The sequence below is a fragment of the Gossypium raimondii genome, chromosome 3 (genome assembly GCF_025698545.1).
Source record: "Gossypium raimondii isolate GPD5lz chromosome 3, ASM2569854v1, whole genome shotgun sequence".
In the NCBI taxonomy this organism is placed as follows: domain Eukaryota; kingdom Viridiplantae; phylum Streptophyta; class Magnoliopsida; order Malvales; family Malvaceae; genus Gossypium; species Gossypium raimondii.
This window is the reverse complement of record NC_068567.1, coordinates 57829224-57886819: the sequence shown is the minus strand read 5'-3', so window position 1 is coordinate 57886819 and position 57596 is coordinate 57829224. Positions and strand designations below refer to the sequence as shown.

The window sequence follows — 57596 nt, the reverse complement described above, 5'->3', positions numbered from 1 at the left end:
AGTGATAGAGATTGATCAATGGGAGCTACAGGTTTTGGCTGGCTTGAATTGTTTGAACTTCATAACATGAAAATTGGTGATTATAAACTCCATTGCTGGATATAGACACTAGAAAAATTAACAGAAGTTTTAATAGAAAAATTAACATAAGTTTTAATCTTCTTTATCCCGAGTCTTGTTCCTTTGAGAACTTTGTGATCATCAATCATTAAGATTCTCATAATATGATAAGATAGGATGGCCCTTTAGCACAATAAAGATGAAAGCACAAACAAAGCATGGGCAGGGCTCATCATGATTTGAACATACTCAGAAACTTTGAGTTATTCCCATGGGCCCACCAACCAGACATCATCTGATGAAATCATGCAGCAGATGGGACAATTAACTTTTCCCCTTTGCTGACGAGGCCCCTCACTCCCATAGGCCATACCCCCCTTCTGTGATGTAAAGCAATTTTTGTATCTAATTGTTACTGGGGACCCTATAGACACTGAGTGCTTAGTTTCAGATTGTTGCTTCCTCTCAGGATCATGATTTGGAGTTGGACCACACTTGGGAAAATTGAATGGTTCTATAATATTTAGCTTGTTATTGGAAGACAAATAACACATCAGCCGGGCTTAGCTTTTACCGAGGCATCAACCTATTATTTTTGATGCAGAATGATCAAATTTTAGTACATACTTTTTTTCTGACTTTTCTGATGAATGACTAACAGGTGCAGGTAACATTAGGCCTACTTTCTCTCTCCATGAACCACCAACAATCATACAAAATTTGCAGTAAATCTTCTTGTTAAGGGCTATAGCGCTATGGACCCTCAACAATCATACAAATATGTAAAGTATCATATGCGCATGAACAGTTCTCAGAGTGGGAGTGCCTCACCCACCATGAAAACTGAAGAGCTTACGTATAGTGAGATTTGAAGACCTTTGCAAACAGATTTCAGGAGATAAAAGATCACTAAAAAGAACCATGCCAAAAAACTGGATTTCCAACACTGAAAAAGAGTGATTGTGTTATATGTTGATGATCAGTTCTGTTCCAGAACCTGGAGCTTGAACAAAAATAGCAAGGAACCTCAAAAAGAATCTAGCAAGGCACATCCATTAGTTATTTCCTATGATTTATATTCCAAATTACAGAAAGAAAAAAAAAAGAAAAAGGAAAGAAAGCTAAATATGATACATTGCAGAAGAAGAAGAAAAAATGCAATAATGATAAAAAGGCAATCTGGTTACAGAATACTGAGGATTACATCAAGATAATGATTTTATATTTCAATTCTCTCTTTTGTTTCTTCTCATTCCAGAGAATTACTTTCAAAGTTGTTTCTCGTCTCTCCGATTTTGCCTATATGAAGCCTACATGTATTTATATATGTGTAACCTCAGACTAACCAGATAAGATCCCTCCATAACCAAAAGTTGCATAAGAGAACAAAAAAAGAAGAAGAAGAAGAAGAAGAAAATTTTGAGAGTCAGAGAAAAAGAAAAGGTGTTTTAAGCGTTGTTGAAAGGTTGGTTTCCATGTCAGAATTACAGTGGCTTGTTTCAGAAGAGGTCACCATTGTTGGTAGCATCACTTCATGTGAAGCTCCGATGAGATATCTCTGGGTTAAGCTTTGACATGTACTGCAAAGGAAACACCTGATATGCCTGAGAGCTAAGAAATTAGCTTGGTGAACCCATTTGTCACACTTCCTACACAGATATGCATCATCGGCTTGGCAATATAAGGAAGCCCTGGAATTACAGAGCTCACAATTCACCAACCCTGATGAAAAACCCTGTTTCAGACAAGAACTGCTTCTGTTCCCTCCTTGTTCTAAACCTTTGCACATCCTTTTTGAACGATGGGGAGACTCAAAAAAAGAAAGATGGAATGGCTAAGAAACTCGAGAGAAAAATACCCAATATATAATAAAAGCTGGTGGCATGAGAAAATTATGACCCAGTGTTGTCTTGATATTTAAAAACAAGATTGGAACTTGTGGTTGTGGAAATAAAATCTTAAATAATTGTGCCAGTAATTTTAAGGCTGTAATAATTATGGGTAAAAATGATTAAACCCCAAAACTTTATGAGATGTTATGAAGGGATATTATGAACCATAATTTCTTGTTGTTCAGTGGTTACAAAGTCAATTATTAGTTTGCCAAAGAAACAAGTTTGGTTTTATGGCCATGAATTAAAAAGGCTCTCTCTTTATGTGGGAACCCACCAGCAAACAAAGGGTTCTCAATTCATCTTCACCTGCAGTTTTTCATTGGGAAAGGACGGGTACATGCAGAGACAAAAGAGTTAAATAGGCAACGAGAAAAGAAACTACTTTTAGCAACGTCTTCAAGGCATTTGTTAGCAAAAAAAAAAAAAATTGTTGGTGACATGAAATGAATGATGTGGAGAGACAAGTGTGGAAGCAAAGGGATAGTCCTAATCCACACGTTGATTTAGCGTTGATGAATGAGTCCACTTGTATGGCTCAAAGTTGAATGGTTTCATTTCTCTTTATATGGCTGCCGTCCATTATTATTATTTTTTAAGGCTGCCCTACATTTGGTAATTTTCTCATATTGGTCCCTAGATTTTTTTTGATTAGATTGGCCCTTAAAGTTGCCAACTATTACAAATGAGCCCCTAAAACGAACGGTGTTTGAATTTTAAACCAGCTGATGGAATTGACTAATAACATCTTGACACGTGTACTTTTTTTAGTTTTTAATGTATAGATCTAATTTATATTTGTAATTAAAAGAAAGAAAAGAAAAGAAAAAGTACAAAGACTTCTTCAACTTAAAAATCGAGTATCCCAGCTTCAGGTTGAAAATCTCTTTAATTCTTCAATCGATTTAAGACTTCAATTTATTAAATGATATTTTCTAAATTTTAGTTTGAAACACTGTATTTTGAGTTTAGAATTTCTTCTCAATGGGTTCGAAACTATTTTAAATTTTTGTTAAAGTTATAGATTATTGAGTTTTGTTTGAAATTATGTATGTAACAATCCGCTTTCAATGGTACTAAAAATGGTAGTTTTGGAATTTCAGTATTTTGATGATTGAGTTAGTTAATATTATTATTTAATATTTATGAGTCTATCTTAGTGTTATATTAAATTTTGATCTGAAAATTTAATTGAAATGATAGTTAATTAAGGTATAAAGATTAAATTGTAAAAATTGTAAAAGTTCAATTTATTAAGACTTTTAAGTTGTTTGAGGTCCAAAATACCATTTTGGATGTATGATGGACGGTTTAGCATGTTTACTTAAGTTAATTTGGATTAATATTATAAAAAGAAAAGAAAATTAAGTAAATGACATAAAAGAAACAAAAGGTGGATGGAAAGAGAAAGTTATATTCATTCTCATCCATCTCCACCGTTGTTGGCTATTGCATGGTATGTATATTGACTCCATTTTTCGTAAATTTCATGTTATTGAGATGGTTGTAGTTTAACCTAACTATCTCAGGTATCAAATTATAAAACTGTTAAAGTTTAGAAAAGTTATCATTGAAAGATTCTTAAAGTTTTTGGTGTTAATGGCTAGCATGTGAAGCTTAATTGTTAGTAGGACTAAATTGTAAGTGAAATTTTGATAGCTTTGTCATTAAGGACTAAAATGTAAAATTTGAAAATAGTGGGGTGAAAATTATATGTTATATGTTGTTGGTATGTTAATTAAGGATGTGTTTGAGATCATTTTTGAAATCGAAGCTAAAATTTAAAAGTTATGGTATTTTTAGTTTCAAGGGCTAAATTGAAATAAATGCAAACTTTGATGAATATGTTGTATAGACGAAATTGAACTCTTATTTAACTTCAATATGCTATTAGTTGATATTTGGAATAGATAACTAAATTAAATTATGGTTTAGATCAAGAATTACAACAATCGGAGGATTTACGCGGAAAAGGGAAAATTGTCGAATAGTCTCTGTTATCTAAAATGTCATCGTTTTGTCAAGTAAGTTCATACAATATAACTAAGTCTAAACTGTTGTGTTATGTTTAAATGTATAATTATGTTTTATTGATAGTTTGAATTGTTACATAATTTGATGATTGAATTTAATTAAAATGATTTGATACAAAATGGAAATGTTGAGGTTAAATCCCGATGAGCTTAATAAAAGCCTCATATGTGAGGTTACGGGTTGGTGCTCGATAGTACCAAGCTCCAGCATTTGTTGTGGACTCGAAGATACATGTGACACAAGTTTAGCTTGGACTAGTAACATTACATGTATATTAAGCCCTAGCCAAGCTATTTGTTGTTTAGGTTTAACCTAGACGGGTAACCAAGCACTTTTGTTTATGAATAGCTCAGACGCTCATTGAAATTTGTTGTGTAGGTTTAATCCGAACGGGTAACCAGACTATTTTCTTTTATTAGCTCGGATGAACAATTGATATTATTTTTACCTGTGTATAGAGTTCTTTTATGATGTTTCATTGGGTAGAAATAAAAGATGGAAATGTGAGTACATGAAATTGGTGTTGGCAAATGAATGAACTTGATATAGAAGTGAGATACAAATTGAATTGTGGTGGAAATATGAACATTTGAGGTTATATGTATGGATTTAAATTCAAAACCTTACTTGATGATGTTGTATTATGCTTTGATAGGGTTAACTATTTTACTTAGTGAATGGTATATGATAAGCAATTAAGGTAAGTAGACATTTATATTGTATGAGCTTACTAAGTATTTATAATACTTACCTGTGTTACTACTTTTTTTGTAGATTTTAGACGTCCAAAACGTGTCGACCGAATCAGCGAGAAGCACATACCTTTCATTTCCCGATTCGGTAGACTTTTGATGTTTCAAGCTTGGTTATTTGTGGCATGTACATAAGGTGATTAAGCTTTTGCAAGTTAATGAGTATTTTTTTTATATTTATTCTTGTATATAAGCATATATGGTAACTTGCTAAATGATGGATCATTTGTGGCAAAGTTTGGATGATGTTATGCATATGAACTAGTATGTGCTTGTGTTTTGGTATTGTTGAGTTTGGATATATATATATATATATATATATATATATATATATATATATATATAAACATGTGCATATGGTAACTTAAGTAAATGTTGAATGGTATTTGCAAATGTGAATGGCAACCTTAATTAAGGACATGTATGTGACCTAGCTTGAGGTATAAAATGGTTAAGTGTTTTGGTATGGATTGCAGATTTATATCGGTGGTCATGTTGGTGCCAAATGTGGCATATTAATTGTATGTTCAAGTTATTATGGAAATTGAAGTTTTGGTATAGATTTACACATGTTTTGGGCAGGTCTAATTGGTTATGAAATACATTATAGGTCAATTTTGAAAGGTTGGTTTATGCTATGCCTTAGGTGGTCTATTATGACGTACACAATCTAACACACGACTGTGTGCTCTGTATGATCAGGGTGATTTTGGATAAACACGGTTACAATCTCTCACACGATCTAGCTACACGACCATGTGAATGTTTTTAAGATTTTATATTTAGGTCCACACGATCTGATAACACGGCCGTGTGACCCTGTTATACACGGCTTCAGTTTGTGACACATTTTGGATACACGACCATGTTATCTAGCTCCACACGGCCTCAGCCTGTCACACAGCCCTGTGACCCTTATTTTAAAATTTTACCATTCTTTTTGTAAAAGTTTCAAAATAGTCCTGAATTGATTTTGAGTCGATTTAAGAGCTTTCGTAAGCTCGATTGAGACTTGGATTTGTTTGAAATTCATGTTAAACATAATACTTGACTTGTATTTATTGATTTATTGAATACTATTGATGAAAATGTATGAGATTGTTTCTATTTACTGTTGTAGCATCCTGTAGTTCGGGTCTGGTGATCGGACCGGGTAAGAGGTGTTACAAGATAATTAGAGTTAGGTTTTCGAATTTAGGTATTTAGAAATTGGGTTCTTGAATGAAATTGGATTTTCAAATCTGAGTATTTTGATTTGGGTTTGGGGATTTGGGTATTCTAAAATTGGTTTTTGAAATTGAATGTTTAAATTAGGGATTTGATTTTTAAAATTTTATTTTAAATTCTAATAAATCGAATTTTTGTATAGTGCACTGCACCTTCAAGGAATCTACTTTTTTTGGAGATGAGATTGACAAAACCAAAATAGGTCAAATAACCAATTTTATCTTCTCAAAATTTAATAGTTGTTTATGTGTGTATATATATTTTTCCATGTTGTTTGTTTAAGAGAAGATGCCAAAATGGTACTATTATAGATATTATAATGCTATTGCTATATATATATATATATATATATATATATATATATATATATATATATATATATATTGTAACACCACTAATCTAGAATGAACTGATATATTACAAGTAAAGGATATCACATTTGGACACTAAGACTACTTAACTTGAACATCAACTTCAAAACTTTGTTTTAACATAAATAGACTCATTTGAATTTATCCAAGTCATTTCTAGGCTTCCTTTAAATTTTGGTAACAAACAAGGACCATTTAGGGCTTATTTGGGTCAAAACAGGGTACTAATGCATTTCCTCCACCAAGTTCTCCATCAGTATCAGCTAGTGCAACACCTCCTCCATCAACATTAGCTTCAGCCGACCTCTGTCACCCACTATAGCAGCTTTTGTACCTCCTCATATAGCTCTTCCAACATCAAACCTTACCTGTAACATTAAAACAACACAAATTAAGGTAAGAAAGTTCCATTGTTTGCTACCTTTTTCTAACTACCAAATTGTACTTGACAGTGTTTTCTTCTTTATTGTTGCTAGGTTTATGGGATTTCAATATCAGTTTACCAATCTCATGCAAAAGATTCAATTGACCCTATTTCTGTACCAAAAGTTAGTCCAACTTGTATTGAATTCATATTGTTTTTGGATAGAATGAAATCAATTTGAACTGATTTGACACTTATCATGTGTTTTGGTTTTGTATTGAAAGTTGTGTTGATTTCATATTGTGAGGAGATGTGCCTTTACCAGCAACAGTTGTTGGTGCATCAAAACCATCAAAATTTAGACTAGGTGGAAGGAGAGTAAGACATATTCTTATTGGAATGGGGTTGTAATACCCAATTTTGCCCCAGGCTTAATTAATAAATAAAACCAATAAAAAAATCCAATTCAAAGTCCCTTTACAGCCCAAATTCCAGCAAGCCCGTATGGCCCGAAACAGTCCAATTACAATTCAGACCCAACTACCCAAACTATTTTCAACAAAAAAAGAGAAACCCTAACAGCAAGCCGCCACCGCCACCCCAGCCATGCGTCTCCTCCACGTCACCACTGTACGGCCTCCGTACTTGCAAGGACAAACAGCAAAAAAATAGCAAAAGAACGGCATCACAAAAAAGAAAGAAAGAGTGGGCTGTAATTTTTAGGCTATAAAACCCTTTTTTTTTTAGAAAATATTAATACAAAAAAAAGAACTTTCTGGCAAAAAAAGGTAGCCCCCAATTCTTTATTTTGATTTTGATTTTGTTTTGATTTCCCTTTTTAAAACAAAAAGAGAAGAGAAATATAAAAACTCACTCTTTTATTCACCTTTTTTCTTCGCCGGAGGATGAGGTTCGCCGATTCCGATGAAAATCGACCTTTTTTAGGGTCGAGGAGTTGAAAAGACCAAAAATGGGCTTCTTTCGATTTTTCGTCCACCGTGGACAGCGACCGGCAGTCGCCACGGTGGTCTGGTGACCGACAGTCGCCACGATGGACCGACGACCGGGGTTCGGTCAGAGGAGGGGAAGGCTGAGAGAGTTTTGGTGTTTTTTTTAGAGGAGAAAAATCAATTTTTTTGAAAAAAATTTGATTTAAATAAATAAGTAAAACGGCGCCGTTTTGGGTTAGTGACCCAGGCGCCAAAACGACGTCGTTTAGGGCCTATCCAGGGAGAATCCGCGTGTTTTCACCTTTTAGGTTATTTACCCTATTGGCCTTTCCGCTTTTTTGGGTTGTTTTAATTTAGTCATATTTGCACTTTTTATATTTATTAAATTTTTCCCTGGAAATTTTTTTACTTTCTTCAATTTAGTCCCGCGTCCTCTGAAGAGACACGTGTCCCTAGAATTGAGATATTTTCACATTTAGACCCTACGCGCTTTCGCACCTTATATTTTAGTCCTTATTTACTTATTTTGTCACGATTTTTACTTTTAATTTCATTTTTATTTCGATTTAATCCTGGGCAATTCAATTTCAACCCTTTTGCATTCTTTTATTATTTTATTTATTTACTTTTTATTTATTATTTGTTAATTTTTATTTCTTCATCCTTTACACTAAAAATATGTTTTAAATAGATTATTCTTTTTTTGTGTATTTTATTTTTATTTTGTTTTTTATTTTTATTTTTTGTTTTATTATTTCTATTGATTATTATATCTTCATGCTATATTTACTTTTTCTTATTATTACGCATTTTCTAAGTTCATTTTATTGTATTTTATGTCGCTTAATTTATTTTGTAGTTGCAATTTGATTATCAATATTGTCATTATTATAGCATTCTATTATTATTATTATTATTATTTATCATTTTAATCATTTACTTATATTATTATCTTACATTATTTCATTACCATTTTTTAATTTGTATCACGATTCTCATCCGATACATAAAAAGGGATTTTTTAAAAAATAAGTAACACTTCGTATTTTGAGATTCGAAAAGGTCGTACACTAACTTATAGGGTTTCGATTTTCTTGATAAATCTAAGTAATTGAGTATCCTTCTTTAATCAAAACACATAAATAAAAAGCTCATTCCCGAGGATTCGATACGTTGTGTCCTAACTCATTGGATACGGCATCTCGTTTTCTCAAGATGAGGATTTTTTCTAAAAAATAATAAAGTCAGTATTCAATGTTTGGAATTTTGAGAAATTGTGCCCTAACTTATTGGGCTTCGATTTTTCATCTGAGTTAAACAATTGAATATCCTTTTTAAATTTCATTGCATGAGTTTTTCAAAAGACAATCTCATTTTTGAGGATGTGAAATATCATACCCTAATTCATTGGGTGTGACATTTTCTCTCTCCGAAATAAGAGGGTCTTAACATGTAATTTAATTCATACAAGTGTCTTTTTAAATAAAAGGATCGTATTTTAAAGTCTTTGCAAACTTTCAACATTAAAACATTAAGCAATCAACTAGGTACCAATTTTGGGCGTATCGAGGGTGCTAATCCTTCCTCGTACCTAACCTACTCCCGAACTCGTTTTCTGGATTTTGTAGACCAAAAATTATCGTTTTAGTATATCTAATTTTTTTTATTAAAATGATTAAATTATGAGGTGATTCGATCACACCTAAATAAAAAAGATTGGTGGCGACTTTCGTTTCTTTAGTTTTCAAAATCAAAGTCGACCCCACTTTTACCAAAAAATGGTTTCAGACAGAGGTTATATATTGATGATCAAATGGGATTACAAATTTTGAATGTAAGTATATCATTACTTTTCCCAAGTTGCAATAACTTAAAATAACATATACGGTTTTGGCTTTACGGTTTAAATTTTTTTTCACATGTAGTTTGGGTTAAATGGAGAGACTGTGATATCTTTGTCACGTGAAAACAAACTGAAAAAAGGAAGCTTAAGAACACTGTTGACACATTAAGCACTCAAGAAAGTAAAATAACTAAGATTACAAAGTCAAAGTCTAATCCAACCAAGATTTAGAAATATTAACTTGGTTGACTAATTTCTTATATGAATTAGAAATTAATGTTATTTTTTTGTTAATTGTTATAGTAGTATATGATATTATTTTTTTCCTATTTTGTTGTATCATGTTGCTGCCCCCTTTTGTATATACGGTCACTCATTTTGTTAACTTGGTTGACTGATTTGGTGTATGTAATATGATCTTGATGTAATTAGACATTTTATCACTCATGTAATTAAAGACCTTTATGGATATAGAATGATGAGTTTGTTGAAATAGTTCATCATTTTGTGCAATTTCAAACTATTCCCACAACAAAACAATGTATAATATCACAATGAAATTAAATGCAATAGGTAAGAGATATAAAATGACAATAAGCCTCTTTTCATTTCCATCACAATAAGGCATTACAAATAATTCTTCACTCCTTCCCATCATTATAAAACATTACAATATTGTTCTTCACTCATTCGCATACCATAGAACATTACAATATTGTTCAACAAACACTTTGATTGCATCAATTCACTGGCATAACAAATGAACTAAGAACATAATCAAGAAAACATTAAAACAATTTTACACATAACAACTTTATTTTTTTTTAGATCATTTCTTTGTATGCTTTCATCTTTTCTTTCTGATACCACCTTCTTCTGTAACATTTGCAACTCATCCATATCCACCAATGTTTAAGTTCAACATTCTCAATCCTCAACTTCCTGTTTTCACTCAATAGTATGTTGATTTGCACTACTAAATTGTAATAACCTAATTTTCAGTGGTGTCAGAAATAGTGATTCGAGATCACTAAATCCAATCAGTGAGTTTTAAAATTTAATAAATAAATACATATGAGTCAAGTGTGATTATAGAAGAATTTTGGATTAGTGAATTTTGTGATTTAAAAAGAAATTAATAAGTAAATTGGGTCTAAAACGAGGTATCCAAACCTCGAACTCATAAACCGAGCCATAAATATTTTTAGAAATATTTATAGAGTGTTATTGAGTTGGTATTAAAGTTTCGTTAGAAAATTCTAACGTTTGGATGGTTAATTAATTAAAAAGGACTAAATTGAGAATAGTGCAAAATTTGTTAAATTATGATTAAATAGCTTAAGTGACTAATAAGGAGGAATTTAAAAGGCAATTAGGCCCAAATTATATGGGCTAGACGGTTTGGGCAAGAAAATCAACAATAAAATAGGGAGAAACAATGACAAAATTGGAAATTTTGCAAATTAAACATATAAAACAAAAACAAAATTGAAAAATCTAGAGATTTCTTCATAATTCATTAGCAAAAATGCAATAGGAGGTTCGAAACAAGCTAGTTTCTCATATTTTTATACCATATCGGGAATCCGAAGATAAACGCAGAAAAGAGAAAATATCAAACTAGTCCCTGAACTTTTACAACTCCTACAAATTGGCCCAGGTAAGTTCATACGGCTGGACTTTTATGATTAATTGTTAATGTTGGAATGATTTAATGTATTAATTCGTGTATTGTTGTTGAATTATGATTATTGTAAAAATGTGAAAATCAAATTGTAAGTTCAAATTAAGGGATACGCAGGATTGAGTACATACGTTCAGTAACCAGTGATGAATTAACGAATAAGTCCATGGTGGATCCATGGCAAAGTGTGGGACGTAGGTATGGTAATTCAGTAAAGAAAACCATACTGAGTTGTGGAATGTAGGTATGGTATTTCAGTGAAGAAAACCATACTGAGTTGTGAAACGTAGGTATAGTATTTCAATAACAAAAATCATACTGAGTTATAGCATTGTAAAGGATTCAAACAAATCGTGGCACCGGGCAAACGATGTACTCAAATCCGTAAGACGATCCTTAATTTGACAAGTATTTGTAAGTGCAATTGAAGCTAAATGTTGGAATATAAGTTGATATCTGATATTGAGCTTGATTGAGTAAATTCATTGTTTAAGATTGTGGTTGGCAGGAAATGTTGTATTATACTTGTTTATTATAATTGTTAGTGAAATTTTGGTGAGATTTTATTATGAGCCTATGAACTTACTAAGCTTTTTGTAAGCTTACTTGTGTGTGTTTATTGTTTCTTGTAGATTGACGTATATGTATATGTTCGGAGGATCGGATCTACATCAATGATCACACTATTCAGATTTACTCCGGTAGATTTTGTTAAACATCTTTTTGATTTATATGGCATGTATAGGGGTTGAAGTAATAAAGTAATAGTATGACTGATTAAGTATGCAAAGTAAATCTGAGTGTGATGGTTGTGGTAGATATTGAAATATACATGTTTTAGCTTGAAATGGTTGTGTTTAAGTCCGGTAATGCCTCGTACCCTGTTCCGACGTCGGACACAGGTATGGGGTGTTACATGTAGCTTCCACTACATAGTTACTATATTTCACAATTGTTTGTCCATCGCCACTTGCATCAACCCAACGAAAAAAATTGCATCCATTAAATTGTAAAAAAAAAAGAAGATCAATTTAAGCACAAAAAAATCATAACAAACCAATTTACACGAATTTTAAATGGTAACATGTATTACAAAGTAGGAACTAACATAATTTGGTACGAGAAAATGCATTGAGCGTATTGCATTTCCCCCTAACTTTAAATCTATAAAATGATATAGTGCATTATAAATTTTGTGAAATGAGATGCTAAACAAAAAATATATATAATTAATAAAGTTTGGAATAAATCACATTAAAACAATAAGGGGACAAAATTAATATGAGAACAACACTTTTATAACTGGTAATTACAAAATGATCAAACTAATTTGAGCATTTAATGATGATATGGAAAAGCAATTAGGGGTTCCAACTTTAAAGACCAATCTGATCCAAAAAAAAAAAATCTAGGGATCAATATGAAAAAAAGTTATTAATTTTAGGGGCCAAGGTTTTTTTAATCATGTGGAGTTACAGAAATCTGAAAATTTAAAAAACTTAATTTAATGGACAAAAACGAACTTAAATTCTTCTCTCCATCCAATTACCCAAAGCCATTCATTTGAAAGCTGTGTTTCTACTGACGTTCATTAACTGTGAACACACGTATTTTTGGTACAATAGTCAATTGTGATATATTTTATTCCCTTTTAAAATTCAAATCTATTAAATTAATTGAAGATAAGGGTCGGTTAAGATTGAATGATTCACAACAAAAACAGATACAGATGCAATTAAATTAAAATTAAATAATAAGATTTTTCAATACAATAATTAATTAAATATTTTTGATTATTGGTATCAGTTATTGGTTAAGTAAAGATAAGTTGCATTTAATTATTAGTTTTATTTTCTTAAAATTCTTAAATTTTATTTGACATCTTTGTACATTAAAATTTTATTTAAATTATAATATCATTATAATTTTTCGATAATTTATTGATATTTTGGATAAAATTTATCATACCCAACTGATTTATTCATGACCCAACCTACAAAAACTTATTATTTGAAAAAATTCAACCACACGATAGTTCAAATTTACATGGATTTTTTAGGTTATGATTCGAGTCGAGTCATGAGTAAACCAGTTCGGTATAATATATTTTATCCAAATTATCAATAACTTAACTTAATAGAAAACTGTAAAGGTGTTATGATTTAAATAATTTTTAATGTATAAAGATTACTTTAAAGCAAATTTTAATGGAGTGACTAAAATGAACTTCACATAATAGTATAGGAAGTCATGATAGACTTTGACTGCTAAAATGTATATTAATATTTAATTTTATAAATATCTAATTGACACTTAATATATAATGGATAATTATTTGGTACATTGTTGATGAAAATTTTAATTCCATAAATGGAGTTGAGATTTTGTTATGTGATCTTAAATTATATTTAAAAATTAAAATATAAATTAATAAGATATGTGTTAAAATCTCAAATTGTTTATATATTAAATAATTACCTATATATAATTATACAATATTTTGGAATTAATTGACCAAGTATTAATTTAATTTAATTTAATTTATAATACAACTATTAATAAGTTTAGGATCTGAATCTCATTGTTTAGAAAAGTTAGTTTGAATTGATAAAGAATCAAATTATTTTTAAAAAAATTAATTATAATTAATTAAAATTAATTTGAGTTTATTATCATTGCTTTAAATAGGTATGTCACTCGGAGTGCTTATTCCTACACGCCAAACCAACTACCCCGTGTTTTGCAGCATACCTTTGTCTATGGTAAGAAATTTGACCCTTTTTAAGTAAAATTTTGATGTTAGGTTTTGATTTCACTCTAAATTTAGCCGATGTATAATGTAGTCAGTAGATATAAAGGAATTTCAAATATATATTTTTTGAAAAGTGAGAAATAAACCAACATGAATAAGATTTCAAGGTTTTTTTATTAAATGAATCAAACACAAATGAAGTTTGTTTGTTTAATTTATTTAAGTTTGTTATACCCTCACTCGACATGGACACCTAATGGCACAATTTAGTAACTCTATTGAAATGAATAACAAAAACAATTAAGGGAGAAACTGAATTTACTAAACAATACTAGTATGTCATTCTTGTTTGGATAGGTACAGGGAAAGAGTTTATATACTTGTGTATGCTTAACTGATGCTAACCATAATACTAACAATATAACAATTTAGATAACAAATTAGTCACAGACTAACAGACCCTATGCTCTAACATTCACCCAGCTTCTTAATAGGTAAGACCCGAAGTAAACTAAAAAATCGAGCAAAAGTAGGAACAGATAATGGTTTTGTGATAATATCAGCAACTTGGTCACAGGCTGGCACTTGGCCAACAACTAGAGAACCATCAGCCACCTTTTCGCGAACAAAAAATAGATCAAGTTTTATATGTTTGAATTTGGAGTGTAGATCCGGATTGGTGGCAACTGCTACTGCACAAGAATTGTCACACCAAACAGCTGGTGGATCTGCAGAACAAATTTGTAGTTCTTCTAGAAGTGAGACTAACCAAGTAATATCACTGGTAGCAGCTGCTAGACTCTGATATTCAACCTCAGTCGTAAATCGAGAAACAACTTGTTTTTTCTTAGAACACCAGTAGATAGGTGAATGACCATAGTAGACACAATAGCCTGTCGTAGATCGACAGTCATCAAAATCCAGTCCCCAGTTGGCATCAACATATCCAACTAAAGACAATCTGTCAGATGGTCAAAAAACTAACCCATGATCAATAGTGCCATGTAAGTATCGCCAGATCCTTTTTAAAGATGCCATATGTACTGTAGTAGGTTCATGCATGAATTGACAAACATAAATGCCTAAGAAGAAGTGAAGCTCGCCCATGACTTTAAGTGAAAACTCTTTATGTAGATGCTGAATAAAACTATTTATACCGTTAGCCAAACTTCTAGTAACAATAATATTATCCATATAGACCAAAACATAAATGATGTAGTTGGACGTAACTTGAACAAATAAGACTGCATCAGATTTAGATAAAACAAAACTAATAGAAACAAGAAAATGTTTCAATTTATCAAACTAGGCGCGCGGAGCTTGTCGCAACCCGTATAACACATTTGTTAGACGACACACCAAGGGCTCACCATTTGGTCCAAACTGAACATAGCCTAGCGGCTGCTGCACGAATACTTCATCAATGAGATCACTATTTAAAAAGGCATTGTTCACATCGACCTGACGAAGTTGCCAACCATTGAAGACAACGACCAAATATATGGTTCGGATAGTAGTCAATTTGACCACCAGACTAAACATTTCTTTGAAGTCACACGCAGGTACCTGTGAACAACCCTTTACCACCAGTCGTGCCTTACGCCAAGTAGCCGTCCCATCAGGATTTTTTTTATTTTGAAAAGCCACTTACACTAGATCATTTTTCGACCACGAGGTAACTCGACAAGCTCTCAGGTAGAGTTAGCCATTAAGGCATCAAATTTAGCTTGTATTGTCGATTTCCAATCTGGATTAGCAAGAGCCTCCTCTATTGTGTGTGGCTCAAAATCGATAATTTCAATGGTCAAAACCTTGGGTTTAAAAATACCTGCCTTAGACAGAGTAACCATAGAGTGATTATTTTCTGGATGAACAGGCAAAATGGCTGAAGAAACTGTGACTGGACAGGGCGGACTATCCCTATTTGACGAGGTAAAAAAGCGATGAATCACACGATCAGAATCTTCTTCAACTGGCGATTTGTCTGATACAAACTGAATGGGATCACAGTTAACCGGTGAATCAACCGGTACAGACTGTCGAGAACTGCAAGTGGAAGCAGAATGTGAGGTCGCAATGGATGAAGTCACAGCCACCGTGGACCTAGAGGGTTGAACTAGAGAAACATATGTGGTGACACATAGACTATTTTGGGCAGTGTCCAATGCAAGTGAATTGAACAAAAAATGACGTTTATAAAAAACAACATGATGAGAGAGAATGACCTTACCATCCGATGTGAGATAATAATAGCCTTTATGTTGTGAACTGTACCCTAAGAATATACATGGCTAGGAACTAAAATCCAATTTGTGACGCAAAAATAGGGGTAGATACGGGAAACAACAACAACCAAACACCCTCAAATGATCATATGTAGGTTCATGACCATGAAGAGCCTTATACGGAGATTGACCTTTCAGAACCGGAGTAGGAAGACGATTTATGAGATGAACGACACTACAGAAAGTATATCCCCAGTAATCTATAGGTAGATTGGCTTGGACCAAGAGCGTAATACTGGTTTCAACAAAGTGGCGATGTTTACGCTCAGCAACACCGATCTGTTCGGACGTATGTGGACAGGAGAGACGATGAAGAATATTATGATTAGCCAAAACCGATGTGAAGGCACGGAACTCACCTCCTCAGTCACTTTAAAATTATTTAATTTTCTTTCCAAACTAAGTTTTGACCATTTTCTGAAACTGAAGAAAGCACTGAACTGCTTGAGATTTACGTTGAATCAGATAAATCCACGTGAAACAACTACACATGTCAATAAATGAAACATAGTATAATTTAGCCCCACAGACAACAAAAGCCGCCCCCCACAAAGCAGAAACAACCAATTCAAAGAAATCTATTATGTGATTTCCCTTTTTGACATACAATACAGATATTATCAAGACATTTTTTATTAGTAACAAATTGATATTTATTAAGAACAAGTTTAACAGTTGAGGCGGAAGGATGACCAAGTCTTTGATGCCATAACGTAAAAACATCATCAGTGGTAGTACACTCTCGAATTCCAGTGTTATGAATAGGCAGAGCTAGATTAGATGAAACAGATGGAACGATCGAAAAATGATAGAGACCATCACGAGTGTGGCCCCGCAACAAAATTTCTTGTGTCTGGATGTCCTTAATGGCACAATAAGACGAATGAAATTAAAAAAACATTATAGTCATTAGCAAACTGAGAAACAAACATAAGATTCTTCTGAATACTCGGCACGCACAAAACATTAGTCAGATGTAGTAACTTTTTCTCTGAAGGTAAAATAAAATTTCCAATATATGAGATTTTAGCAGGGGCTCCATTACCCACTAAAATAAAATGAGTACCTGAGTATGGAGTAGACTCATTTAAACCAGAAGTATTCTGACAAAAATGGTGTGTAGCCCTCAAATCTGGATACCAAGATGAAGTTCCAACATGCATAGGAACATACGAATTATTATTATAAAAATTAGAACTATATTAAGTGGTATTAGTATTGGATCCAGAAGTGGTCGAAAAATCAAACGCATGAAAGTCAGGAATACGAGGCAGCCTAATACACGACGAGAACTCAAAATCAATAACTCGGGCTTTTGGTTTAGTCTGCCATGGAACACCGAGCCCATCATTTGGTATAGTAGTTGTGTGGCCTTCAAGACCAACACAATTAACATTCGGCCCTATAGAATTATGTCCAAGACTTGGACCAGCAGCAGCCTGCCCACCAAAACCAGAAGGCCCAATAGTTTGGCCTACAGTAGGTGGCTTGTGAACAGCAGCAGAGGGTTCAAGTTGCTAACCCACCACACGCGGCATGGGTAGAGTCTCATATGGACCATTCAGACTTGGGCCACTACTAGGCCCAATTACACGGCCTGCCTCATTAATGGAATTATAAGTAAAACTGTGGGAAACCCTAATCTGTTGCAGACATGAAGTAAAATTTTACAATGGTGGCCACCCTCCCCACGAGGAGCCACTAGAAAACGACGCCGGTACTGCCCCCACAGACCAACATATTGCCCAGACCCACCAAAACCATTAGATCGAGCAAACATATCACCACGAGAATCTCGTCCATCTTAAGTAGAAGAGTGACGTGCCATGGTCGAAGGCGACAGATCGTCGTAATCACGGTTGTAGCGATAGAAGCAACATTGTGCCAGATGACCATAATAACTGCAGATCTGACATTGAATCCGTGGTCGAAAGCTATGCCCAGAAAAATTAGAGAAAGAACGACTGTCTCCACGAACAGAATCTGCCACCGTCATACTCGAAGGGACCTCAACCATGTTGGCATAAAATAGAGCATCATGAACCGCACGAGTCTGACGACTCTCGAACTCCAAGAGAACATCGACGATCTTTTGAAATGGAAGTGTCTCAGAGGCGAAAGACGTCAGTGTTAACACTGCATCAAAATCTGACGAGACACCAGTAAGAATAACCTCTACCTTTTCGGCCTCTGAAACGAAAGATCTAGATGCCTTAAGTAAAGCGCAGGTATTTTGGATATTGGAATATATTCTTTGACAGTTAATGCACCTTTCTTGATAGAGTGTAGGTCATGCTTAATTCGGGACAGTTTAGTACCAGTGGCAGCAGCAAAGAGTCGATCCGTAGTGCTCCATACTTTATAAGTTGTTTTGGCAATTTTAAAACAAGACAGTAACGAGGCACTAGTCGTAGAAAGAAGCCAAGAAACAAGTAACTTATCTTGTTGAATAAAGAGAGACGCATCAGGATTCGAAGTTAAAACTCCATCTGGAGAAGCCACAAAGTGAGGCGGAACAGGTAACGTACCCTCTAAAAAACCTTGCAATTCATAACCTTCAATAATCAATTGTACATGTTGCTGTCATTGCACAAGATTGCCGTCATCTAACTTTACTGTATCATGGTGAGAAAATGATTGAATCAAACGAGAGCTAGAGAAAGAGGCAGCAGAAGTAGAGTTGGTGGAATTTTCCATGGATCGGCAAAGAGAAAAGGTAAGGTTCCAGGAAATCAGGCGACTGATACCATGTTAGTAACTCTATTGAAATGAATAACAAAAACAATTAAGAGAGAAACTGAATTTACTAAACAATACTAGTATTTCATTCTTGTTTGGATAGGTACAGGGAAAGAGTTTATATACTTATGTATGCTTAACTGCTACTAACCATAATACTAACAATATACCAATTTAGATAACAAATTAGTAACAGGCTAACAGACCATATGCTCTAACACACAAGAAACAATCTGAGAAGCACTCATAGACGACCTTCCTCCTTGCAAGCCAACCACCCGTATGCCTCGGACCTTTATAAGGCTAATCATCTTGGGCCACCCACTATTAGTGGGTGTACACTTACAACCACTCACTATTAGCGAGTACACATTTACCACTAAGAGGGGACCACTAAATGACCATTGAGGCATAACAACCTCGTGCTATCTCAACAAAGGAAATGTTAAAGCAGGCCCTCACTTGGTGTCAACTAGCCTATCACCTAGCCGATCACATAAGCGGGCCATCGCTCGCACTGTCTGTGACATAGGGACTTTCCCACTATAAATACTTTAAGGCGCGATGATGGAGAGATCTTTTCCCTTCCTTCAGCAGCCTTAAGTATATCACTTAACACACGGTCTTTCTCTCATATCCTTAACTCCTTGACTCAGACTCTTCATCAAACTTATGTGAACTGGTCTCCTTGTCACCACAACTATCTCATCATTCTTAACTCGTTTAATAAATCATTTAAAGTTCATTTATTTGTTTGATTATTACATAATTAATGATATGATTATTGTTTTTGTGCTTATTTTATTTATAATATAATATTAACATTTATTTTTGATTGTTTTATATCTAAAAATATTGTTTTATGTTCATTTGTTTATTATTTATGAATGTGTTTGTGAAAATGTTTGTTTAATATTCACAAACAAGTTCATTTAACTTAAATGAATGGACAAGAATTTATTTTTACTTTTATACTATATATTAAGCCCTTAATTGAATTGGTGTCACAAGTCAACTAGACACTACTTCAATTAGATAATGACTAAAATATCATCTCTTTACAAAGTAAATTATATTATTGTAAGGGTATTTTATCCCTTTTAATATCTTTTATATAAAAATAGAAAAAAACACACATATCATAATTAAATGGTAGTTTATAAATTAAAATCATAATTTATTAACTATTTATTTAAATAAGGATAAATATTTATACACGAAACTTTAATTTTGATGCATTTATATACATTTAAAGAAATTAATACAAACTTTATTTTTATATTAGATTAATATAATTATTTGTATATGCAATATATCAATGTAAAATGGTGCTAATTCGATAATATTGTCAGTAATTTGTAAAAATTGAATCAAATCAAATTTTCAAGCATAAAATTGCACAAAATTAAAGTTTATATATAATATTACACATTAAATCAAAGTTCATGTATAATTTTAATATTTAAACCTTCTAAACAAAATCTAAATTTAAACAAGAATTTGATATTTGGACCTTCAAATGCAATTGGGTCCAAGGCAATCAAATAACAAACTAGACCCCATGGCTAATGTCTTTCTTTGGTTATACATTTTGTATGCTTTAATGTTAATCTACCTATATGTTGAATTTGATGCTTCTATGGGGAGAAATCACATTATTAAAGGAAAGTAAATAATTTGTTTTTTAAAATAAAATGATAGAAAATTTGGCATAATAATGAAAAATAACACAAACATGACATAAAATAAATGCATAGTAAAAATAAAAATAATAGAAAAATATAACATGATAATGAGTATCACATTGAAAGGGTATTCTTTTACCAATATTAATATACATTAATATCATGTACCATTTTAGACTTATGATTATTTTTATACAATTTTAGTTTCGTTATATAAGTTATGATACTACTATTTCTAAGTTATATATATAATGAAATAATAAAATATTAAAAAAATTTATTTATCAATTTATGTAACTATTATCAATCGTAATACAGTCATCCATCTCTATATCAGACACTCTCTATAATAGCATTTCTTTATAACAATCAAATTTCTAGTAAAATCGATTTTTATATTTTATTTTAATCCTCTATAATAGATTTTCACTTATAATAGATTTTTACAAAGCAATGGCCTACCTGCAGAATGAAGTGTTGATCTTCACTCGAATTATGGCTTGTGATTCACCTAAACAAGCATGGGAAAGGTTGAAGGAGGAGTTCATGGGATCAGAAAAGACAAGGCAGCAACAAGTAATTAACCTTAAAAGAGAATTTGAGAATTTGAAAATGAAAGAATCAGAGACTATCAAGCAGTACTCTGATAGGATAATGACTACTGTCAACAACATCAGACTCCTAGGAGAAGACTTCAGTGACAGCAGGGTTGTCGAGAAGGTTATCACCACACTTCTTGAGAGGTTTGAGTCAAAGATCTCCTCAGTAAATGACTCAAGGGATCTCACAACCATTTCTTTGTCTGAGTTAGTGAACTCCCTTTATGCACTTGAGCAAAGAAGGGTCAATAGACAAAAAGAACACCCTGAGGGAGCATTCCAAGGAAAAGCCAGAGAATGCTCAAGCTCAAGTCAGAAAGCAAAGAAGTCTTGGTTTGATAGAAAAGAAAATTCAAGAAAAGATTTAGGGAAAAGAAGGTTTCCACCATGCATTCACTGCAAGAAGACAAATCTTCTGGAAAAGTTTTGCTGGAACAGACTAGATATTCAGTGCAAAAGCTGTAAGCAGTATGACCATCATGAGAAGATTCGCAAAAATCAGGAGAAGGCACAAGCTCAGCAAATACAAGCTAAGACTGCTGAAGATCTACAGGCTCAGGAGGAGCATATTTTTACTGCCTCATGTTTTGCAACCACAAGCAAGGTCAAATGCAGTTGGCTTTTGGATAGTGGCTGCTCACATCACATGGCAACTGATGAAAGCTTGTTCAAAAACCTTGACAAGAGCTTCACCTCAAAGGTAAGAATAGGCAATGGGAACCTGATTGAAGCCAAAGGTAGAGGTAATGTGGTGATCAACACTGGTTCAGGTAACAAAGTTATTTTAGATGTGATTTATCTGTCTGTTATAGATCAGAACCTACTTAGTGTAGGTCAGTTGGTTGAAAAAGGCTATTCACTAGTTTTCAAGAATGGTTCTTGTGTTATTAAAGTTTTCATGGTGTAGAAATTGTTTCAACACCTATGGCAGATAAGTGCTTTATGCTTGATGTAAGTCAGCTTGAGAGAAAAGCTTATACAAGCTTAACTGTTAATACTGGTCTATGACATAGAAGATTAGGCCATGTCAATTTCAGGTCACTCGATTTGCTGCACAAGTTAAATTTGGCAGAGGACATGACCAAATTTGAGGCCAGTGAGACTGTTTGTGAAGTATGTCAACTTGGCAAGCAGGCTAGGCTGCCTTTTCCAGTTAACCAGGTATGGAGGGCTCGAGAAAAGCTTGAATTGGTACACTCTGATGTTTGTGGACCAATGAAGACCCCTTCACTGAATGGAAGTAAGTACTTTGTGTTGTTTATAGATGATCTAACCAGATTTTGCTAGGTTTATTTTATGAAACAGAAGTCTGAAGTGTTTGAAGCCTTTGGAAAATTCAAAGCTTTAGCAGAAAATCAATCTGGCGGCAGAATTAAAGCCTTGAGAACTGATAATGGTTCAGAATACTTATCTGAAAGATTTCAGAAGCTATACGAGCAGGCTAGGATCCATCATCAGTTAACCACTGTGTACACTCCTCAGTAAAATTGAGTGTGTGAGAGGAAGAATAGAACAGTGATGAACATGGCTAGGGGTTTGCTTTTTCAAAGCAATCTTCCAAGTACATTTTGGGCTGAAGGTGTCAATTCCTCTGTATACCTGCTCAATAGGCTACCAACACATGTTGTGAAGGATAAAACTCCTTTTGAAGCATGGCATGGACTCAAGCCATATGTTTCTCATTTGAAAGTATTTGGATGTCTGTGTTATGTTCTTGTACCAGCTGAAAGAAGAACTAAGCTTGAGAAAAGGTTAGTTTCAGGCATATTTGTTGGCTACAATAGCACCAAGAAGGGCTACAGGGTATTTGATCCTTCAACCAAGAATATTTTGGTAAGTAGGGATGCCAAATTTGATGAAGAAAGGTTTTGGAGCCTAAATGGCTCAAACATAAGTCAGTTTGAAGAAGACCAGATTGACAGCAGTTTAGAATTAACAGAAAATGAGCTCAGCAATGCAAATATGGATGATCCTCCTGTGAAAGGGACCAGGTCCATTGTTGACATCTATCAAAGATGCAATGTGGCTATAGTTGAGCCTTCGAGCTTTGAAGAAGCCATGAGAAATGAGCATTGGAAGAAGGCCATGGAGGCTGAGATTGTTATGATTCATAAAAATGACACTTGGGATTTGGTGGTTAGACCTGATCAAAAAAATGTCATAGGTGTCTAGTGGGTTTTTAGAGCCAAGTTTAATTCTGATGGCTCATTGAACAAACGCAAGGCAAGGCTTGTGGTGAAAGGGTATAGCCAACAGTTTGGCATTGATTTTGTGGAGACATTTGTTTCAGTAGCAAGGCTAGACACCATCAAGCTTCTATTTGCCTTGGATGTACAGAAGCAATGGAGAATTCATCAACTTGATGTTAAGTCAGCCTTCTTGAATGGTCTTCTTAAAGAAGAAATATATGTTGAACAGCCTGATGGTTTCAAAGTCCAAGGAGAAAAGGACAAAGTCTATAGGCTGAAGAAAGCTCGTTATGGCCTAAAGCAGGCACCTCGAGCTTGGTATGACAGGATTGATGCTTACCTGTCTAGGCTCAGTTTTGAGAAAAGTTTGAGTGAGCCAACACTCTATGTAAAGAAATGTAAAGATGAAACCTTGCTAATTGTTTTAATTTATGTAGATGATTTGTTAGTGACTGGAAGCAAGGCTGATTTGATCCTTGAGTTCAAACTAAAGATGCAAGAAGTATTTGACATGACTGACTTGGGAATCATGACATACTTCCTTGGTATGGAAATGAATCAGTCAGATCTAGGCATTTTTATCAATCAACATGTATTTGCTTTGAAAATTCTCAACAAGTTCAGATGACAAATTGTAAATCAGTGAGCACACCGTTGGCTCAAAAGGAGAAACTGACTAGCTTTGGAAGTCAAGAAAGAGTTGATGAAAAGTAGTACAGAAGCTTAGTTGGTTGCTTGCTTTACTTGACAGCAACCAGACCTGACCTCATGCATGCTGTTAGTTTATTGTCGAGATTCATGCATTGTTGTAACACAACTCATTCCAAGGCAGCTAAGAGGATACTCAGGTATGTCAGAGGAACCTTAAAGTTTGGGGTCATGCTCAAGAAAGAAAGTGTGCTTAAGTTGATTGGTTACTCAGATAGTGACTGGGCTTGGTCTATTGATGACATGAGAAGTACCTCGGGATATTTCTTTACACTTGGCTCGGGAGTTTTCTGCTGGAGCTTAAAGAACCAGCAAACAGTTGCACAGTCAACAGCTGAAGCTGAATACTTAGCAGCAGCAGCAGTCAATCAAGCCATTTGGCTTAGGAAGTTGCTATGTGATTTAAATGAAGAACAGCATGAACCTACTGAAATAATTGTAGACAACCAATCAGCAATTGCCAGAGCCAAAAATCCAGTTTTTCATGGCAAAACTAAACATTTTAAAATCAAGTTCCATTTTGTTCGAGAGGCTGAGCAGTCCAAAGAAGTAAGTCCCTTTCATTGCAGCTCACAAGATCAATTGGCTGACATTTTGACAAAGCCTCTTGGTACAACAAGGTTTGAAGTCTTGAGAGATTCATGTTGGGTTTGGATGGGCGACTGGGTGCGATGCGTTTAGCTTACCTTTTGTCTCACGCTACAGTATCACTACAGTATCTAATCTCATCGCCACCGCTGTTTTTACACTAACTGCAGGTAAACGCACTGCCTATCCAAACTCACACTCAATTGGTGTTTATTGCCTACAGTCCGTAGAGGAGTGTTAAGCAATGGGCTGCAATGCAACAAGTGACCAGCAGCAATAGCAACAGCAAATCAGCTAGCATGCCAACATCGAGACATAACCAGAAGCAACTTAGCATTTTGTTTCTTTAGTCTTTTTGTAATTTAATCAAGTTAACTTGTAACTTGATATCTAAAGTTAGTAAACTTTTGATTTGAATTTGATGGATGTAATAGCTGATATTATCAGCTTTTCTTTTGTGTATCATTCAAGTTAGCAAATTAGTCAAATTAGTGGGAGTAGTTATATGTTTAGGTACCTGTCAAGTTAATTTTGTAACTTCAATATATTTCAATTTTTTAATGAAAAAGAGTGTTCCTTCAGTTACATTTTCTTTGGCCTTCATTTTCGTTTTAGTTTTGATTGTTGTTTGTGTTGCTCTTGCTGCAATTGTTTCAACAAAATGTAATATGAGGTAAACAAAAATGACTATTTTTATAGTTTACCAGTAAAATATGCATAAAAGGTTAAAACCTTTAAAGCCAAATAGAGATAAATGAACGTTTTAAACACATAATAATTAAACTTCAACATCTTCTAGGACAAGATGCCAATGGCAGCCTTCAAACATCAAAAGAGTGAAGAAAGGAACAAAACTGAGGATACTGACGTTTACCATAAGAAACATATCCGCCATATATATTTATGAATTGCAATTACAAACAAACCAAGACCCGAATATCTATAGATCCTGACCACACGTCTCTGTGTTTTCAAGGGTGCATGTTCATCCCTTCCCCATGTAGACGACTCCTTTTTTAAATCTACAAAAAAGAAAAAGACATAAGATAATTTTCATTTATCAACCATGGAGATTGAAGACCACAAAAATAATTCCAATATGAGTAGCAACAAACGTGATTTTTATTGCTCACTGAAGCGTTTTGGCCATTGGCAGTCCTCCATTAATCTTTTCGCTCGACTGTTCCAGGAGAAGCATAAGCCACGATCAACAACATGACAAGCATTATACGTTCAACACAGGGTGGTTGTTGGGGAAGTGATAGACTTAGGCTTCGGCTTTATGGCAGCGTTTTCGACCCGGCCGTGATGCCATTGATAGACAGAGTTGAGAGCTTACAGGGAGTAATAAGGAAGGTTAAAAGAATAGAAGCTATGGGGCAAACAGGTAGATCCAACTATGTTGATGTAACAAAATTTCCTAAAGCAGGGACATCAAAGTTATCAACAGATGAAATGCCTGAGGTGAGTTGAAAAACTATATATAATTTCGTGCCTTACAATCTTTATATACATATTGGAATTCAACCCGAACTGAGCTAAACCCGAATTCAGCCTGTTATGTAGTCTTGAGTAGGGTTATTCTTGTCAACTGCAAAGAAATGATGGTTAATAAGGACATTCAACTAATATGGAGATTAAAATGACTGTAATGTCCATGTGCTGAAACTTTTTGTAGTTCCAACACTAGCAAGTTTTATCACAAGTGGCAAAGTGCAATTTCCTGAGCAGAAAGGAAGATAAACATTTGGCTTTTTATTATAGAAACAAACAGAAAGACCCTAAGGAATCAAATTAAAATATGCACCTTTTTCCTGGCAAAGATAAGGCCCCATACCATATAGAATTTTGGCTCTTTTTATTTCTTTTATTTGGTCTATAAAGCAAGAGCTTCATTACTACTGCAATCTCAGACCAATCTTCATTTCCATTTGTTAATCAAAACATGCAGGCTCCAACTGCTCCTTCCACTTACAATGAAAAGATTTTAGCAAACTATGTGCCAGTCTATGTGATGCTTCCTGTAAGTTCCCAGTAAACATATCAAGTTATTGAAAGATTATTTATCCACTAACTCTATGTTACTCTTTTCTTTTTCTTTTTCTCCTCAGTTGGGTGTTATTTCAAATGATAATGTTTTTGAAGATCAGCCCAAGATGGAAAAGCAGCTCAAGGAGCTGAGAGCAGCTGGTGTTGATGGGGTAATGGTTGATGTTTGGTGGGGGATTGTGGAATCAAAAGGACCTAAGCAATACGATTGGAGTGCTTACAGGAGCTTGTTTGCACTCGTTCACGAATGTGGATTGAAACTACAAGCCATTATGTCATTTCATCGATGTGGTGGCAATGTTGGAGACGAAGTTACCATCCCACTTCCACAATGGGTGCTTGACATTGGTAAAACAGACCCTGATATATTTTATACCAATCGGAAAGGTAACCGGAACAAAGAATACCTCACTATCGGTGTCGATAATCAACCTCTTTTTGATGGAAGAACTGCTGTCCAGGTTAGTGTATTTCAGGAGCTGTTCTGTAATGATTTTCATATACTTCAATAATGCTTAAGATAGATTGTTGAATTTTTTGTAGTTGTACAGTGACTACATGAAGAGCTTTAGGGAGCACATGTCAGATTTTATAGAAGCAGGGCCCATAATAGATATTGAAGTAGGACTTGGTCCTGCGGGTGAGCTTAGGTATCCCTCTTATACAGGAACTCAAGGATGGGTTTTCCCTGGCATTGGAGAATTTCAATGCTATGACAAGTACCTCGAAGCGGAGTTCAAAGAAGCAGCAACGGGTGCAGGCCATCCCGAATGGGGATTGCCTGATAATGCCGGGGAATACAATGACACGCCTGGATCCACGGAGTTCTTTGGATTGAATGGGACATACATGACTGAGAAAGGGAAGTTTTTCTTGACTTGGTACTCCAACAAGTTAATAAACCATGGTGATGAGATCCTTGATGAAGCTAATAGAGCTTTCTTGGGGTGTAAAGTGAAGCTAGCTGCAAAAGTATATCATTAAACTAAAAGCATTTTTAACCAAAGGCTTAAATCTATCAGCTTTTACTTATTTTTGTGTTGAAAAAACAGGTAGCTGGAATACATTGGTGGTATAAATCTCCTAGTCATGCAGCAGAACTTACTTCAGGATATTACAATTTGAAAGATAGAGATGGATATAGACCTATTGCAAGGATGCTATCAAGGCATTATGCTATTTTCAATTTCACATGTTTGGAGATGAGGGACTCAGAACAAAGAGCTGATGCTAAATGTGGACCTCAGGGACTTGTTCAACAGGTAAAAATATAGGGTCACCATTTTCTTCTGCAGGAAAACAAACTCATATGAAGTACATATCAAGCTGATTGCAGAGTATATTCATCCATGGGCACATTGTTTTGCAGGTTCTGAGTGGGGGGTGGAGAGAGGAGGTTGAAGTTGCAGGAGAAAATGCATTATCAAGATACGACAGCAATGGTTACAATCAGATGCTGTTAAATGCCAGGCCTAGTGGTATCAGCAGAGAGGGTTTGCCAAAGCAAATTATGTATGGGGTTACATATCTTCGTTTATCAGATGAGCTTTTGAAAGACAAGAATTTCAAGATATTCAAGACATTTGTGAAGAAAATGCATGCTGATCAAGTAAGCAAACATTTACATACATGCATAGACAATACCCTTGAGGGGATAAAGTTGGTGTTTTTTCTTTCTCAGGATTACTGTGCAGATCTGGGAATGTACAATCACCAAATAGGTCCATTGGAGCGGTCAAAGCCAAAGTTGGTGATGGAAGATCTACTGGAAGCAACCAAGCCAATGGAGCCATTCCCTTGGGGTGAAGAAACAGACATGAAGGTTGATGATTTTGATGGTGTACTTGCTAATTTGATAAGAAAGCTGTTTTCCTTGTTCAAGTGAGAGAAAAGGGTCAAAAAAATAATTGGGAATGGAGTTGATGTAAGAATACAACGTCGCTAATTACAATATATCACAAAGAAAAAAATAAATAAAAATAAAGAATTCACATATTTTTACGTGGAAACACTCTTGGGAAAAAAATCACGGGGAGAAGAGAAGAAAATTCACTATGTCAAATTCGAATGATAGTATCTAATCAAAGTCAAATATATTATTTTAATAAATACTAAATATATTATACTCATAAATATTAAATATTCTAGAAAAAAGATATATTTTATTTAACTTGACTTGCAAGCAAACTCTTAGAATTTGAGTCACACAACTCTAACAGTCGAAATAAATAAAAAAAACTTTGATGGTTATAAATTATAATATAATCACCAACTTTGTGAATAATTATAACAAATACCATCTGTATTTGCCAGGAATCATCAGGCTTATCACCATAACTTTCATCATTAAAACCAAGTAGAGACAGTAAAATGAAGAAGTGAGACCAAAAAAAAATGATTTGCTCATATTTTCTCTGTACAACTACACACATTTTTCATTGAGAAACATAATTTCAACAATTCTTTTTCTTTTTTTTTTTTACCAAATCATTGCATCCTTAAGTTCTTCTCCATCATCCTCTCTGTTTCATAATATCCCTTGGTCAATCCAGTCCAATTATAGTATTAGTATGGCTTAAGATGTCACACTTTTTTAATGTATTATGTATTTAAAAAAATTATATATTTTGATATAAAAATAATGCTTAATTCAGATTTTAGAGTTGATTTAATAAAAGTTAAATTTACTAATATTATTAGGCTTGAATTTTTAATGTTTTGTTAATAAAAAAATTAGTATTAATTGTGAATTTGTTTCATTTTGTTTAATTTGTCAAATACAATCCAATGGATGTAATTTAATTCAGATTTTTTTGGTTGATTTGATGAAAATTAATTGCTAATATTAGTAGTTAATTATAAATTCTCATTAAATCAACTCTAAAACTCAATTAAACACTAAAAATTTAATAGTGTAATCAAAATATATAAATTTTGTCAAATATAAGAAGCACATTGAACCTAAAAGTAACTCCGTATCACATTAACAACATGAGTTTAATTGGTACCAAATTTGGTCACATTATTTTATAAAAATTGAATAATTAATTTAGTGGTTAATCACATCAACATAAATGGTTGGTTTTTATTAATTTGTTGCATGTATATAGTTGAATTGGAACTAGTAATTTTAGGTAAACAATTATTATAGTTTGATAGTATTACATAATTGGATTAACTTCTCAGTTTTAGTGAATTTTTGTACAAAAATGTAACATTTTCAGAGATAATGTTAGATTCTGACATAAAATGTTTCTGTTTGGATGGTTAAAATAGCACAATCTCATATAAAAACAATATAAGGTTGTGGAATGTTTCTACCACTACAAAAGGAGATGGTTTCTCCACTTTTAAATTATCTCATAATTTGTCATTTTCTTCCTTTCTATTTGTAATTTTCACTTATACATTTTGCATTGAAATATATTTGAGCATGTAGGCGTAATTTGTTAAAGCTCGTTAAATTTCTAGTGTTTTTTATTGTTTTTATTTATATTTTAGTCTTTTGTAAGATACAATTTTTCTAGTATTTTAGTATTTTGTAGGAGATATTTTCTCTTTTTATCCTATGCGCACAACTTGGATTTCAAACATTCTAAAATATGAGTAATTTCAATTCCACACTTCCGTAATTTTATATTCCTGATAATGTGATATTTATTTTTTTTTATTTTTAATAACTTTAAATTATTTTACTTAAATTAAAACAAAATAACAAAATAGAATAAATCGAATTCTCTAATTTCTTTTATATATTCTTCGTGTGCCGCTAAGCTCAAGGAGTCCCAAAATGGGTTATCCGTCCAACAACTTCAGAGATTTGTAAATTGGTTCTTCTTGGTCAGGTGGGTGTTACTGCCTTCTTTTTTAACAAAAATGGGTGCTTCATTTACCATTTAATCATTAATTATGGTAAATTTTTAATAATTTATTAAAAATATTTAAAATTGATAAAATATATAGATACATCTACAATGAATTTATAAACAACTATTTGTCTAGATTCATTCAAGATGAGTACAAAATTATAAATAAATAAATAAATATATTAAAATATATTATAAAAATTTAAATATGTAAAAAATTTGAAAAAAAATTAATAATTTATGAAAAATTATAAAATTCAAAGAAACAACCTGATCAACTTTTCTGAAATATTTAGGATCGGTTCGAGGTCTTAACTCCACGAGCCATATTTGTATGAAGGCATAAACAATGGGTACTACTACGGACCCTGCTTATGATCATAGTCTTCAGGCGATCTCCATGCCAAAGGTAGAGCATCAGTGATAATCTCATCGGTTTCCTCCATTTTGAGCTTGATTTCAAAGTTCTCTTCAGCATTTCAGTTGTCAAAGACATGCAAGGAAAAAGAGTTGTGTAAAGTGGTTGCGAACTGTATATTGAAGTGCTACAAGCAAAGATGTTGTAATGTAACAAATTATTAATTTTTTTATTTCTTTGAATTTTTTGCATATAAAGTTTTTTATAAATTTTAATAAATTATTTATTTTATAGACTTGCACTCATTTTGAATGAATTTAGATAAATTGTTGTCCAGGTTCATTCTAAATATATTTATCAATTTTAAAATATTTTTTATAATTTTTATTTTTTAAAAAATTTGCCATGTCAGCACCCTTTGCACGACAGCGCACTAAACGGTTAAAGCAATCAATTGACAGTTTCCATTAAATGAAGGGTCTAGTTGATTATTTCTTTTGTCATTGAGGGTGAATTTTTTAAGGGCTTAATTTATTTTTCTTATTCTTTTTACTAGTGGCTTTTTTGACCCTTAAGCCTTAAATTATCACATGTGATGTGTAATGAATAGTTGACTTTTCTCTATAAATATGATTAGGACTCATGATTTGAATAGAAATGACATGAACGGACATGACGCAACTATTTCATACAATCTATTCTCAACGTATAATGAACTTGTCTCACTCAATAATTCATATATTCTACAACATAGGTTTGAGGTCTTAGCTTAGCACCACGAGCCATCCCACAAGCAGCCCATAACAGTGGCGATCTTTGTATGAAGGCATAAATAGTAGGTATGTACTAATCTCGCTTGTGATCATAACCGTCAGGTGGTCTCCGTGCCAAAGGCTGAGCATCAGTGATACTTTTTGTAACATTTTAATTTTTTTGTTACATAGCACCGTTTGTCACATAAGCACATTTAATGGTTAAATGGGTCAACTGACAATTTCTATTAATAAAAGAGCCTAATTGATTGTTTTTTTTTTATAATTGAAAGCTGAATAGGTTGAATTTTTTTAAGTGCTTAATTAGTTTTTTATTTTTTTTATTAAGTGTTTTTTTTTTACCTTTAAATTATCATGAATAGTTGACTTTTTCTATAAATATGATTATGATGCATGATTTGAATAGAAATGGCATATGCTGATATGAGGTAATTGTTTTAAATAACCCATTTTCAACGCACAATGAACATTAAAATTAAAGACCACTATCTCACTCACTAACTCAGACAAATTAGATTCATGTATTCTACTATAGGAAGTGGAAAGTCCATAGTTTTAGACTACTGGAACCCTTTTCTTTTACTCTTAAATATGTTAAACAAGAAATCTCTATCCTTAGAATTAAGGGTATATAAATAATCTGAGTCACTCTCGTTTTTCCCTCTATGATATATAACTTCATCAATAATAACTTTGTAAAAATTTAGTCAACACATGATTTCTAATAAGTGAACTAATCCCAACTAGGAGGTTAGACAGATTTTCTTCATGAAATACTATTTAATTGTCTAGTCATAGTAATCAGAATTGTATCAGTACTGGTTGCACCGATCAATACTAACTGTTTTGGACCTAAATTTGATATCAAAGAATTTGTGTACTGTTTTGACCAAAATTTCGATATTTCAACTCATTTCGATTAATACAAACTTGTATCGATGTGTAACTGCCATACTAACATCTTCAGTTTACTCTTGAAGCCTTAGTCGAGTTAAAAAAATCCGTTAGTGAGGGAATTTTTGACAATTGGCATATTACAATAACTATCTGACCTTCTTGAATGGCCGGGAATTTAATGCATATTCTTCCACCTTGTCCTATAATGTCCATTTTCTCATAGTAGCCTACAACAAGTTTTCTTCCTTCTTCATTTTCGTATTCGATTTCCCTTTTCATAATGGGTCGCAAGAGGCTGTTGATCAAGAGAATTGACAACCCTTGTTCTCGTCAAATAGCTTATTCAAAACGCGGGAAAGGCATTCTCAAGAAGGCCACTGAATTATCAACGTTATATGGTGCTGATGTTGCCCTTTTGATGTTTTCTCCTACAGGTCGATTGACCAGCTATACTCACAAGGGAAGGGTGATGAACAATATTAATTCTACTATTATTTACTTCTTTCTCTTTTGTAAGTTATAAATGCATGTTGTTGTAAGCTTTTTGTTGTAAACTTTTCTATTGTTTTGTTTAATAAAAGGTTTCACAAATAGTTAAGCTGACGGTTTGGTCCTTGTCTGTGTTTCTGCTTTATTTCAGACATCTTGACAATGAAGAGGTAGTCTAACTCTTTCTCTTCTCTCCTCGCCTTCAATTTTTAGTGATCCTAACTGGTTATTGCCTGTGGTTACAGTTCTTGTACGAAAGCCTGAAACATTTGAAGTATGAAGCTGAAATACTGGATAAAATAGAGAGGTTTGATGTCCCTTTGTATCTATCTCTTTCTCTCCAAACATGCACATTTGCATGCTTACACACACAGGCAGATGAATTTATGGTTTCTTTTCTTTTCTTTCTTTCTCACAAAGAATTCTTTCTGTTTTTTATCATATGAACAATTTCATCGGCAGTTAAAGCAATGCATGTTCAGATTGGAGGTAAACAAAAACTCTGTATAACTTGCTGCTCTTTCTTAACTATGCTCTTCCATAACTATTTTGGTTTCCCTGCAGGCTCTTGAGAGAAAACCCTGTGAACTAAACCGGAAAAAATATGAAGCTCAGGAGAAGATGTGGTCATATAGTCCAGATGTGTCGAATATCTACTTAATTGCTGAAGCTCAACACCACCAGCAATTTGTTACTAAGGCAATTCAACGAATTGAAAAGTTGAAAGTGAGTTCATTTTTTTTTTCACTATAGTGTGTTTTTTTCTGACATGATGTGATGAATGTTAACATGACCAATGTTTGTTCTTCAAACAGAAGACAAAGCTGCTTGAGAAAGAGACTTCACCTTCACTGTAAAAGCTCAAACACCGTTATCCTTCCTTAGACTTGTTCAAATGTATGGCAGAAAACAGAGATAGGTTAGGGCTGGACAGTAGTTTTAGCACTAGTGTTAGTGTACTCCTTGTCTGAAGTTTGAAACTTTGAGAATGGCAGATTTTATAGTTATTTTAAATATGGTTTGCTTACAATACATGTAGTTGGCAGGTTGTTTAAATATACTTTTTTTTTTTGGACGCAATAAATTGTAGTTTTTCTCAACTATGAAATTCAGATTTTCATGTTAAATATCACCTTTGTAAAGGCAGTTATATCAATCAATACTCAGAGGTGGTCTAGTCTGGATCACATTGTTAAACATAAGAAAGGAGGATAAAGCTGAAAATCAAGAAAAAAAAAATTTAATTTGTCATTCTCGTATTGAAAATATATAGGAATGACGTATTGAAAATTTTAATTATAGTTTCATACAATCATTTTTCATATTCAAACTACTTTGTCGTCTACATATTTCATACATAAATATGACATTTGTTAATTGCCATGGGCATGTGTACAAATAAATGTCTTGATTTTTTTTAAGTAAATGTATATTTTGGCACCTAGTTTCTTGTTCAAGTTTATCTATGAATAATTTTTATGTTTGTTTCTTTCTCTTGTTTGAACCAAAAAAAGTTTAGGTTTCCAATTAAATTTTGATGCCAAATTTAGGTATTGGACAAGTCCAGGTAGGAGGATGTATATTTACCCTTTATGTATTTATTTTGGTTCAAGTACTTGGTGGGTGATTATTGCAAGAAGTTCATATTGAAATACCCAAATCTGAAACAAAATAGTTGTTTTTCAGGCTTTTAAAGTAAAAGGTGATCACTCTCAGTCCATCCTAGAATCCCAAAAATATGGATCCATGAATTAAAGTAGCCATTTAGTTATAATTAAAGCCCAATGGAAGGAATAAGGAGTTACAAACTGAAACCTCAATGGACCAAACCTTGGTCACATTAACATAGGGGCACTCAGCACTACAAACAATAAGCAACCGAAGTAATTGGCTTCAGAAATGAAGAGTGAGTTGTGTAAAAAACCATGAATGTGGCAAAAGGAGGCTTTCATCAAAGCACAATTTTGTACAATATTTACTCACCAAAATGCAAAGAGAGTATTGAGATGAAGAGGTGAGGTTGGCTGGCTGATCATAAAGCTTCAGTCTCGTACTGTTTAACTCAATATTCATCGCATGCACAAACAAAAGCTATGTCACTCAGCCTGTCACTTTCTCTCCCTATCATATCAAAAAAAACCAAATTAGGCTAATGCAAAGCCTGAAGTTCATGTTGGCCATTGGTACAAAATTTCCCTTTTCATCCAGTCACTGTCACTGATGCACAAAGTGGTAAATCAGGGGACATAGCTATATCAATCTCAGTTTGAACCAGAAATGTGTCATGCTTTTTTTGGGGTACAAAAATGTCATGTTTTCACGTTAAGCAGGATGCACCCAACAGTAAAAATGGAGCAAATAAACAACGTTAAAAGATTGGAAAAAAAAAAGGATTAGAGATAATTATACAAAACTAATTAAAACATAAAAGAGGGGTTGATAATGAAAAGATTCTGAGTGTTCCAGGTAAACATTATAGTCTTTAAGATTTATGTAATAAGACCCCAAATATATTAAGATTTGTTGGTTTTGTTTAGGATCAAAAACTACACATTGGGTCCAAATCAGACAGATAAAACAAAATTTCAATGCTCATATATCATTTACTATCAACCAAAAGTGGAAATGATGAACCAAACAAAAACCCTTAATCCTTGCATTCATTTAAGCCCTCTGTTGAAAAGCTAGCACTAACATTTAGGCTAGTACGACCATAAAGACTGAAAAATATAAACCCAAAAGAAAAATCAAAGAGAATCCCTAAAACATTTATAGTATAGTGTGTAAAACCGTATACCCCGGATTCTATTTTTCGTTAGTTAATTACCAAAGAGAAATTGTTGAAGCATGGTTTTCCTTTCCTTGGCCTTGTTAAGCGAAACCAACTGCTCAGTAGCAAAAACGCAAAGACCCTGTGAACAAAGCATGGTTTGAGCCATTGGAGAGTTAATCAACACCTGCAAAAGCTGTTGCCGGTTCAGCCTTTCCAACCCAGCAAAGTCGACTTCAAAAGAAGCATTGTTAAGATGTTGGGTGATGGACACAAAGCTGGAAGTGATGGGCATGGATTGGAGAATGGAGACTTGAGCTTGCAAGAAGCGGATGTACTTATAAGCCTCTTGGAGCATGGTGGCCATATCCATCTTCTTGTCCCATGGCATTAGCTTTTGGAGACAACGGGTCTTGTCGCTACGCTTTTGCCTCCGCTTTCGGGCGAGCTCGCTGTGAGGGATTATTGGAGGAGGAGGAGGAGGAGCGTTGAAGCTCTTGACGATGGAGTCGAGTGTTTGAGGGTTGTTGTCGGAGTGGGAAAGGACTAAGTCGAGACGAGTGCGTTTGGATTTGGGAGTGGAAGAGGCGGAGAGAGGAGGAAGACGGTGGAGGGGGCGGAGGTCAGAAAGGAAGAGGGGAGGGGAGGGGAGGTTAAGAAGAGGGTGGCCGGCTGGGTCAGGGATATCGGAGGAGAAAAGGGAGAAGTCGAGATCAGGGAGGGGGAGAGAAGGGAAGATAGGGTCTGGATCAGGGTCTGGGGTGAAGAAGCAACAAGGGCCGTCGGGTTCATAGGGTAGAGGGAAGAGAGATCGGAGATTGGGGTCGTTGAACAACTTGGGTTCATGGGAGTTTATCATCATGTTGTTGAACTCGGGATTATGAACACTAGAAGTGAAAGGTGAAGGAGCGTAAGAGTGAAGTGGATGAAGAGTGGAACAGAAATCGTATTCCTCCATTTTCATGGTGGTGTTTTGCTTTGCAGAGTGGCCTCAGGGCGAATGTTGGGGACTGACCAATAAAAGCAGTGAAGAGAAATGGGAGAGTGTGCACACTCATATAAGGACGTAACGCGAAGGGGGACGCGTGGGGGTTGATTACTAGATGGGAAGTACGAATGGTGGCCCTAGAGAATTAGCGAAGGCGGCGACACAAGAATCAAAGATGATTGGCCTGCCTTTCATATATCATATATATATATATAACTGACACACAATCCGCCCTTCAGGACAGATCAGGTCAGGTCTGAGACAACCTCTGCTTTGTCGATTTTTTTTTTTTTTTTTTTGGTCTCTTGGAGGGTTTCAAGTCGCCGGGGAATTACATCGGAGAGGCTTGTGAATCTGCATGTCATTGCTGCAAAGAAATAAAGACGTATAAGGTTAAGGACTTGCACATGTTGGGGATTTAGTTGGGATCTTTTGTTACATACTGAAAGCAAAATGGACAAAAAAGGATGCCACTCACTGCTAAAATTTGGAACTGGGATTAGCTTGCTTTGAGTTTTGAGATAGGAAGGAAGAAGGAATGATATTATTAACTATTTGATCATCACTGCTAATAATACATCCTCCTTGAAAAATATGTTGATGATTCCTTTGGCATTCAGGTAAAATAATAAATGAGGCAAAGACTAGGAAAAGTTCTTTAGACAAAAAGGCCTACTAAACGAAATGAATTACAGAATACAAAGATGAAAACTGTACATAAGAATGAGAAGAAAAGGGGCACAAGAAAATGATGTTTTGGAATGATTTTTTACCAACTACCCCTCTTAACCCAAAGGGTAGCTGCCAAACTAAAATTGACAAATCATTCCAAAAACATTTACAACCGTATTTGGCTAATAATATCCTACTGCTCCCCACAAAACTCAACCCCTACAACAATGTCCTCATCTATCCCACATCGCCTGGAATTTCGCAGGTCTATGCTTCAACCATTGCACCATCTCTCTGTCCAGTGAACTATTGTTTAAAACTGCATCTAGCATTGGACTCCCAAAGATTCTTGGACTACCTTTGAATGTCCATATTCGGTCCTTCGGCCATGGTCTCTGGGGTTGCTTCTCCTGCACCAACCACCATATTAAAAACAGTAACTACGGTATTCCTAGTGATTTTCTATACATGGCAATAATCTTTCCCGTCAAATACCGTTGCTCCTCTACATACAAGTTTAACTGTGGGAATGCTACATTTCTATTTATGATATAAATGATAATTAACTTGTCCACAAAACAATCAGGTTAAAAAATCAGGGATGTCATTAAAACTGTGTTAAACAGACAACCTTCGTCCCCAGCAGGCAAGTGACCTACAGAATGCTCGATTTGAAGGCAATTTGAGTGCTGCCCTCAATACTTTGAAATTCAAATAATCCAAAACAGCATCTTACATCATTACAAATGGGGATGAAAGAACTAAGAAGCTTACCATCCATGACAGCATAAATTTGACAGTCTTTGGGCCATAAACACGATGCCTTGATGGCTTCTGAACCTTGGCGTAGAAGCAACCAATGTCAGGTAATGATAAGCAACCCCTACTTGCTCTAAACAGGCTGGAATCTGGATCAACACTGGTCTGGTTATACCAAAAAACTAGCTGCCCCAAACAATAATTTTCACCATACGTCTTGCAATATTCCTGAAGACCTGTGAACTTGTCAGAGTACTTGGGGCTCAGGTCAAGAGGACTAATGTAGACAGGGGGAGAAGTTACTGCTTTGTACTCCTGCGTATAAAATGATTGGTTAGATAAAATGATAATACAATAGCATTCTCTATTTCACAATCCCCCTCTACCCTTTCGGAAAAAAAGAACGTTCATCAGAAAGAAAATAGTAAAAAACTCACCCGAACTCTTATGAAGCACTTTGTGTAAGCATAAATATGGATCAAGTCAGCTGCAGCATCATGCCGACACTTGTACGTACATGGAAGATTCCGAACCTCATCCCTCAACCTTCAAAACAAAGAAATGATTAAGATTGCATCTTTCCTGGAATGAAACAGCATGGAAACAACTTTAAAGAGGACATTCCACTCACCATAACAAAGATTTCTGAAGTTCTTTCAGAATGTTGTCAGACCATGATGGGTCATGCACTTGAATCTTGGACCTCAGATCATTAAGTGTTTCATCTTCCACGTGAGGAGCCATGGACTGAAGAAGCTCCTCAACAAGTGATCCCTCACCTTTCCAGAGAAAGGAAACAGCCTCTTCAGGACTGAGCCTCTCTATAGGTGGTGGAGCCTTTTTGGGGTCACCAAACACGCATCTCATGACATACCTCACCTGAAACAGAATCAAAGATGATATAATATAGGGATACTAATAGAGCATGTACATAGTTTTCTCTCATAATGCAAAGGAACTAGCCTCTACTTAATTTGATATCATTAAACGCAATGTTATAACAAAGATGACTCCCATCCAACCATTAAACCAAATGAAAACAAGAGTAATCCATGCATTCCAAAAAGTTTAAACTTCCAAGATTTTGAAGATTAGCTCTTCAAAATAATAAAACACCAGGTGAAAGTAAAGATTACTATATGAGTCAGCATAATACACATGACCATATTTTATTATGTAGAAGATTTGAACTTCAGATATGTCATTCAGAGACGGAGGAATCACCTTGTCAAGAGTAATAGCCAAATTCTGAAGCCTCTGGTTATAGACACCCTCAGCCTACCTCGTTCAACAGGAAAGTATACAATTAGCACTTACATTTTGACGGTAAGCATAAAAAGCTTCAAACAAACGTAAGCAGATACAAGCAAAGGCACAAAAACATGCAAATGCCGTGTACAGACTAAATGAGAACAGCAACATACCTGAATCTCTGCATCATTCCTCTCTGCATCAAGAGATATGTCTATACAGTACTTGCGCTTCTCTTCCAAATTATGCCGTAAAATTTGCTCAGGGAGCTTTGTTCTCTCAAAATTTATGAATCTCACCTACACCAGAAAAGAAATGTCAGCAAAATAGAAGCTCCCTCCTCCCTCTTTTTTCCTAATCCAAAAATGAAGTAATGAGGTTACAGCAAACCGAAGACATACCACACGAGCTGAGTAAGCAACCAACCAATCAGGCAATCCACCAAGCAAACAGCTTCCTAGGCCAGCCCTCCCTAGCTCAAGGTAATCTTCTTCAGATACAGAATTTAGTTCACAAGCTTCTAGCATTAGCTGTTGTCGGTCAAGTATACCATGCCACTCCTTCAGTACCTGAAGAACAACATAATTCCCTATAATAACTTCTAGGAAACTCAAAAGAGCAAAGGTCAACTTATTCGACAACAGGTAATACCATATCATTTTATTTTTACAGGCAAAAAGAAGATTCCATTTTTTGTTTTTTTTTTCAAAAAAAAAAAAAAACCATCATGAAACTGCATACCTTCTGAAATGCACCTTCACCAGTCAAATTCAAGTAGCTGCCACGGCAAACTTGACTACCACAGAGACAGACAGATGCTTCATATTCTTCCTTGCTCTAACAGGATAAGCACCAATCATGAGCTATAAGAACATAGGAATTATCATCCCTAACAAAGCTGATAAGACAGAAGATTCAAACCTCTGTAACGGAATTATAATCAAATGTAATCTCCTCGCCATATCGTATTGCACGTAGAGCATAGATTCCAATTTGGTACTGACCATCTACAGCGGTAACTCTGCATCCAAGAAATGGTAAATATTAGATGAATTAGAGAAAACAAAATCTTGGTCAGAACTTGATTTGTAGCTAGGCTAAAGTTTGTTCAGGATCACAAGTTACAGGCAGAGGGTAAGGACAGGTCATGCCAATAGAAAAAAGCTTTATGTGCCACAAAAGAACCGAACTATTGAATAAACAGATAATACAGAGACTGATTTAAATACAATTTGTCCTAACAAAAAATGATAAGTTATCTGGAACCACAGGGTAATAGTCATATTAGAAAACAGTCTATCTATTAAAACAAGAAATTCCAAATATCTCTATTATCCATGCTACTTCTTTCAGCTTTTAGGAATCCGAAATCCTTGCACAGTCTTAACTAAAGCATACCCGAAAGTGCAAAAGCTCATAACAGAGTACAAACAATTGAGTTTTATTGACAACAGTTAAACGGGTCCAAGAATTATATGTGTCAAACATCAATTATTTAATTATTAATATAAAGAATTAAAAAAAATCACTGATGAGCATACTACTCCATATTTAAAAAATCTGAATTATTCTGCTCTATAGAAGTCTTGAATTCCCAAACTAGGGAGAAATGGGGAAGAGAAACAAAATGACTAGATATATAGCTTCACAATTCTGCACAGAACAAAATGAGCAACAGAATATACTTACTTGGCTTCACAATTAGGATGACATGAATGACAAATTCGACTCGCATAATTGGCCTTATGCATTGCATCAACAACAACTAAATCATAGCCACCCGCATCACCCTGATAAATAAGAGATGATCAGTAAACATTTTCAGAAAAGCAATTAAAATTAACTAACCAATAATAACACTTAGTACAAGACGTGTTGAAATGGACCTTTGGCCTCTCAAGGTAGATGTTGTAGAACTCGGGAGCTGGATCCTTGCTGTTATTCTGCAACAACCGAATCCCATCTTGCTTCTCAAACCATTTCCAAACAGGATAAACCTATGGAAATTAAAACCCGTGAGGACAAAAGACTTCAAAGAGTCTCTCCATTCAAAAGCCAAAAGCCAGAAAATAATTACACGTGATGATAAATAAAAAAGGTTTTTTTTTTTTAAATATAGCTGAAAGTTAAAAACTGTACAAGAAAAATGTAACAAAATATATTATTTGCACAAAGGCATAGATAAAGGAAACTGTTTGTAATCTAATTCGCATCATACCTCTCCCAAAAACTCTACAACAAAATCTTCTTCTCTAAAACCACCTTCCTTGTTGCAGAGAACACCCAAACCCTAATAAAGCATATCCAGTAGAAAAATAATGTAAACACCAGCATCATAGAACAAAGGAACAAGGAAAAAACAACATAATGTTATTAAACATGAGGATAAAGAACAGAAAATAATATATGAGATATGAAGCATATGTATACCTTTCGGTAAGCAACATAATTGTCATCAGGACGATCATCTATGGCTTTCAGTATACCTTGACACATTTTCATTGTTCGTTTATCACAGTCCACCTCAGCAACTCTTTTAATTTCTTCTACAATGGGCTTCAACGGATACATCATTGGAGTGTTCCCAGTGCCTGTGAATTGTCTAACTTGCTTATTCAGAGTTCGAAGGAGAACATCTTCAATAAAAGATTGCTTATCCTCTAAAGGCCATTCCAACTCCTCCGGCATGGAATCAAGCAAGAGGTTGTGAGTGTAAGGATCAATTCCATAAACTTCTTGCTCTATAACTTCATCTCCAAGCTCTTTTCTGGGTTTATAATCTTTGACTTCAGGAAGTTCCATATCCAACTCCTCAGTGCCAGTTTTTTGAGCATTGAGCTTCTCGGCATAGTCCTCCGGCAAGGATACTTGCATCTTACGCCGCACATCCTCCTCATCAGCTACAACAACATACTGATCAATGACTTCATATTTCCTAGTGACAGGAGGAACCAAACTAGCTTTGGTCATACGAGCACCCCATTCACGGTCATCAGCCATAGAATCAAAACTATCTCCTGCCATGAAGTATCCATCCCCTCTTGACTCCCCAGACCGACCTTCAGGCTTGAAATCCAATTCACTCTCAGTATCTGAAGCGGTACTCTCAATTTCACTCTCACTTTTGCCATCCTCAGAAGAGCGATCAAGCTCATCAGATGTTTCACTTTCTGAGTCAAGCGATTTCCTATTAAGTTTGGACAGACGCTTTCTAATTTCTCTATCAGATGCATATTCCCCATAATCAAAAGCACCATTTGCAAAAGAAGTGCCATTGCTCTTGTTCATGTACTTTCTTTCAGTGACTGCCTTACCAAGTTTCTTCTTGTACTTTGAGAATCCAGTAGGTGAGTCATCTTTCCAAGACTTCAGCAATTCATCTCTTTCATAAGAAGATGTAATCTTAGCACCCTCTTCTAAACGTGTGGCGAGCTGGATAAATAAAGTAATTATGCGATTCATGTCTCGAGCACCTCCACGATTCTTTGTTCTACAACCAACAAATTGGTATACAAACAAATGGAATGGTTAGCATATTATCAGATACTCATGCTGAACATATGGCCGTAAAAATAAAGCACAGGAGAAAGGCGCAAAATTAACAATTTATGTTCAATAAATGAAAATAAGGGAGAGAACAGCTCTAGGCATATACAGAAGAAATCAATTTTAATTCATAAAGAAGAAATGTTATACAATTATAGGCGGGGCAGCCTTCAGACAATTAACTGGGTAACACATAACCACACAAGTCAAATGACTACAGCTTGGATGACTTAAAGCCTTCGCAACTTAGAAATATTCTTTAATTCAATGTATCAAATTAAGATGTAAAAGAGGGAACTAGAAAACCTTACTTTATTGCATCCCTGCACATTCGGCTGATGTCCTCTTTAACATAACCCAGACCATGTCCAATGTAATAACCATTTTTCATTTTCTCCTCAATTTCTGCAACCTGAAAATCAAATGACAGCAAAAGAATAAAGGCTTTTAAACATAATGTATGAAACAAAAAATGCACAAACAGAAAGAACAAGATCCACAGTACCTTGGGCACAAAAAAATCGGAGGTATTCTCCTTCATTATATCCCTTAGACTAGAAGCAAGGAATTCCTCCATCCGCTTATATCCATTTTCGGATTTTTTAATGGCCCATCGCCTGATACGAGCTTCCCTAGATAAAATGGATGAGGACTTCCTGGCATCAAATAACTTTGAACGCCTATATAAACTTTGGCGAAATAATTGGTTTGCAGAGTCTCTTCTATCAACACTTTCAAAATAACTCTTCAATTCGCCAAAATCATCGATAGCATTCCCCAGGCCCGTTTTAAGGCCAGATGAAGTTTTCTCGGTAATTTGTTTCAGAGTCCTTATTTTAGAATTAGACTCATCTGAGATTGTCATAGCATGCAAACTTGTGCTCTTGAACCACCTCAAATTGGGAAATTTGACTATCAATTCCCCAAACTGGCTGCAACCTCTAATATCTATATAAGATAAACTAGGAAAAACTTGAAGAACATCTTCAAGTGTGATTGAACTTATGTTCGTGCAACCAATCAGAACCATGGAATTTATCCGTTCTTTGTTGTAACAGTTCTGCAAATAAAGAATTGTATTAAACCAGAGGAGTAAAGGGGAAAAAAATTATATGCAAGTACTTTAAGCAACCATGAATCATACCAGGATTTTCTGAGCTATAGAGTCACTGCAGTTGGGACCAAGAGATGACAAGTCAACCTGCCTTGCAATACCCTTGTAAAACCTGACAGCAGCTCTCCAGTGTTTACAAGTCAAAGAAGCAAAGACAAGGGATTTCATGTCAGATCTCAAGAAATGGAAGACTCGTGCTAGCACATGACCATCCAACAAACCCCAGTTCCCCATCTCAGTAACGGAACATGCACTCTCTTGTTCATGGAAGGTCACATCACCGCATAAATCTTCAAATGCAAAATCATCCTTTCGGATTGATTGCAACTCATCTTCAATATCATACTCTTCTTCACTTCCATTAATCATCATTCGTGCCCGTTTGCCACTATCTGCAATGTGCAGGCCAAGATTCATCCACATATGAACAAAGAAGAAAGATTAAACAAATGTCTCGTAAATTTACCGAAGGGAAAATTGTGAAAATTCACACATCACACACTCATCTTCACCAAGTCCAAGACAGAACTGAGGACCCTCACCAACTTAAATCAGTCATCACATAAATATCTACACACACACACCCAGTAAACTGGATGTATGCCATATAAAAGCCAAAATGCCATGCCAAAAAGTCAAAAGAGTGAGCAGAGGAAAAAGGAAACAACCTCAAAACACTAGCCTATTCCAAGTAAAATTTCATTGCTTTTAAGAGAAGGTCCACTAAAAAGGCACATTGAAGACAACTATATATTAACCTAATTAATGATTGTTTTATATATTGGAAAATGTAACGAAATTTTGCAAAATACCTCATACCTTGACACTACCAAGAAACTTGTGCAAAGCTCTAGCATCTCATTCTATATTAAATTATTTCTTTGCCAATCCAGATGTAGACTCATGTAGCAATTAAACTAACTAGAGCATACCTGTTTTTTGGTAAATATGCTTGTCCATCTCTTTCTTTGGCTGTTTTGCACTGATCCATGGGTCTAAAACCTCATTTATGGCTGCAGCAAATTCCCGACTCTTAAATGATTTCATTACCAATTTATGAAGCTTCCCACAGGTATATCCAATGAATTGGGGGTGTAGCCTGTGAAACGAACTGGAACTTGTATTATTATCACTAACAGCGACACCTTGGGAATCTAAAAGTGTAGTTCCAGAAGAATCAGCAGATGATGCAACATTCCCAGGCCGATTCCATGCAGTGACTTCAAGACTCCCTGCAGCGGAGGTGACTGGAACCCACATTTGATCATATTTACGAAAAGCACTGCTATATTTCGGGATAACTCCTTGATCTACCAAAAACTGAAGTTCAGAGAATGATGAAGGTCCCCTTTCATGCCCAGCACCATCAAGGTAGTACCATTCACCCAAGTGTAACTGCAACTCATCAATAGTACAAACATGGTCTTTAGGAGTATTAATGGGTGCAAACTTCCATGATCCTTTCAAGCGTTGATCATTAACAGCCTTTGATAGTGAATCACTTTCTGCTGATGATTTCTTGACATCACTAGTTGTCGAGTGTGACCGGGAAGATCTTGAAGAGTGTCTCTCCTTCACTCGAGTTTTTGTGCGAGGTGCAGATACAAATGAACCCTGATCCTGAACCACACATGCATTTATCCTGACTACTGGAAGCATGGTTCCCTTCACTCCTCTTACAGCAGAAGGCTTAATTTGATTCGATCTACTAATATCATTGCAATCATTTCTCTCTTCGGCAATTGAGAAGGCCCAAGGAGGGAGGTCAAGCCTTTTGCTATGAGAAGGATAGTACAGATCATCTTTCATATGCCAGCGAGGGTCCTCATACCCAGACTTTGGCATAAGGCATAAAGGGTAACCATCATTAAGAACAAGTTTTTTCCTCGAAGATCTATCCTGAGTAGCTTCCTCGTTCCTCTTCCAGTCCCCACCCTTGCATGACCATCGACCAGAAAACCAGTCACTAGAGTCAGCACAGGAGGAACAATCAGATATTGCAACAGCCCTGGGCTCTGCAGCCTCCTTTGCATTGGTGTCAGAGTAGCTAGATAATTCTTCAGTTACTTTATCATGCCAATCCCCTGTGCGACTCAAAAGCCAAGGGAAACCTGAAATAGCAAAGATAAGGAATAACGTTACATCACAAGATGGGTGACTAAATGCCAGAGATATCCTGTTACTTTCTTCATTTTGAACTCATCTCAATGTTATTACATATTGTTCATATAAAACTACTGTACTGATTTCATTTCAGTTACAATTCAGCCTCCCACTCTGCTTGGTAAATCTTGATCAGCTCAAGTGCACATAATATCCCAAAAAGACCAAAATGCGTCAGGTAAATTATATTGATCTTGAAAAATCAAAGATGCCATAATTAGGACAAATCTTAATTCTTGATCAACCAAAAGAAATTAAGCATGCATGCAGACAAAATATATGCTGAAATATATCAACTAAAAATATGGAGTATTTAAGTAATTAAGTCCGATGGAATCTAACACAAATGTACAAGAGTGCCACCTTTATTGGTAATTTACACTAGCCTCATCAATACACGAAACTAAAACTTCATATATTTTAATTTAAAAGATGCCCCTATACAGCTATCTGAACCAAGCAAGTAAATTCTGAGCTAAGAATAATCCTTATTAATTGTGGGAGGTGACGAATCAATTGCTGACCACAAACCTAGAAGAATATAAAGATGACTTCAAAAATAAAATTGAAAACTTATTTTACAGATATTAGATTATAAAGGCCAACCATAATGTCTGAAATACTACTATTTTCCAAATTCCAGCTGCATGTACTTGTCAACTTAAAATATATTATCTCACAGTAGAAGATAGGAGGAAAGAATCAATTAATCAAATGCTCAGAGGTGTGATTTGAAATATAATAGCCATGTCTTAATAGAAAAGTATGATTTGAAATATAGGCTTCTACAAGAAATACGTACCATCAGAGCTCCCCCACACTTCCCATTCCGCATCATCAAAGGTCATTTGCAGAGCTTCTGCATGATGGAAAAATTCCAGAGAACAGGAAATAAATAAGAAATCTCCTCAAACAAACACAATCATGTACCTGTCTATGTTCTGTATAGACATATACACATATAAATATATGCGTATTAGTGTATACACATATAAATGCCAAGGAACCGCACAAAAAAAAATCAAGTACCAGAAAAATGTAGGTATATAGACTTCAAGAGGAGTTAGTATTGGAGAAAGAAAAAAAAAAGTACAAAGAAATATTGTTAGTGACGGCATACCCCCAACTATTTCAAGCTCCTTGCCAGGAATAATATTGATACCGTCCAATAGAGCTCCAACCCTTTCGTCAATGTGAAGATCTTCCAAGGAATCAGATGTGGCTGCACTGTCATCTTGGAAGCTCATCGTCTCATCACCACTGTGAGTGCCTAATGGCTTGAGATCTCCAGTTTCTATCAGCAAGTTACCAGGAGCTTCAGGAGGGCTAACCAGCTGAGTTACCGAGTCCGATACAATGGATGGAAAACTGGCAGTCAACAAGGGAGAAGCTGCATTTTCAACAGTCACCCACCTATCACTATCTAAGTGCTTGATTAAATGATCAGACAAAAGAACCCCTTCTTCAACAAGTTCCTTAAGGTCACATAATTTTGAAGGACCTCGCTCGATACCAAAAACATCAAGATAAATCCATTTACCAACAGCGGACTCAGCCACCAAAGGAATGTGAGGTGGTGTGTCGCATATGTCCATGTCTTCCTCCATTGATTGCAGCTCTTCAGGAGGTGCCCCGTCAACAAGAAGAGGAGGTTCTTGGCAATTTACACTGGGTGTTGGAGATTGATCTTCTTTGTGAGACTCACACACGCCATTTTTTTCATCTGATCCATTCAAATTGTGCACGCTGATCCTATCTTGAGATTCTTTAGCTGAGGAATGTGAGTCTCTTCCACTATGATCCCTCCGACTAACTTTATCTTCTTGCCCCTTAGAACCATATTGTGAGCCTCGCTTCTCATTTATGGCACCCTTTTTACTTGTGTCTCTTTGATTTTTGGTCTTACTCCGATCATGTGGAGACCGTTCCAAATAGCTGGGAGTCCGGTCCCTACGATCATGAAATCTAGGCCGATCCTCTGGGGACCGCCCTGCATTGATAGGACTTCTGATTCTATGATCATGATGACGACTCCGATCATATGGGGATCTCTCACGAGAATACACAGATCTATCACGAGCATATGGGGATTTCTCACATGTATATGGGGATCTGTCCCATGGGGATCGCTCCCGTCGAATTGGACTCCGATCCCTGTGATCATAATTCCTGACCCTATCACGTGGGGACCGCTCAGAATATGCTGGACTACGCCCACACTTATCATACACAACTCTAGATGACAAAGAGGATTCATGATGTCTTGAAGTGTACTTTTCCAATGAAGAAATTCTTGATGAAGAAGAATTTTTATAGAACCTCTCAACAGAGTGGCGTGAGTAGAGCTCTGGGTGGGAATTTCGACCAAAATCATCGGAGAGCCTCCTACATTTTGAATTTGCATAGTCGCCATAATCTCCATAGTGCTTGCGGTCACCACTGTCTGAATCAGTGCCATGCCGCTTCGGCCTATTACCAGAAGAAGGGTACTCTCGCCCATGGTTCTTACCATTGCTGTACTCACTCTTATATAAGCCTTCCTCATCCACAATCTTTGAACTGATCCTAGAAGTCCTGTCCTGGCTAGTTTCCCATCTGGAAGAACTTCTGCCATGCAGGGTGCTTCTACTGAATTCCTTCCTGTGATAAAGATCGTCAACTGAGTACTTACCTGAAGGTGGAGTGCGTTCCATCTCATATTTCCAGCTTTTTTCCTTTCCTAACTCATACTTCCTATATTTACTGTAACTGTACTCATCCTTCATCAAGTCCCCCTTATGCCATCTATCAGGAATGAATTCTCCTTTCTCTAGGTCATCTTTGGCGCCTCTCCATGACCCAAATTCTCCCTTTTCAGGTTCCGCTTTCCTTCCTTTTTCCAGAACCATCTCCCCCTTCGCCACCTCCCCTTTTCTCCACTTACCTGTAACAATCTCTCCATTCATCACCTCCCCTTTTTTCTTGGAAACAGTTTCCTCTTTCTCCAGCTCACCTTTCACTTCACGAACAATCTCTTCCTTCACTACTTCCCCTTTCCTACATTTCTCACTAGTAATCTCTCCCTTCTCAATTTCCCCATTCTTCGACTTGTCAGTCCCAACCTCCCCATTCTCCCCTTCTCTGGGCCACTTCAACGTCCCCAATTCACCTTCTTCCACTTCCTCCTTCTGCCCAGAATTATCACCTTTATCAATCTCTTTACTGCTTTTCAGTCCCGCTTCAGTCTTTGCTTTAACTACCAATTCACTCTTCTGTGATGTTGCTGCGGCTGCGGCTGCTGCTGCTGCTGCTGCTGCTCCCACCACCACCTTCTTCTTAACCACCACTACTTTCTTAACCTTGACCAGTTTCTTTTTCTTTCGCGGCAGCTGCGGTTGTGGCTGCTGCTGTTGTTGCTCTTGTTGCTGCTGCTCTTGTGGCTGCTGCTGCTGTTGCTGCTGGGCGTTGTCTTTGAGGTTAACGGGCTTTGTAGTGAGCTCATTGTTGGGACAAAGCGTTTTTTCTGTAACTGGAAATCTCTCCATGATGTGCTGATGTTGATGCTGATGCTGCTGCAAAGGCATGCACGCAACTCCATCGCCCATGGAAATCTCCACAAGTTCCCCCGAATTCTCCAACTTCTCTCAAACCCTAGCTCTCTCCCCTTTCCCGGGTCTATCGATGCTCATACTTCACAAAAACTCCTCCCCTTTTTCGAACTCCCGAAATCTTCCCCCCTCCAAATTTAACCTAATTCACAACAAAAATTTCACCAAAAAAAAAACCCACATCAACCAAATCAATGTAGGGTTCAGTGAAAAGAAGAAACCAAAGAATCAAGAAGAGAAAACAAAAGCATTCGAAATCCACACGGTTTCTAGGGTTTGAACACCGCGGAATTAAAAAGAAAAAAGAAACAATGTTTTGAATTAAAGAAGAGATTAAAAAGACAAAAGAATCTACCGAGAGAAAACAATAATCGAGGGCGAGGAAATCGTGAGAGAAAGCTATAAATCGACGAACGTGAAGAACAGATCGAGAGAAAACGACGACCAACTTGAGAGCTGCTGCGTGAATAGAAATCTTTGCGCCAAACAAACAGAAATAATAATAGAAATTATAAAATAAAAATGAAAACGAAAATTCTATCAAATCCCTCTTTTTATTTGGCTCTCCTATTATTTATTTATCTTTTTATTTTTTTCCTCCTCGGTGTTGTAATGTATTCTCTCGCCTTCGTGTTATTGGTCTGAAAGAGGAAACCTTCGTGATGTAAATTTCTTTGTATTTTTTCCCCCTTTAAACCATCTTTAACCTTTGATTGTGAAATTTACGGATTTAAGAGGTGAATTCTTTTAAAGTACAATAATACCCCTCTTATTTATACGTAATTACAAATGAGAACTGATGTTGAATCGTATAATACTAGTGAGGACATTTTCGGAGTTTTTGACCCTTCAGCTCTTCAGTATCCCTCCTACGCCTTCAAACCAATTGACTCGGATTGTATTTTTTTTTTAATATTAATGGACCTTTTAAATTCACAATACTGAATAATTATGAAATGTTCCAATAAAATCAACCCTAAAAAATAGTAAGATCTTAATTTTGTTATCAATTTCTAAAATATTGATTTTTTTTAATATGTAAAGTAAGACCTTTAATTTCAATCCATAATATAGCAAGTTGGAGCAAATTAAATAATGTGCCAAGGAATTTTAAATATAGATTTTGTATTAAACAGGAGACATTTACTAAATATGAAAAATGATGAAATAAAATAAATATGATATTAAATTTAATATATAAAATTATACCTATATTTTAATTTTAATTTTTTATGTCTACACAAAAAAAAAAACATACAAACAATAATTATAATAACTAAGATTTATTTGCTATATAAGAGAAGATCAAACCCAAAAAAATGAAACAATACAACATAGGGTCATTAATTCATAAATTTAATCAAAAAAATCCCGAATCAAATATTTTCTTTCTTGTTGTGCGAAGACGGACGATGGAGAGGAAAGTTGTCGGCGCCGGCGTCGGCAAGTGAGATTCTGAAAGTGCGTAGATTAAAAAGGGGGTTATATTTTTTGGGGAGCTGGGATATGATGCAGAGAAGGGGGATAAAGATGAAAGATGGAGAGTTTTGGGAGAGGAAAGGGACTCTCGAATAACAAGGCTATGATTGTTGGGCTTACTTTAATGCTAAAAGTGGCGCAATTTATTGGATTTTCATTCATTTTTTTAATCGACTTGTATGAGCTACCATGTGGAAAGCCCAGCCGCCATAGTCTGCTGGTGCATCAACAGTCTGTAGGGATGTTCTATGCTTACTGGGCTTTGCCCAATGGAAGAGCTTTTCTTACCGCAAAAGCTATATATGTTTTTCAACTTTTCAAGTTTTCTAAAAGAAAATTAGCCCAGAATTAAATTTTTGGTATTTGAAAATTCAAGTCTTCAAATAAGTTTTAAATAATTTTTTTGTCAGAGATAATTTTCTATATTACTCTCAATTAAGTGACCAACTCAGTTAGGGAAATTTCGGACATACACTTTCATAATTAAAATAAATTATATTATTGAAGGTATTTTAGTTTTTAATTTTAAAATAATAAATATATACATGCAAATAGTGGGATTTGAATCGAACCAATTGCATTTAAAACTTTAATTTATCACTCAATTAAAGTTTTATTTTAATTTATTTGTATATTTTAATTTTATTATGTACACTTTATTACCTCCATCAATTGTATATATTGATAATGTTGTTGATTGAGTTGGTGTCACAAGTCAGCTCAACACTAACTCAAGATTGATGACAACACTGTACGTTTTATTTTTTCTATTTAATATTGTACATATTGCACTTGTTAATAATTAATTTCAAACATTACGTTTTAATTATTTCTTGTATGTTATATTTAAACACCTATTTGTGTTCTAAATACATCGTGTCCACACACATATGTCATGAGTTGCGCAAATGAGCTTATGACCAAGGCACACTTGTTAATAATTAATTTCAAACATTACGTTTTAATTATTTATTGTATGTTATATTTAAACGCCTATTTGTGTTTAGTTATCTTGTAGCTTTTCTATTCACTTTTTGCTTCTTCGCTCGAGAGTTTCCTTCTGCTTTATTTCGGTGCCTTAGAGAATTTTTCTTAAGAATTTTTGCCTTTTTAAGAGATAGGTTGACTTAGGCGGATTTGAAGCAAATGAATCACCTAAGGCCACACGGTTTGTCAGACTAAAGTTCTAACCCCTTGATAGTTGGTATCAAAGCTAATGTTCGGTAAGGCACTGATTAAGATAATGAAAGAAGTAGACAAGTAGATTGAGCCTAGGGAGACCCATGGGGGGCAAGAAAGCTAATAGATCGAAGGATATGATGTCAGTTTTGGAAGGTATGGTTGTTAAATTTAAGGGCTCCATGGATGATGTGAGGGAGACCCTTGAGGTAATCGAAGGACACACAGCAGAACTGGAATTGGGGAAAGATCAATTCAAGGAACAAGTGTTGGGTTCCATTGATGCTAATGTGGAAGAGGTGCAAAGGGCTATCAAATCCATTGATGAGAAGTTAACCGAGAGGAGTGATACTCTCGAAGCTATGATCGTGGCTTTGAATGAGAAAATTAAAGCCATGGTGTCAAGAATTGAATAGCTCAAGGGAGAGCTCGTTGTGTGCTGAGTTCCTGTAGAAAAATGGATGTTGGTTTTAGTTCCTAAGTTGCATAAGATAGATGTTCCCAAACTGAAAAATTTTAAGAGGACAAGGTCCACAAGAGATGTGGACAATCTTCTTTGGGGTGGAACAGTACTTTCGTGCAATGGGCATTGAGGATGATGCCACTAAGGTAAATATTTTTTCAATCTATTTTACTAATATCGTTATTTTATGGTGGCATCATAGGTTCTCGGATGAAAGACGAGTTCGTACCATTATTAGGACTTGGGTAGAGTTCTAGAATGAATTTAGAAAGTAATTTTACCCACGAGTATATGGAGGAAGAAGCTCGAGCTAAGTTGTGTCAACCTATGCAACAAGGCATAATTCAAGAGTATGTCTGATAGTTCACTAAGTTGTTACCCCAAACCCCTTATTTAAGTGAGAAAGAGACATTCTATTGGTTTAAGGATGGGTTGAAGCCCTGAGTGAAGCAAGAGTTATGTCGACTAATGGTTAAAGAGCTTACCAAAGTCATGGTCAAGGCAGAATCCTTTGTTGAGCTTGGTTCAAGAAAAGACAAGTTTGAGTATTCTAAGCCCAAAGAGATGAGCAATGGTAGGGGAGACCATAAGGAAGGGCGGGATAGAAATGGAAATGATAAAAATAGTGGTAATGAAAACTCAAACTTGGAAGAACGAAACCCAACAACCATCCAAAAGGAAAAGAGAATGAAAAGAAACCTATATAGTGCTTCTTATGTTATGGACCATATATGATATAGAATTTTCTAAAGGGATCTAAAAAATTCGTGATTAGTAAAGAAGAGAAAACGAAACCCAATGAGGAAAGTGTATTGAGTCTTGGATCAATGATACTCAATTCTACAAAAGCGAAGAGTGATCTGAGCAAAAAGGGTTGATGTTTGTAGACATCAACATTGCAGGACAAATGAGGAGTGCTCTTGTTGATACAAGGGCATTGATTTGTTCATGCCACAAAAAGTTACAAGTAAACTTGGTCTCTTAGTTAGCAAATCGAATAAGAAGATCGAAACTGTTAATTCTAAAGAGGTCTTAATAGTGAGAGTAGCACAAAGAGTTTAGTTACATCTTGGTCAGTGGAAAGGAAAGGAAGACTTCGAGGTAATTCACTTAGATGATTACGACTTTATTTTTGACTTGAATTTCCTTTACAAGATTAATGCTCTTTTGGTTATTTTTGTCGATTGCATATGTATATTGTGTAACACCCCTTACCCGAGACCGTTTCCGGAGTCAAGCACGAGGCATTACTTAACTTATCTTACTAATTTGGAGCATAAAAATTTACTTTTTGCAAATTATTTTCACTATTTACAGCAAGCTGTCCAATTGCGCAGCAGTCACTAAATTAATTATAACTTGAGCTACGGAACTCAAAATTTAACTCCGTAAATTTTCCTTGAAACTAGACTCATATATATTCCTACCATAAAATTTTTAGAATTTTTGGTTCAGCCAATTAGTACAGTTTATTAGTTAAAGTCTCCCCTGTTTCACCATTCGACTATTCTGACCTCTTGTTACTCAAAATAACTTTTCTCATTATAGGATTTTCATATGCTATTACCACTTGTTCCTACAGAAAATAGACTCATTAAGGAATCTAAGCATGTAAATTTCAACTCATAAACATTTTTTTACAATTTTTAATTATTTTCTAAACTCAGAACAGGGGACTCCAAAAACAGTTCTGACCCCAACTTACTAAAATTCACATATCTTAAAATATAAATTTCCTTTTGCTACACTGTTATTTTTCCATGAAAATAGACTCAACAAGATTTAATTCCATATATCATTCATCCTCTAATTCATTTTATACCATCCTAGGTGATTTTTCAAAGTCACGTCACAGTGCTGTCTGAATTCTGTTTCTTTGCAAAATTTTACCCTTTTATGATTTCCATGCATAGTTTATCACCTAAACTTTTATAACAACAAATACTTCCATACTTAACCATTTTAGCAACCATTCATCATCAAATACTTACACATCATTCTTTAGCAAGATCATAAATACAAACATTTAGAATAACTAAATCCCTATACATGCCATAACTCAAACGTGTTTCGACATAAAATACCGAGCAGTTGTGGTTGATAGTGTGGACGATCTCCGACTTCTTTAGGATCCTTGAAGTAGCCTTGTAATACTATAAGAGAAAGAGAAATAAAAGACGTAAGCATAAAGCTTAGTAAGTTTACTAGCAAATAAATAACAATATTTAACTTAAATAATTAAACTCAATGTCAATATCTCTAGTTTACTCTTTGGTTAATCTCATACTAGTTCTCTTACTTGTTTACTTAGAATACTTGTGTGCGTAACTTACTCAACTCTTGCTGCATCGTTGAACATCAATTGATAGTATAATAAGTTCTTAAGTCTTACAACTTACCTGAGCTTGCCATTTATCCTTTAAACTGAACTTTCATGAACATGATTCGTTTACAAGCCCGTTGAGCTACATTGGAATAATAAGGATACTCGGGTCTCTTCTGATAATAACATGCCAAAGCCATGTCCCAGACATGGTCTTACATGGGATGTTCTCATGTTGGTGCCCATGCCATGTCCTGGACATGGTCTTATAGGGACCTCTCATCTCTATGCCAACGCCATGTCTCGACATGGTCTTACATGGGACCTCTCGTCTCGGTGCCCATGCCATGTCCTGCACATGGTCTTCTGAGGACCTCTCATGATCTTAAAGATGCCAATGCCATGTCCCAGACATGGTCTTACATGGGATCTCTTTACCCAAATGTCATGACATTCGTATCCAGTACCATCCTTATGTATCAACGGGACTTTTAAATTTTAATTCTCTATCATTTCATGCTTGGATCATCATCAAATAAATTCATAAAATAAATTCATAATTGCTGGAAATTAACAGAATTAATAATAAATATTGAAATATTGCATTTATTTACCGTAAACTTACCTCGGTACCAATTATAGCCAAATTCACCAACTTAGTCTTCAACTTTATTCTTCCCTTTGTCTAACCTCGAGTTTCGTACCTCTTGATCTAAAATAGTAAATTTAACTTATTTAATAATCACATTCATCAAAACAGCCCTCGACTCTAACTTTTTCAAAATTACAATTTTGCCCCTAAACTTTTACATAATTACATTTTTGCCCCAAGGCTCGAAAATTAAACTTCATCTCTTATTCTTATGTTTTATAACATTCTGAACATTTTTCCCTTCTATGGAAACATCAAATTCCCACTCTAACATGTACTTATGAACATTAGGTATTTTTACCGATTATGTCGTTTTACTCGTTTTCACTTAAAATCGCTTAGCAAAAGTTGTTTAACATAATTTCTAGCTTCATATTCTATCATAAAACATCAAAATAAACACTTTTCACCTATGGGTATTTTTCCAAATATAAACCCTAGGTTAAATTATTGCTAGAATAAGCTAAATTAAGCTATCGGGATCTCAAAAACGTAAAGAACATTAAAAACGGGACTTGGGATCACTTACTATGGAGCTTGGAAGCTTGAAAACCCTAACTATGGCTTCCCCCCTTGCTGATTTTGTCCTAATGAAGAAGATGATGATTTTTTTGCCATCTTTTTCCCTTTTAATTATTTTTATTACTAGATTACCAAATTGCCCCTAACTTAAAAATTTTCTATTTCACTTATCTCATGTCCATTTTTGTCTACCAAGTTACAATGGTCTATTTACCATATAAGGACCTCCAATTTAAAGTTTCATAACAATTGGACACCTCTAACATGTAGAACTCAACTTTTGCACTTTTTACAATTTAGTCCTTTTGACTAAATTGAGTGCCCAAACGTCAAAATTTTCGAACGAAATTTTCATGAAATCATTTTGTGAAATCATAGACCATAAAAATATAAGAAAAATAAAATTTTTCTCATCGGATTTGTATTCCCGAAACCACTGTTCCGATAACCTTAAATTTGGGCCCTTACATATTGGATACTCGTTAGCAATAGTGGGTTGTGCCAGCAAGTCAAGACATGAAAGGTGAAACTAAGATATTATCGGCAATCCAACTAGCCAAGGGTATTCCTTATGGTTGGTGTAACAACCCGTTTTCAGTGAAATTAGAACAGTGGTTTCGGGACCACAAATTCGAGTTAGAAAGAAAAATTATTTTAATATTATTGCATGGTCTGCATTATGATAGAAATAATATATGAAAATTTTGTTGCGAAAATTTTACCGATTACATGTTTAATTATAGAAAGGACCAAATTGCATAAAATGCAAAAGTTGAGTTCTAGTAGCTAAAAGGATTAAATAGCTATAGAATTCAAAATTTGAGGTCCTTAATGGCTATTAGACCATTAAATGGAGTTAGTAGATATTTATGATGATTCATCCATGGAAAATTAGAAAAAGAAAATGACTAAATTGGAATTGAATTAAATAAGTTGATAATTATCTATTATCATCTTATTTCATCATCTTCCCC

General features: G+C 34.9%; 4 protein-coding genes and 1 long non-coding RNA gene across 5 annotated transcripts; 2 read left to right on the top strand and 3 right to left on the bottom strand.

Moving 5' to 3' along the window:
- Positions 1–25473: 25473 nt before the first annotated feature.
- Positions 25474–25976, bottom strand: LOC105794946 (uncharacterized). Its single transcript, XR_008194585.1, has 2 exons — positions 25838–25976; positions 25474–25744 (listed from the first exon to the last, which is right to left on the bottom strand). It is a non-coding gene; the product is annotated as an uncharacterized LOC105794946 (long non-coding RNA).
- On the top strand, positions 25774–28766 carry LOC105794945 (beta-amylase). Its single transcript, XM_012624352.2, has 7 exons — positions 25774–26186; positions 26674–26745; positions 26834–27232; positions 27315–27743; positions 27824–28033; positions 28141–28380; positions 28453–28766. Exons 1-7 carry the CDS (start codon positions 25938–25940, stop codon positions 28654–28656), a joined length of 1803 nt encoding a protein of 600 aa, XP_012479806.2. The 5' UTR covers positions 25774–25937; the 3' UTR covers positions 28657–28766.
- Positions 28767–32945: 4179 nt separating this feature from the next.
- LOC105795996 (agamous-like MADS-box protein AGL66) lies at positions 32946–33620 on the top strand. The gene is made up of 4 exons (XM_052628950.1): positions 32946–33131; positions 33247–33324; positions 33400–33461; positions 33617–33620. Exons 1-4 carry the CDS (start codon positions 32946–32948, stop codon positions 33618–33620), a joined length of 330 nt encoding a protein of 109 aa, XP_052484910.1.
- A 1277-nt stretch (positions 33621–34897) lies between these two features.
- On the bottom strand, positions 34898–37362 carry LOC105794944 (transcription factor bHLH117). The gene is made up of 2 exons (XM_012624348.2): positions 35982–37362; positions 34898–35275 (listed from the first exon to the last, which is right to left on the bottom strand). Exons 1-2 carry the CDS (start codon positions 36886–36888, stop codon positions 35217–35219), a joined length of 966 nt encoding a protein of 321 aa, XP_012479802.2. The 5' UTR covers positions 36889–37362; the 3' UTR covers positions 34898–35216.
- Positions 37363–37566: 204 nt separating this feature from the next.
- On the bottom strand, positions 37567–50676 carry LOC105794943 (histone-lysine N-methyltransferase ATXR3). Its single transcript, XM_012624347.2, has 20 exons — positions 50360–50676; positions 47538–50146; positions 47220–47276; positions 45187–46365; positions 44285–44646; positions 43646–44200; positions 43452–43552; positions 42025–43084; positions 41813–41884; positions 41481–41591; positions 41284–41384; positions 40516–40615; positions 40336–40431; positions 39996–40163; positions 39768–39893; positions 39568–39621; positions 38975–39222; positions 38781–38889; positions 38359–38658; positions 37567–37994 (listed from the first exon to the last, which is right to left on the bottom strand). Exons 2-20 carry the CDS (start codon positions 49999–50001, stop codon positions 37818–37820), a joined length of 7440 nt encoding a protein of 2479 aa, XP_012479801.1. The 5' UTR covers positions 50002–50146; positions 50360–50676; the 3' UTR covers positions 37567–37817.
- Between the last annotated feature and the right edge of the window lie 6920 nt (positions 50677–57596).

Bases quoted from the DNA above. Each gene is read 5' to 3' on its own strand.
- LOC105794945 (XM_012624352.2), top strand. From the start codon at position 25,938: ATGACAAGCATTATACGTTCAACACAGGGTGGTTGTTGGGGAAGTGAT. The intron at 26,746-26,833 runs GTAAGTTCCCAG...TTTTCTCCTCAG, and splicing joins CAGTCTATGTGATGCTTCCT to TTGGGTGTTATTTCAAATGA. The intron at 28,034-28,140 runs GTAAAAATATAG...ATTGTTTTGCAG, and splicing joins CTCAGGGACTTGTTCAACAG to GTTCTGAGTGGGGGGTGGAG.
- LOC105795996 (XM_052628950.1), top strand. From the start codon at position 32,946: ATGGGTCGCAAGAGGCTGTTGATCAAGAGAATTGACAACCCTTGTTCT. The intron at 33,132-33,246 runs GTGATGAACAAT...GTTTAATAAAAG, and splicing joins GCTATACTCACAAGGGAAGG to GTTTCACAAATAGTTAAGCT. The intron at 33,325-33,399 runs GTAGTCTAACTC...CTGTGGTTACAG, and splicing joins GACATCTTGACAATGAAGAG to TTCTTGTACGAAAGCCTGAA.
- LOC105794944 (XM_012624348.2), bottom strand. From the start codon at position 36,888: ATGAAAATGGAGGAATACGATTTCTGTTCCACTCTTCATCCACTTCAC. The intron at 35,276-35,981 runs GTAATTAACTAA...TTGATATGATAG, and splicing joins GCTTCAACAATTTCTCTTTG to GGAGAGAAAGTGACAGGCTG.
- LOC105794943 (XM_012624347.2), bottom strand. From the start codon at position 50,001: ATGGGCGATGGAGTTGCGTGCATGCCTTTGCAGCAGCATCAGCATCAA. The intron at 46,366-47,219 runs GTACGTATTTCT...TTGCTATTTCAG, and splicing joins AGTGTGGGGGAGCTCTGATG to GTTTCCCTTGGCTTTTGAGT. The intron at 40,616-41,283 runs GTAAGTATATTC...TCTTGGATGCAG, and splicing joins CATCCTAATTGTGAAGCCAA to AGTTACCGCTGTAGATGGTC.